Genomic DNA, 58,478 nt, shown 5'->3' with positions numbered 1-58,478 from the left:
CTGAAGGCAGGCCGGGGTGATCAGACATCACCTAGGGGAATGTGGGGAATGAGGAACCCCGTCAGACATTGAGGCTGATCAGAGAGCAAGGGTGGGAGACTCTTGCTAAACCTGGACAATGCAGAGACTAACATGGAAACCCCAGAGTCAGGGACTAGTTGAGAAGAGTTCAGGGGAGCCTGGGTAGAGTTTGGTCAAGGAGAATAGCTGTCACCAGCCTGTGGGCTAAGCGTTCCCCCATTACTCAATGGTTGGTTCAAGTGCCTGAAAGAGCAGCCCCAAGTCCAAAGGCCAGTGATACTGACACTGGACCACACAGCACATCATTTAAGGTAAACTGCAAGGCCAAAAAACCACAAAGTTTTTAAAGTAGGGGTAGTAGAACAGGTTCTTGATAGCACCTTATTTTCAACTCTGAAATGCAACAGTTCTGAAAATCAATTCTTCCTAAGTTTCGAGCAAACACATTTGAACGGATATGAGACTATTTAAAGCAGCTATATATCCCACTTAAGGTGAATATTTCTGAACATTCACACATTTTGCCACATAAATATTGTGTCTGATCATAGGGTGTTGTCCCAGGCCCTACTTGAAGGCGTTTCATACTAGATATGTAATATATATATATATATATATATATATATATATAGCGCTTCAAAAACAAAAAAATCCTAAAGATTTTGAATTCCAAAACACAGCCAGCCCCAAGGTCCCACCCCCAACTTTATTGAGATATAACTGGCATAGGACATCGTACAACTGGAATGATTTGACATGTTTACATTGCAAAATGATTACCATAATAAGATCGGTTAGCACATTTATTACCTTACACAGTTTGTTTTTTTTATGGTGAGAACTTTCAACATGGAGTCTCTTAACAACTTTCAAATATACAGTATTGTTAACTTTCGCTCACAACCGTTAAGTCCAGGGTTTTGATACAGGATTGTCAACTAGGAGCAGCAGTGTTAGTATAGGAAGACTAGTAATAGTAATATACCATTTATTGAGTAGTTTGTGTCAGTCGTTGTTCTAAGTACATTATATGTATACACCTCACTTAATCTTCATAATGCCCTGATTCATCATTATCTTTCATAAATAACAAAACTGATATAGATTAGCTACCTAGCTTGCTGAAGATCATGCAGCCAGACGCCCAACGGAGTGGAGGAGTCACGCATTTCATCTTAACGGGTAAGAACCAGGCTTTGCAACAAAAAAGATGCCTTTGCCTGCAGCAGAATGGTAAACTCAGCCCTCAAATAATTGAAATGCAACAAAAAGCCTGGAGGCTGGCAGGCATGTAGTTGTGGATTGGTGCGGAACTCAAGGCGTTTCGGCCTAGGTGCTGTCGCACTTTTCACCAGGTTTTCCGCCAGCCGCCCCTCATGGTGGCAGGAAGGTTGCAGCGGCTCCGGGAAGCTCACACTTCGGCGGGAAACGACCGCAACAATAGCTGGAAAGAACGCAGCCCCCGCCCATCCATCCGTTTACTACAGATGGGAAACTCTGTCCCGGAGCCTCGCCCTCGCAGACCTACTTTACTGCCACTGCGCAGAGCTCCGGCCCTGCCCACCGCTAGCAGATACCTGGCAGAGGCCCGGTTCGGACTCGTGTTACTTAATCAGAGTACGGGGCTGGGCGCCTCGGCCTTTACGGGGGCTGCCAGCTCCTCAAGGGTGCGAGCGCAGAGGGCAGCCGGCGCGGCCCGCCAGGCCCCCGTTCCTCCTCCGCACAGCCCGCAGGGAAGCTCCCCGCCCAGGGCCACACCCGGGCGGGCGATCACCGTACCGCCCCCAGCCACGCCCGCCCGGAAGTGAGGCCCCCTTCCCGGGACTACAGCTCCCAGACACACCCTCCAGGGCAGCTCGCCCACGCGGATTGGCTCGCTGTGCCATCCATCAACCGGCCAGCCACAGGAAGACGGCTGCTGACGGCGCTCGATGACCAATCACAAGAGCGAGGAGGAGGGAGCTCCCCCTGCCGATCCGCCACCAGCAGTAGAAGCCTGGCAGGACCCTGAAGGAGTAAGGTCTTCGGAGTCCCACAGTCGATCCAGTGACTGGAGAAGTGACAGGCTGGCCCTCTGTGCGAAATGACAACCCTGGGCGGAAGTCCCCTTTTGCCCAGAAGACTCTGGTCTCCGCTACTCCTGTCTGTTGCCCTCGCGAAGCAAGGCCCAGCCGTCTTCGCGGCGCCCCGCCCCCCGTCTCTCATTGGCGCCCTCGGCGCACGTGGGGGGGGGCAAAGAGGCGTGGACACAGTGGCTGGGGCGGGCGGCCGGAGTCCGTAGGTCATGAGAGGCCCGTGGATTCGGGCTTGGGGCCGCAGGGATACCATGGTGCCGGGCCCGTGGCGACGGCGGCGGCCGGAGGAGCTGCAGGTTCCGGGGGACGCGGTGAGCCCCCCCGGGGCCTGGGCGTTAGGAACGGGTTGGCGGAGCCCCTGGGCGGGCCCACTGGGCTTCGTGTCTCCCCGCGGGCCTGCCCGGGAGGAAATCTAGCCGGACTTGCGCTGGCGCCCTCCTGCCAGGGTGGGCGGGCCGGGGGCGGGGCCGCGACTCAGGCACTCCGCCTCCCCGCGGCCGCGCCTGCGCAGAGATGCGGGGCCCCGGACCCTGGGTCCCTCTCAGGAGCGCGGGCTCCCTGTATGGCCTGGCAGACTCGGTGGACTCGGGGTGAGGGTCAAGTGGCGCCCCGCGGTCTGCTCGCTGCTGCTCCTGAGTCAGGCCTCCGCGTGCAGGCGCTGGGCTGGGTGTGGTGGGGCTGCTAGGTGAGCAGACACACCTGGATTGAGCACTTTGACCCGAGGGAGCAGGGTCAGGTGACGTGACTGGTGATAAAAGCCCTGATCAAGATCCGCGGGTGGGTAATCGGGCCTGCACGAGACTGGAAGGGGAACAGGATAGGAGGCAGGGGATTGCTTAGACTTTTAGTGAACTGGAAGTCAAGTACCGTCGGATTGGAACGTTAAGGCAGAGCCCCTGAGCAGCGCCCGGTGACTTCCACCTCCGCTTGCGAACTGGCTGGTCTCACCCCGCCTGCTTTATTTCATGGTTCCTTGCTAAGAGCACCAGCGAGCAGCCAACATACCCAGCACCTGAAGTTTTCTGTGTCTTCTGGACCCACAGGCTTACTAAGCACGGGATCTGTCTCCCGAGTTCATGCAGGCACAGTTTTCTCGCATGATTTTACAGCATGACAAGAGTGCCTAGTTTCCTTCCCTGCATGTGTTTCCTCACCCACCACTGCCTGGCCACGAAGCCAGTGTCACTTAACACCCTGTCACAGAAGCACACCACTTCCAGGGACCGTGTTACTAGGGCACAGATTAAGCTTCTGTAACTGAAGGTTTCAAACCACATTGGTTCCAACGAGGTGGAAGCTTGATCCTGCTGTCCATAATGTATAGAGGTGAGCAGACCGGGAGGGGGGGGGGCCTAAATACAGGGTGGGGCTGGTGCTACCCAGATCAAAGACATCCAGGGACCCAGGTTCCTCCCATCACCTGCTTCCTGCATTCCCTGGTGGTGTCCTTTTACGTGAGGTCAACGCCAGGTTATCACTACACTGCTCACCTTGCGTATGGTGGGAAGTGTAAATGTAGAGTGACATGATTATACTGACATTTTAAGAGCCTATTCTGGGAACTCTGGGGAAAATGAAAGGGATGGTGATCAGAGCTAAGGGGGGGGGCAAGGGGCATATAAATTACGAGAGGTTACAGGTTTGGACAGTGAATGTAGACAGAGGGCTCTGTGTATCGGAGGAAGAACGGACTAGTCTTGCTGATGGAGTGGACGTGGAAGGTCACGGGAGAGGAGGAGCCCAGGATGACTCCCAGGGCTGTGACTTGAGCACCTGGCTGGGCAATGGTGCTCTTACGGGAGAAGATTGGTGTGGAGCTGCAGGAGAACACCAGCTCTGGTTTTGTCACTGCGTTTTCCACTTTGGGCACGTTTGTCACAGGTAGTGCTAGTCATTGAGCGCTTAGCAGGTGGGTTGTCTGAATCTCACAGCAACCTGCTTTTATTCCCATATTACAAATGAAGAAACAGAGGCACAGGGAGGTTAATCAGCTGGTCTGAGGATACACAGCTAGTGGTGGACATAGGTCTTTGACCCCACCGCCTGCCTCCAGAGCCTGTCGTCTTAGTCACAGCCTAAGACGTCTGTAGCCTCCCATGTGGGGCTTGCAACAAAGCCCTGAATTGGCCATACAAAGATGAAAGGTGTGATGCCACAGGCTGTCAGGGACGAGGCACTGGAGGTCATTATTGATCAGAGAGAATGAGAAAGGCTTACAGGAGAAACTTGGAATGATCTTGCAGATTGCGATGCTGAAATTAAGTGCCCAGCTGGAGGCTGCAATACTTCCTGTTACCAAGGATTAGTGACTTGGGTGTCTTATTGCCATGGTGTGTGTGGACTCTTAATTTGATAAAGTTCTTGTTCATATTGTATTGTGCCTCAGTCGTTGATCCAGTAATCCAGATTGAGTCCTTGTCCCAAGTTTTCCATTCTCTTTTCTCTCACTCTCTCTCTCACACACACGCCCCCCCCCCCCCCCCCCCGGCCTCCTCAGAGTTTGGTTACGTGGAAAGAGCAACTCATGTCCTACCTCTGTTCACAGACTAGTGGGTCTACACCCTGTGCGTTGTAACCACCAGTGGAGCTGTAGAAACCCCTGCAGCTGCCAGGACCCATCTCTGTAATAGCTCCACAAGTGTTCTCTGGCGGAGCCACAGTCAGGCGCCTCCCCCAACCCCCTGGGTGTCCTGATTGTGGGAAGCTTGCCCAGTGTGGTGACATGTGTAGCCATGGACTATGAGTAGGGTTCATTATTCCTGTTAGAGTGCCTGCTGAACAGCAAGCACTATTCTGGGCTCTGCAGAAAGGAAAGAGAAGTGAAATCCTGGTGAGATTGACCCTGAGACTTGGAGGCATCCAGCGCTTGGCTGCTTCAGCCCCCCTGCCCCCCGCACCCTCACCACCCTACATGTTCGGGAAGAAGAGGGTGTGCCCAGAACGCCCACCTTCATGCATACTCAGCCTTTACTGTCCGTGAAGGTGCTCCTTCCTGACGACCTCTGTAAAAATTCTCCAGGGAAGCGACACCCGAGGTGTCTGGGCTCACCCTCCTCCAATTGGTATCTTTTCTAGTTTCCTCTCGGTTGATCCAGGATCCCATTTTCCAGCTTATCCTGGGATTAGTGACCATTTCCTCTAATGTATTTTCATTCTTTATCAGTGACCTGTAGAAATAACGTATCAGGATGCAATAATTAATTGGCTATTGACCGTTTTTTTATCACTAGTTTTTTTCTTTAAAAATTTTTACCTTTATATTTCTTTGTTGATATGTATTTTTTAAAATTGAAGTACAGGGGCGCCTGGGTGGCTCAGTCGGTTAAGTGTCCGATTTCGGCTCAGGTCGTGATCTCATGGTTTGTGGGTTCGAGCCCTGTGTCGGGCTCTGTGCTGACAGCTCAGAGCCTGGAGCCTGCTTCAGCTTCTGTGTCTCCCTCTCTCTCTCTCTGCCCCTCCCTCACTCACACTCTTTGTCTGTCTCGAAAATATTAAAAAAAATAAATTAAAAAAGTAAAATTGAAGAATGCTGTACACACAGTGATCGTTTCAGGGATGCACTATAATAATTCCACAGTTGTATACATTACTCCGTGCTCGTCATGATTACTGTACTCTTGATCCCCTTGAATTCACCCATCCCCCCACCCGCCCACCTCCCTTGTGGCAATCACTGGTGTTCTCTGTATTTGAGTCTTTTTTTGTTTGTTTTTGTTTGTTCTATTTCTTAAATTCCACTTCTGTGTGAAAGCATGTTATTTGTCTTTTTCTGACTGACCTATTTCACTTAGTGTAATAACCTCTAAATCCATCTGCGTGGCAAATGGCAAGACCTCATTCTTCTTTATGGCTGAGTAATATTCTGCTGTATGTATATACCACATCTTTATCCATTCATCTGTTGATGGACACTTGGGCTGTTTCCATAGTTTGGCTATTGTAGATAATGCTGCAATAAACACAGGGTGCAAATATCTTTTTGAATTAGTGTTTTTCTTGGGGTAAATAGCCAGTTGTGGAATTACTGGATCATATACTAATTCTGTATTAATTTTTTTGAGTAACCTCTATACGGTTTTTCACAGTGGCTGCACCAGTTTGCATTCCCACTAACAGTGCATGAGTTTCTTTTTCTCCACATCCTCACCATCGCCTGTTATCTCTTGTGTTTTTTAGTTTCACCATTCTGGTGATTAATGATATTAAGCATCTTTTCATGTGTCTGTTGGCCATCTGAACGTCCTCTTTGGAAAAATGTCTATTCATGTCCTTCCCATTTTCATCAGATTATTTTGGTGTTTTGGTGTTGAGTTGTATGAGTTCTTTATGTATTTTGGATATTAATCCCTTTTTTTCTTTTTACTTATTTATTCATTTACATCCAAGTTAGTTAGCATATAGTGCTATAATGACTTCAGAAGTAGATTTCCAGTGATTCATCCCTACATATAACACTCAGTGCTCATCCCAACAAGTGTCCTCCCTAATCCCCCTTACCTATTTAGCCCATCCCTTCACCCATGATATTAACCCCTTATGTATCATTTGCCAATATCTTCTCCCATTCCATTCAATAGGTTGCCTTTTTGTTTTTATTGGTAGTTTGCTATGTAAAGCTTTTACTTTTGATGAAGTCCCAATAGGTTATTTTTGTTTTTGAGACCTATCGAGAAAAATGTTGCTATGGCCGATGTCAGAAGAAATTACTGCCGGTGTTTTCTTCTAGGATTTTTATGGCTTCAGGTCTCACATTTAGGTCTTTAATCCATTTTGAGTTTATTTTTGTGTATGGTGTAAGTAAGGGGTCCAGTTTCATTGTTCTGCATGTAGCTACTGGTTTTCCCAACCTTTTGTGGAAAAGGCTCTCTTTTCCCATTGCATATTCTTGCCTCCTTGCTCATAGATTGATTGACCATATAACTGGTTTTGTTTCTGGGCTCTTTATCCTGTTCCTTTGACCTGTGTGTCTGTTTTGGTGCCAGTACCATGCTGTTTTGATTACTACCGCTTTGTAGAATATCTTGAAGTCAGGGATTGTGATACCTCCAGCTTTGTTCTTTCTCAAGATTGTTTTGGCTCATTGGGGTCTTTTGTGGTTCCATCCAAATTTTAATATTATTTGTTTCTAGTTCTGTGAAAGTGTTGTTGGCATTTTGGCCAGGATTGCATTAAATTTGTAGATTGCTCTGGGTAGTACAGACGTTTTAATGATACTGGTTCTTCTGGTCCATGAGCTTGGAATATCTTTACATTTATTTGTGTCCTCTTTAATTTCTTTCATCAATGTTTCATGGTTTTCAGAGTACGGGTCTTTCACCTCTTTGCTTAAATTTACCCCTAGATATTTTGTTATTTTTGGTCCAATTATAAATGGGATTGTTTTCTGGGCGCCTGGATTGCTCAGTTGGTCGAGCGTCCAACTTCAGCTCAGGTGTAATCTCACGGTTGGTGAGTTGGAGCCCCATATCCGGCTTGCTGCTGGCCGCACAGAGCCTGCTTCGGGTGCTCTGTCCCTCTCTCTCTTGGCCCCTCCCCCACTTGGGCTTGTTGTCTCTCTCAAAAATAAACATTAAAAAAATACATTGGATTGTTTTCATAATTTCTCTCTTTGCTACTTCATTGTTAGTGTAGAAGTGCAGATTTTATTAGTTTTGTATCCTGAGACTTTTCTGAATTCGTTTGTCAGTTCTAGTAGTTTTTTGGTGGAGTCTTTAGGGTTTTCTATATATAGTGTCATGTCATCTGCAAATTGTTGAAATTTTACTTCTTCCTTAACAGTTTGGATGCCTTTTATTTCTTTTTGTTGTCTGATCGCTGTGGCTAGGACTTCCAATACAGTGTTGAGTAAAATTGGCGAGGGTGGACATCCCTGTCTTATTCCTGATCTCAGAGGAAAAACTTAGTTTTTCACCACTGAGGATGATGTTAGCTGTGGGCTTTTCATTTGTGGCCTTTATTATGTTGAGGTATGTTCCCTTTAAACCTACTTTGTTGAGAGTTTTGTCATGAATGGATGTTGTACTTTGTCAAGTGCTTTTTCTGCACCTGTTGAGATGATCATATGGTTTTTATCCATTCTCTTGTTAATGTGATAAATCATATTGATTGATTTATGAATATTGAACCACCCTAGATCTCCAGAGTAAATCTCACTTGATTGAGATGAATGATTTTTTTTTTATTTTTTTTTAACATTTATTTATTTTTGAGACAGAGAGAGAGAGCATGAACAGGGGAGGGTCAGAGAAAGAGGGAGACACAGAATCTGAAACAGGCTCCAGGCTCTGGGCTGTCAGCACAGAGCCCGACGCGGGGCTCGAACCCACGGACCACGAGATCATGACCTGAGCCGAAGTCGGACGCTTAACCGACTGAGCCACCCAGGCGCCCCTGAATGATTTTTTTAAATGTACTGTTAGATTTGGTTTAAATACTATTATTGGACTATAGCAATGGCACATATTTAAGTGTACAGTTTGACTTTTTGGCTTTTGTAAATAATGTTTTTATGAGCATCCAAGTGCAAGTTTTTGTAAGGACATATATTTTCCTTTCTCTTGGGCATAAACCTAGTTGTGGGATTTCTGGGTCATGTGGTAACTTTTTTTTTTAATTAAAAATATTTTTTTTTAATTTTTTTTCAACATTTTTTATTTATTTTTGGGACAGAGAGAGACAGAGCATGAACGGGGGAGGGGCAGAGAGAGAGGGAGACACAGAATCGGAAACAGGCTCCAGGCTCTGAGCCATCAGCCCAGAGCCCGACGCGGGGCTCGAACTCACAGACCGCGAGATCGTGACCTGGCTGAAGTCGGACGCTTAACCGACTGCGCCACCCAGGCGCCCCAAAATATTTTTAATGTGTATTCATTCTTGAGAGAGAGAGACAGAGAAAGAGAGAGAAAGCGGGGGAGGGGCAGAGAGAGAAGGAGACACAGAATCTGAAGCGAGAGGGAGACACAGAATACGAAGCAGGCTCCAGGCTCCAAGCTGTCAACACAGAGCACAATGTGGGGCTCGAACCCATGAACTGTGAGATCGTGACCTGAGCTGAAGTCGGACGCGTAACTGACTGAGCCACCCAGGCGCCCCTGTGGTAACGATCTTTAACCATTGGAGGAACTGCTAGATTGTTTTCCAAAGTAGCTATGCTATTTTACATTCCCAGCAGCATTGTTCGAGAGTTCTGGTTTCTCCACATCTTTCCAACACTTGCTATTTGTCTTTTTAACTGTAGCCATCCTAAGTGGATGGGAAGTGCCATCTCTGTGGTTTTGACTTGCATTGTCCTGATATCTAATAGTGTTGAGCATCTTTATGTACTTCTCGCCCATTTGTATATTTTCTTTGGAAGGGTGTTGATGAGGTCCTTTGCCCATTTTTAAAATTAGGTTGTCTTTTGCTTGGTGAGTTGTAATAGTTTTTATATATTCCAAGTATGAGTCCCTTACCAGAAATGTGATTTGCAGAGCAGAATTCCCCCCGCTCCCCACCCACCTCTCTCATAATTTTAGCTCTTACATTTAGATCTATGTTCCATTTTGCGTTAATTTTTGCTTATAGTATGTGGTAAGGTTCTAACCTCATTCTTTTGCATGTGGGTATTAATGTATCCCATCACCTTTTGTTGAAAAGACTATTCTTTCTCTCCATTTAATTACCATGGCACCTTTGTTGAAAATCAGTTCACTGTAAATGTGAGGGTTTTTCCCTAGATTCTCAATTTGGTTCCTTTGATCAGTTTGTCTATCCTAGGTTGGTACCACACTGTCTTGATGACTGTAGTTTATAGTAACTATTGAAACCTGCAAGTGTGGGTCCTTCAACCTTCGTTTTCAACGCTGTCTCAGCAATTTTGGGTCCCTGGAAAGTCCATGTGAATTTTAGGATCAGCTTGTCAATTCCTACAAAGAAGCCGGCTGGAATTTTGATAGGGATTGTATTGAATCTGTGGGTTAATTTGAGGAATGTTGCCATCTTGACTGCACTCTGCATAGTGTCTGATGTATGAACATGGGATATCTAAGTTTCATTGGTTTTTCTCTATTGTTTCTATTTACTGTGGCATTACTTTTCACTGAGATCTTTATTATTTCCTTTCCTCTTTTTACATTGGGTTCAATTGTTCTTTTGTTTCTAGTTATTTAAGGTGGATGCTGAGGTCATAGAGTGGAGACCTTTTATTTTTTCTTGCATAGGCATTTAATGTTAAACATTTCCCCCAAGTACTTCTTTAGTGCAAATTTTGATATGTTTTGTTTTCATTTTTTTTTAGTTCAATGTACTTTATAATTTTCAGTTTGATTTCTTCTTTGATGCATTTGTTACGTAGAAATGTGTTAGTTTCCCAATATTTGGGGGTTTTCTAGAGATCTTTGCTATTGCTTTCTAATGTTTTTTTCCTAATCTTTATTATTTCCTTCCTTCTTCTGGCTTTAGGCTTCTTTTGTTCTTTTCCTAGCTCTTTTCTAAGGTTCGGTTGTTTATTTGAGATTTTTCTTGCTTCCCTCTTTTCTTTTTTTTTTTTTTAATGTTTTTATTTATTTTTGAGACAGAGAGAGACAGAGCATGAGCAGGGGAGGGGCAGAGAGAGAGGGAGACACAGAATCGGAAGCAGGCTCCAGGCTCTGAGCTGTCAGCACAGAGCCCGACGTGTGGCTTGAGTTCACAGACTGTGAGATCATGACCTGAGCTGAAATCGGATGCATAACTGACTGAGCCACCCAGGCGCCCCCCCCTTTTCTTTTTTAATGTTTGTTTATTTTTGAGAGAGAGTGAACGGGGGATAGGGCAGAGAGAGAGGGAGACCGAGAATCCCAAGCAGGCTCCACGCTGACCGCAGAGAGCCCGAAGTGGGGATTGAATTCACGAACTATGAGATCATGACCTGAGCCAAAGTCAGACATTCAACTGACTGAGCCACCCAGGCACCCCAGTTTTTTCTTGTTTCTTGAGGTAGGCCTGTATTGCTCTATACTTCCCCTTAGGACGGCTTTTGCTGCATCCCAAAGCTTTTAGACCTTTGTGTTTTCACTTTCATTTGTTTCCATGTATTTTTAAAATTTCTTCTTTGATTTCCTGGTTGACCCACTCATTGTTTGGTAGCATGTTGTTTAACCTCCATGTATTTGTGGTCTTTCTAGATTTTTTCTTGTGGTTGACTTCTAGTTCACAGCATTGTGGTCAGAGAAGTTACATGGTATAATTTCAGTCTTTTTATATTTGTTGAGGCCTGATTTGTGACCTAATATGTGATCTGTTCTGAAGAATGTCCCATGTGTATTCTGCTGTTTTACGATGGAATGTTCTGAATGTATCTGTTAAGTCCATCTGGTCTAGCCATTGTTTCCTTGATGTTTTTGTTTCAATGATCTGTCCTTTGATGTACATGGGGTGTTGAAGTCCCCTACTATTATTATATTATTATCTGTTCCTTTATGTTTGTTATTAATTGTTTTATATATTTGGGTGCTTTCATGTTTGGGTGCATAAATATTTACAATTGTTATATCTTCTTGTTGGATTATCCCCTTTATTACGATACAGTGCCCTGCTCTGTCTCTTGTTACAGTCTTTGTTTTAAAGTCTAGTTTGTCTGCTATAAGTGTTGCTACTCTGGCTTTCTTTTGATGTCCATTAGCATGATAAATGGTTCTCCACCCCCTCACTTTCAAATTGCAGGTGTGTTTAGGTCTAAAATGAGTCTCTTGTAGGCATCATGTAGGTGGGTCTTTTTTTTTTTTTTTTTTACTTATCCATTCTGATACCTGATGTCTTTTGATTGGAGCATTTAGTCCATTTACATTCAAAGTAGTTATCCATAGATATGTATTGAGTGCCATCTTATTGCTTATTTTGTCATTGTTATCTGGAGATTTGTCTGATCCTTTCTTCTTTTTGTCACTTTTGGTCTCTCCTTTGCACTCAGAGTCCTCTTTAATATTTCTTGCAGGGCTGGTTTGGTGATCGTGAACTTCTTTAGTTTTTGTCTGGAAAACTCTCTATCTCTCTCAATATTCTGAATGATAAGCCTTGTGGATAGAGTATTCATGGCTGCATATGTTTCCCATTGAGCACTTTGAATATCTCATGTCACTCCCTTCTGGCTTTTTAGGTTTCTGTTGAGAAATTTCCAGCTGGCCGTATGGGTTTTCCTTTGTAAGTTAAGGACTTATTTGTCTTGCTGCTTTAAAAAATTTTTATCACTGTATTTTGCAAATTTACTTACAATGTGTCTTGGTGTTGCCTCCTTTTGTTGATTTTGACAGTTCTCTGTACTTCCTGGATGTGAATACCTGTTTCCTTCCCCAAATTAGGGAAGTTTTCAGCTATTATTTTCTCAAATAAATTTTCTACCTCTTTTCTGTCTCTTCTTCTGGAACTTCTATGATACAAATGCTATTATGTTTAATGGAGTCGCTGAGGTCCCTAAGTCTATTCTTTTGTTGCATAATTCTACTTTCTCTCTTTTGTTCAGGTTTATTACTTACTATTATTTTGTCATCTAGGTCATTAATTTGTTCCTCTGCTTCTTCCAGGCTGCTGTTCGTTGCATCAAGCCTGTTTCCAATCTCGTTTATGGCATTCTTCATCTCTGATTCTTTTTTTAACTCTTTTTTTTAATCTGTGGTAAGATCTCACTTGTGTCTTCTATTCTTAACGAATTCTAATTTAAGAATTTTTCAAAGAATTTCTAATTTAATTTCACTGTGCTCAGGGAACATACTGTGCGTGACTAGAATCCTTGTAGTTTACTTAGACTTATTTATTTTCCTTTTCCTAAAATTTAATTTTTAATTTTTGCTGTGATAAGAACACTTAATATGAGGTTTAGCCTCTTAACAAGTCTTAAGTGTACAATACATCAGTATTGGCTGTAGGTACAGTGTTATACATCAGATCTCTAGAATTTATTCGTTTTGCTTAACCAAAACTTGATACCTATTGATGAATAATTCTCCATCTTCCCTTTCCCACTACGCTTGGTAACTAGCATCTCTCCCCCCCACCCTTTAATTTTATGAATTTGACTCTTCTAGATACCTCATGTAAGTGGAATCATGCATTATGTGTCCTTCTGTGTCTGGCTTACTGCATTTGGCCCAAGATCCTTAATGTCCATTTATGTTGTCGTATAACATTCCTTCCTCTCTTTAAGGTTGAACAGAGTTCCATTGCATGTACATACCATATTTTCTTTGTTCACCTGTCAGTGGACATCTAGGTTGTTTCTACATCTTTGCTACTGTGAATATGTGCTGCAGTGAACATGGGAGTATTGATATCTCTTTGAGAGCCTGATTGCAATTTTTTTGGTAGCTCTGTTTTTAATTGTTTTTAGGAGCCTTCATGCTGTTTTCCATGTAAAACAATTTTTTTTTAATTTTTTTTAACGTTTTATTTTTATTTTTTTGAGACACAGAGAGACAGAGCATGAACGGGGGAGGGTCAGAGAGAGGGAGACACAGAATCAGAAACAGGCTCCAGGCTCTGAGCTGTCAGCACAGAGCCCAACACGGGGCTCGAACTCACGGACCGCGAGATCATGACCTGAGCCGAGGTCGGCCGCTTAACCGACTGAGCCACCCAGGCGCCCCTAAAACAATTTTTTTGATTCAAGATATGGTCCATCTTGGAAAAGGTATATTGTGCAGTTGTTGAGTGTTCTACAAGTGTCTAATAAGTCATGTTGGTTGTTAGTTTGGTTTAAATCTTCTATTTTCTTAATGATTTTCTTCATGTTCTGTCTGTTTTTGTGAAAAAGTATTGAAACCTGTGAATATAATTGTATGTTTGTCTTTTTCCTTGCATTTCTTCTAGTTATCTTTCATGTATTTGGAAGTTCTCTTATTAGGTGCAAATGCGTTTATGAATTGTATATCTTTTTGATGAATTAACTCCTTTAACATTAGCAAATTACCTCTTGTATCCCTTGTAATATTCTCCTCTATATCTGTATCTTTACATTTAAAGTGAGTTTCTTGGGGCTCCTGGGTGGCTCACTTGGTTGAGAGTCTGGCTCTTGATTTTGGCTCAGGTCAAGATCTCATGGTCCATGAGTTCCAACCTTATGTCAGGCTCTGCACTGACAGCATGGAGCCTGCTTGGGATTCTCTCTCTTCCTCTCTCTTTGTTCCTCCCCAGCTTGCACACTCATGCACGTGCTCTCCCAAAATAAATAAATAAACTTAAAAATAAAGGGAGTTTCTTGTATGCAGCTTATAAGTGAGTATTTTTTCTCTTTAATTCAGTCTCTGCCTTTTCATTGGAATATTTGGTCTGTTTACATTTAACGTAATTGTTGGTATAGTTAGATTAAAACCTAGCTTCTTGATTTTTGTTTTCTATTTGTCCTCTTTGCTATGCTGTTTTTCCCTTTCTAGTTTAGTGGCATACTTTTATGATTTCATGTTATTTCTTTTGTTGGCTCATTTGCTGTATTTTGTTATTTGCTTTATGATTTAGAATGTACATCTTTAAAATATAGTCTATCTTCAGGTGATATTATGCCACTTTATATATAAGAAACATACAATAGTACGATTTCATTGTTCCTCTCAACTTTTGTGCTTTCATTGTCCTACATTTTACTTTGACACGTGTTGTAAATCTGGTACTGTATTATTACTATATCTGTAAACAATCAATCATTTTTTAAAGAGGGTTCAGTAACAAGAACAAAAAACATATATCTGCCCACAGTTAACCATTTCCCCGTGCAATTCATTCTTTTGTGTAGATGCATATTTCCATTCGGTATCCTTTCTTTTCTGCCTGAAGGAATTCCTTTAACATTTCTTTAGGAAAGGCTGATTGGTAGTATGTGTTTTGAACTTTTGTGTGTCTGAGAAAGTCTTTATTTCACCCTTATTTTTAAAAAAATATTTCTACTGCGTATGGAATTCTGTTGACTGTTTTTTCTCGCAGTTATTAAAGATGTTGCTGTGCTGTCTTCTTGCTTGGATTGTTTCCAGTAAGAAATCTGCCATCACGCTGACTTTGTTCCTCAGTATGTAATGTATCTTTTGTCTCTGGCTACTTTTAATTTTCTCTTTGTCAGTGTCACGATTTGCTTTGGTATGGTAGGGTCAGGCCATATTCCCAGCTCTGTCTGAGCACCAAGCACTGTTATTCTTTCAGATGGTTCTTTCCCTGCTCTTGGATAATTTCCTGACATTTGTATGCTGACCAGTACTCTACTGAGTACATGCAGGTCTTCATATTTCTCTCTGTGTTGCTGTCTTCTCTCAAGAATGCTCTATCCTGTGAACCTCTCACAGCATTGTGTTCTCAACTCAGGGAGGCCCCCAGGCTCTGCCTCAGGTTTCCCTCCCTGTGCCGTAGCCTGGGAACCCTCCAGGCAGTGAGGTAGGGCAGAGGTAGGGCCCAGCCCATTTGTGTTCTGTATCTTGGGGGTCACTCTTCTTTTTAACTCGTTGGTCAGTGTCTAGAAATCTGTTGTTTCATTTATTTTGTCCCTTTTTGGATGTTTCATGCAGGAGGGTGAGTCCAGGCCCCGTTGCCCTGTCTTGACCTGAAGAGCTCGTTGGATTATTGATTTAAAATTTTTAAAAAGGTTGAAACTTAACCCAATGTGGTTAAGTTTGAGGGACTCCTCATGAAGTTTAAGGTTGTAATTATAAATGCTTTCTGTCCTATTTGATTTCATCTGTGTTAAGTGTGTGTGGGTTGTACACGGCAGCAGGAATGCCACGGCGAACTAAAACCGGTAACAACGCGAATGTTTTCTGCACGGAATTTAGTTTGCCAGCCCAGCGTGTGACTTTGTTGAGCTGTGCTGTTCCCTGCAGGTTGGACAGCGGGCTGTGCGCGTTACATTGGCAGACATGGCTTTCCCTTCCTTTAAACCTGCACATGGGTCTTGCCTTCAGTCCACAGATGAGCAGGCTTGAACTTTTCAAAACAGGCGGTAATTTGGAGTTTTAACCTGGAATGTTTTTTAAAATTTTCTTTTTTTTAAACGTTTATTTATTTTTGGGACAGAGAGAGACAGAGCATGAACGGGGGAGGGGCAGAGAGAGAGGGAGACACAGAATCGGAAACAGGCTCCAGGCTCCGAGCCATCAGCCCAGAGCCCGACGCGGGGCTCGAACTCACGGACTGCGAGATCGTGACCTGGCTGAAGTCGGACGCTTAACCGACTGTGCCACCCAGGCGCCCCTAACCTGGAATGTTTTTGATGCAGCTGTGGAAATTTAGATGAAAGTAAATTACAGAGTTCCAATCTACCATTTTCACCTGTTCTTGGTATTATGAAGAGCTGCCTCTAAAATCAAGGGCTGAGGATGTTTTCTGTCCACTCTGCGCTGTGGAGAACTTTAGACCTACCTTTGCTAACACTTGAAAAATGATCCAGTAAAGCTGGGTGTCTTTGTCGGCAGAACCACTTAAACACGTTTACGGCTTTAACTCCAGTTGAGTAACCCTACGGGGGGTCTGCCTTCTAAAGAGAAAATTCAGAGTTAAATTTGCGTGTTTCACCCAGAAGGGTGTGGATTTTGTAGCTCGTCTGCTGAGCGAGATCCCAACTGTGAGAACCTGGTGAGCACCAGCGGTGGGGCCGACCCCAGACCAAACCCTTCACTCTGACTTTCTGTGCTCACCCTTTGCATCAAAATGATTGCAGCCCGTGCCTCAAGAAACAGGTTATTCCATTCTCTCGGTCATTTTTTATTTCAAGGTTGAGCTCATCTGTTGAGCTGCTTTCACTGTCTGTTCTACTCAGTTTAAACGTATTCTGCCACGTTCCCATCCGGGGGAGGAGAAGTTTGCCAGTAACGGTTCCTCTTTGGTTGTAACTCTGATGCCACCTTGACTCTGCCACCTGCACGGAGCCCGGTCACGTCTAGTTGTTTGCACATTTCCTGATAGGTGACACAGCAAGGTCAAAATGGGGTAACGGTCAGTCTTGGCTGGGGGTCTCTCAGGGGTCTGTTGGGCTCAGCGGCCACGCCGGGGGACCGTGACGTGGCTTCAGCATCTTCAAGTGTCAGATGCCCGGAGCCGAGCGAGGCGTATTGTGGGCGTTCAGCAAATACTTTCTGGCTGATCGGCGTGTTGAGGGTTGTGTGTGCAAGGGAACGGAGGGAGGATTACACTAATGCATAAAATCCTCGGTGCTTTCAGAGTATTCATTTAGGGAAAATTTTAATTCGGCTGGTAAAGCCCTAACGGTGTGCTCCATCATCACCCTCAAGGTCGTGACTGCGCTTCCTGTCTTTTCAATTTCTTTCTTGCATTTATGAGCAGAACAGTGTTGTTTAGGTGTTTTTTCAAGTGCACAATGAAGCGATTTTTTTGGCTAATCAATTGTGCAGCCGTCACCCCAGTGTTGGGTCGCTTCTGGTACCTCGTGTGTCCCCATTTTGTGGTAAGTCCGTGCCTCCCAGCTCCAGGCAATTGCTAATCTACTTTTTGTTTTTCCAGATTTACCTTTTCTGGAATTTTTGTATAACCAGAATCATATGGTTTTTGTTGTTGTTGTTGTTGTTGTTGTTGTTGTTGTTGTTTGTGTGTGTGCAGCTGGCTTCTTTTACTTAGTGTGATGTTTTCCAGGCTCATCCATGATGAAGCAGGTATCTGTAGCCTGCTCTTTTTATTGCTAAATAATACTCCATTGTATGAATATACCACACTTTGTTTATCCAGTCACCTGTTGGTGGACGTTGTGTTGTTCTTCCTTTTTGGCAATCACAGGTAATGCTGGAAATTTGGGAAACTCACATGCAGATCGTCGTATGTACACACGTTTACATTTCTCTTAGACACCTAGGACTGGAACTGCTAGTTCGTACGGCAAGTGTGTGTTTGCCTTCCCGAGAAACTGCTAGGCTGTCGTCCAAAGTAGTGGCACGGTTTGCACCCCCACTGGCAACCTACAGGGGGTTCCAGTTTGTCCACGCTCCTGGTTAGGGTCCTCCTGGTAGGTCTGAAGTTAGCCATCTCGCTGTGGTATTAATCTGCATTTCCCTAGTGACCTGCTGTTGAACATCTTTTCATGTCCTTGTTTATCACTCATATCTTTTTTGGTGAATTATTCAAATCTTTTGCTCATATTTAAAAATGGCCTTGTTTGTAATTTACATACCATAAAGTTCACTCTTTTGAAGTACACAGGGCAGTAGTTTTAATATATTTACAGAGCTGTGTAAATGTCTCCATAATCTACATAAAGAACATTTTCATGACCCCTAAAAGAAAGCTGGTTCCTGTAGGCAGTCATTCACTATCACCCTCCCCTAGCCCTTAGCAACTGCTGATTGACTGTCTGTCTCCATCAGTTTGTCTCTTCTGGACATTTCTTACAAACGGAATCACGATATTTGGTCTTTTGTGACTAGCTTCTTTCACTTGGCCTGATAATGTTTTTGAGGTTCAGCCCCGTTGAAGCAGATACCAGTATCTAATTCCTTTCTGTTGGTAAGTCCTGCATTGTGTGGACACACCATGTTTTGTTTATCTGTTACTCAGCTGATGGCATTTGGGTTTGTACTCCTGGGATTCTGCAAGTAATGCTGCTGTGAACGTTCACGTACAAGTGTTTGCATGGACGTAATGGTTTCATTTCTCTTGGGTGGATACTTGATTGTGGAATTGCTAGGTCATACGGTAACCTGACGATGCTTCACATTTTGAGGAATTGCCAAACTCTTTTTTTTTTTTTTTAATTTTTTTTTTTCAACGTTTATTTATTTTTGGGACAGAGAGAGACAGAGCATGAATGGGGGAGGGGCAGAGAGAGAGGGAGACACAGAATCAGAAACAGGCTCCAGGCTCTGAGCCATCAGCCCAGAGCCTGACGCGGGGCTCGAACTCCCGGACCGCAAGATCGTGACCTGGCTGAAGTCGGACGCTTAACCGACTGCGCCACCCAAGCGCCCCTTTTTTTTTTTTTTTAATTTTTTTTTTTTTTTAGGAATTGCCAAACTCTTTTCCAGAGCAGCTGCCCCCACGTTCCCACCAACAGCGAGTGAGGGTTCCGGTGTCGCCACACGCTCCCAACACCTGTTACTGTCTCTCTGTGATTACAGCCATCCTAGTGGGTGGGAACTGGCATCCCATTGTGGTTCTGATTGGCAATTTTTAATGACACATGATGTTGGAGCACCTGGGTGGCTCGGTCGGTTAAGCGTTCAGCCTTGGCCTCCTTCGGGTTTCAGCTTAGGTCAGGATCTTGTGGTTCGTGGGTTCGAGCCCTGCGTCGGGCTCTGTGCTGGCAGCCCAGAACCTGGAGCCTGCTTCGGATTCTGTGTCTCCCTCTCTCTCTCTGCGCCCCCCCTGCTCGTGCTCTTGCTCTCTCTCTCTCTCTCTGTCAAAAATAAAATAAAGATTAAAAAAAATAATGACAAGTGACGTTAAATATTTTTTCATGTGTTTATTGGCCTTTTGTGTATCTTTGTTGGAGAAATCACTATTCAGATTCTTTGCCCACCTAAAAAATTATGTTATTTGCCCTGTTCCATTAAAAGACTTCTTTATATCATTTGGACACATATCTTTTAACATATACATGATGTATAAACGTTTTCTCTAAGAATGTGGCTTGTCTTTTTATTTTTTTGATGGTGCGTTTTAAAGCCCCAAGGTTTTGGATATCGATGAAGTCCAGTTTATCAATTTGTTTCTTTATGGGTCATGCATTTGGTGTCATATCTAGAGATCTTGTCCTATGTTCCCCTCCACAAATGTTATGCTTTCAGCTCTTACATTTAGATCTCTGACCCATGTTACGTTAATGTTCGTGTATGGTGTATAGACAGGGCCCAAAGTTCCTGCTTTTGCGTGTGGACGTTGAGTCATGCCAGCACCATTTGTTATGAAGACCGTGCTTTCCCTACTGAATTGTCTTGGCACCCTAAATGTCAGGGTCTGTTTCTGGATTCTCAGTTCTGTTCTAGATGTTTATCCCTATGCCAGTACCACACCGTCTTGATTATTGTAGCTTTTTTAAAAGTTTTTTTAAAGTTTATTTATTTTGAGAGAGAGAGAGAGAGAGAGAGAGAGAGTGAGCGGTGGAGGGGAAGAGAGAGGGAGAGAATCCCAAGCAGGCTCCCACACTGTCAGCACAGAGCCCAGTGCGGGGACTTGATCCCACAAACTATGAGATCAGGACCTGAGCCGAAGTCGGACGCTCAACCGACTGAGCCACCCAGGAGGCCTGATAATTGTATGTTTTTATGACAGTTATGTTAAGTTTTGACATCTTTTTCACACACTGTTTGGTTTTTAGTGCATCTTTGGCTGTATTTTTCAGTCTTGTCTGACTAGTTAGACTGAAAACTCCCTGAAGGCCCAGCTGTATCATTGCAGATCCCCAGACCTCAGACAAGTTGGTTGAGGGTTTGGGGCTTCATGTTTCTCATCTGCAAAGTAGAAAAAAACATTCCTCCTGTCATACGGCTGTCGTGAGGGTCGAACGATCCTGCTGTGAAGTGACAAATGTGGAAACACCCCCGAACTGTACTTGGGATCGTGGCAAGTGACGTTTATCAGGCCCGGCCGGGGTAGCTCAGTCCGTGTGCCTGCTTTCCTCGAGATCCCTAATGGTCACCCTGGTGTAACCTGGGTCTGTGGTGGGCTTCGTAATCTTGCACACCTGCAGTGGGTCCTTGGTGAGTCCAGTGTGCCCATCCGTGGTTTTTCCTCTAACCGGAAGCGGACGTGTGGCTTTTTTCTTGCTCTGTCGTCTTCCTCTCCTAGAAGTTGTCAGTCCTGCCTCTGCTGCCTGGGGCCGCGTGTCCCCTCGGCCTCCCTCTTTCCCCAGACCTGGTCGGGCGTGCAGCCCGGGAAGCCCACGCATGGTAAGCCGAGGGGTCGTCCAGACAGCGGTCACAGCCGAGGAGGGCACAGCACCAGCATGTGAGGTCCCTGTGGTTAAAGTTTCAGCATGTCCTGGCGGCACGGGGTGGAGAGCAGGAATCCTGGCTTCTGGTGTCCGTGGTTCACTCCGTGTCACGTGGCACCGTCCCGTAGAAAGCAAACCTCCCGAGGCGGCAGGGTCATTTTCCAAGTGGCGGTGTCACGGAAGCAGGATCTGCGTGTGACGGAAGCGGTGTTTTCTTTCTAAATGACGGTCTGCGGGGCCTTGTGGATCTCGCTGCCAGCACTCACGGTCCCGTATTCGGGGCTGGTGGCCATCCACCTCCGCTCCTCCAGCAGGAGTCAACTTTCCTTACTGAGCTGAACAGCCTCGCTCAGCAGACTGCTTCTGGTAACTAGGCCTCCGTCAGCTGGCATGACGCTTCTCAAATACAAACGATCTTCAGGAAAAAGGCCGTTCGTCACTAAGAGTCCCCACAGTACCTTCCGAATGAAAGATGAGGGGTGTGGGCGTGTGTGTAGAGACTTAACCATCAATCGCATCCTGAGTTGTAACGATCTGCACTGGTAGTCCACTTACAGTATATATGCTCGATTCGCATATTGGTGTATTTATTAACTATGCTCAATTCATGGTGTTTAATGTTTGAAGACTGTGCCGTTTTCTTGCTGTGCTGATTGAGGAGAAGACACGGTGCGTTTCTGTTCAGACGGCCCAGGAAGTGGCATCTTTTTGCTTCTCTGCATCCCTGTGGCGTGTGGAGCGGAGGAGCCGGGGTCCAGCGCTGGCCGCGTGTCCGGGTTCAGCGGGTGGCCGTGCCCCGTGTGCCGGGATGCCCCGTTCACCGGCTCACCAGCGTGTCCGCGGGGGCGTCGTGGGAACGTCCCCAGCCCGGCTTCCGCAGAGCCTGGAACGGCGTCCCTGCCCCGCGCCCCCCTCGGCAGGCTGGGCGCCACCACTCCCAATAAAGGGACAGGTCGGTGACAGCACAGGTGGGATCATGCAGTTGGCGGACCGCAGCTTGTCTTTGCCAGACCCGCCCGGTTTCTTTGTTCCGTCATTGGGTAACCCGAGACGCGTTTTGTGTTTTAATTCCTGCGTCTTCTAAGTGTCTCCTCTTAGCCAGCCGTGTTCCTGTGTGAACTCTTCCTCTCTGGTGAGGCTGCCGTTCGACTGATACTCGGTTACTGTTTAGTAACGGGGTCTTTGTGTACACTCGGGATTTTAATTTCGTTTATACAGTGCAAGTGTCTTAGCTGGGTGGTAAATCTTCATCTGCCTTTATGAAGGCTGACATATCCTCTCTACGAGGGAGTAAAAGGGAGCCGTGTAGCACAAGCATCCCGGAGTTAAATGCCTCTGCAGCCTTCATTTTCCTTTGGTCCAGGCCCATCCATAATAACTGGACAACTTGCCAAGTAAGTGTACAGGTCAATAGCATATGCAGTCAGCTCTCAATAGTCCACAGTAAATAGCAGAACACATGAATAATTTAATCCACTCAGCTGGCCGGGGGCTCCCAAGCAGGTAACCTGCACGTCCCCGAGGGGAGCCCAGCTCTTACCGACCACCTAGGTGCCAGCATGAGTCCCCCTTTTGCCTGCCACCGGGTGTGGGGGCCCAATTCCCCAACCATCTGAGCCACTTAAAGAATGTCAGCTTGTCACCACGCGTGATCACAAGTCTACTGACCTTAATGTGCCAAATGTTATTTGACCCCACACAGAAATGGTTTCGAATGTGCTTCCCCGGTGTTTTAGATTTCATCCAGAAAGTGTGGGTTCTGACTCGTAGTCCCCTGTCCGTGCCCCTTGGCTTTCCCCTTTGGCAAATGTGATGTTATTCAGAAAGGAGCAGGGAAATGATATTGTTACCGATGGGGGCGAGTTGAAGCCTGTATACAAAATGACACGGGGCGCATTTACCCTTTCCACTTTTTCCCTTTAACCCAGATTGTGGGAAGTTGGCAGTAAACCAGTTTTACCATCATACTTCTTTTTATGGGTGCAAAGATCGAGCATGTCCTGAATAACCAGAGATCTAGTCCTTGATCCTGTCTTTCGCGGTACTTTGGTCTGACTTGGCCGGAGGCACAGAAGGCCCCGTTTTTGCAAACGTTATGAAGATAATAAGTAGGATTACTGCAGGATCCTTCGGGAGGAGGATTGGATGTCCTCTGCTAGACTAGGAAGCAACACGGATGTCAAATTAAACTTAACGAAGGCGCCGAGGGGAGCCCTTCGCCGCGAAGGGGAACACTCAGCATCGGGCTGTTTCATGTGGAGAAGACTCAGGGACAGTGGAGGATGCCCGCCTCCCTTGGACCTGCCAGGCCATGTGGCCGCTGCCTGTTCAGCTAGGCATCAGACACTAGGCTAGGCTAGGACATGTGGCCGAGTCCTAGAAGGTGGCCGTTCTGCTATCCACCGTGGGGGCCACTTGGCTTTGCAAGTGTTCGTTATGGTTTAAGAGGGGTGCTGATGGTTTAGAAACTCTGGAGCAAGGTGTCTGGGATAGGAAAAGTCCGGAAAACATCTCAGGTGTGGGCTAGTGAAAGGCAGCAGGAATAGTGGGCGGGAGAGAGGAAGCCTCAAAAGTACCTGAGCAGGATTTGCAAGCATCTGGAAGGATGTGCATCTCATGCATGAGGGAATATTTGTTTTATGTTGCTCAAGAGGGAAAAATTAGAATCAGTGGGTTGAGATTATGGGAAAGCAGTTTGGCTTAACTCAGTGTTTCTAGAAGTGTGGTGCACATACCACCAGGGGTATAAGAGATGGTTGGTTTCTTTTTCATTTTTAAAACCTTCGAAATAGTTACAGATTTACAGAAAGGTTGCAAAAAACATCGTATAGAGAATTCAGGTATAGCCTTCGGCTAAACAGCTTATGTGATCATAGTACTGTGAGCTGAGCGTGAAGTTAGCACCAGTTCAGCGTGTTAACTAGACTAGACCTTACTCCCGCCTCCCCAGTTCTCACACTAACAGGCTTCTCTGACCCTGATTGAATCCAGTGTCCACACTGCACCGAGTTGTTGTGCTTCTGTGGTCTCTTCCAGCCTGTGGCACTTCCTCAGTCGCTCATGACCTTGACACTTTTAATGAGGAGGAGTCAGTTATTTTGTAGAGTATCACTCAGTTTGGGTTGTCCCATGGCTTCTATGAGTAGATGAAGGCCATGCACTTTGGGCACAAAGACCGCAGAGGTGACATCACACCCCAGTGCGTCGTGTCAGGGCTTCACGATGTCAGTCATTACTGCTGATGTTGATCTTGTCACTCGGTGAAGGTGATTTCATCCACTGTAAAGCCACTATCTTTCTCTTTGTGATTAATAAGATCCTCAGAGGAGGGGCCTGGAGACGGTGCCAGTATCCTGGTTCTCCTTAAACTTCTACCCATAGATTTTAGCATCTATTGGTCAATCTCGTTGGAAGTAACTTTCACTGTGGCGTTTACTTCGTGGTGACTTTGTGTTTTCCTTGTTCCTTTTACATAGTTAAGTAGAAGTCATCTGGAAAGGGGAACACTATCTCTTCTCCCCGGGTTCTTTGTTCAGTTGTTTATGTCGCGGTCAGACTCACGGGAATTTACTTTTTTCTCTGGATTTCAATCCAGTTGTTCCAACGGCGGCCATTGGGAACTCCTTCAAGATGGCGTGTCTTTGTCTTTTTGATGTGTCCTCATCCTTTTTTAAAAACTTCCTTATTTTGGGGGCACAGAATGTCTCAGGCTCTTTTTGTGCTTTCCCTATTGTATGCCTGACCCAGTCCCTCCCCATTGGAGTCTCGATTCCTTTAATAATTCCTACCATTCCTGGAGAATGGTAGTTAGAAAGCAGCACCCACCTGTTCGGTGCAGTCTTGCCGCTCCTAGGATGCCACCGTCGTCAGCAGACGCAACTAGAACATGTAGGCATTGGTGTGTGTGTGTGTGTGTGTGCGCGCGCGTGTGCGTGCACTAGTGTGTAGGTATTTGTATCGTTTACACTTCGTAGTACGTGCATTACACACATCTGTATGTGCTTCCGTGTCTCTGTCTGGATGTAAAAACAGCACATCCGGGTCTAATCCAGCACCACCAGGTTCTTTCATAGCCTCTCCCTTTCTTTATTTGTTTTTGTTTTTTTAATGTTTATTTATTATTTTGAGAACGAGAACCTGTAGTGAAGGGACAGAGAGAGGGAATCCCAAGCAGGCTCTGCACCACCAGCACAGAGCCTTACACGGGGCTCGATCTCACAGGCCGTGAGATCATGACCTGAGCCAAAACCAGGAGTCAGATGCTCAACCAACGGAGCCACCCAGGAGCCCTTCCCTTTCTTTAAATGTAACTTATTTCTGCAACAGAGAAACCTTGCTCTCATTATTTACAATATGTTTACTTATTTATTCAATCCTAGGATGCCAATAAAATAGTTTCAAAATTGCTAACCCTGTGAGAAACAGATTTGCTAACTGCAGTCAGTATTTGCATACGGGGTTTTTTTTTTTTTCAACATAATACTTAATTTTGTTTTTTTAAATTTACATCCAAATTAGTTTGCATATAGCACAATGATTTCAGGGGTAGATTCCTTAGTGCCCCTTAGCCATTTAGCCCATTCCCCCTCCCACACTCCCTCCAGGAACCCTCTGTTTGTTCTCCATATTTATAAGTCTCTTATGCTTTGTCCCCCTCCCTGTTTTTATATTATTTTTGCTTCCCTTCCCTTATGTTTACCTGTTTTTTATCTTAAAGCCCTCATGTGAGTGAAGTCATATATTTGTTTTTCTCTAATTTTGCTTAGCATAGTATCTAGTTCCATCCACATAGTTGCAAATGGCAAGATTTCATTCCTTTTGATCGCCGAGTAATACTCCGCTGTATATATATGCCACGTCTTCTTTATCCATTCATCCATCGATGGACATCTGGGCTCTTTCCATACTTTGGCTATTGTGGATGGTGCTGCTATAAACATTGGGGTGCATGTGTCCCTTCGAAACAGCACACCTGTATCCCTTGGATAAATACCTAGTAGTGCAGTTGCTGGGTCGTAGGGTAGTTCTGTTTGTAGTTTTTTGAGAAACCTCCATACTGTTTTCCAGAGCAGCTGCACCAGCTTGCGTTGCCACCAACAGTGTAAAAGAGGTCCTCTTTCTCCGCGTCCTCACCAACATCTGTTGTTGCCTGAGTTGTTAACGTTAGCCATTCTGACAGGTGTGAGGTGGTATCTCACTGTGGTTTTGATTTGTGTTTCCCTGATGATGAGTGATGTTGAGCATGTTTTCATGTGTCGGTTGGCCATCTGGCTGTCTTCCTTGGAGAAGTGTCTATTCATGTCTTTTGCCCATTTCTTCACTGGATTATTTATTTTTTGGGTGTTCAGTTTGATAAGTTCTTTCTAGATTTTGTATACTAACCCTATATCTGATACGTCGTTTGCAAATATCTTCTCCCATCTGTCAGTTGCCTTTTAGTTTTGCTGATGGTTTCCTTACAGTTTTTTTTTTCCCTTAGACTTAAGAGTTTCTAGCCTAAATAGTATCTGCCAGAGTTACTGAGGATAGTTCTGTAGTGGCCACGTTATTTGTTTGTAAAATAGTTTCATTTGTTATTATTTGTGTTTCATTTGGGTCTTCTCTCTCTGACGTCCTGGTTGATTTTTTTTTTAATTTTTTTTAACATTTATTTATTTTGAGAGACAGAGAGTATGAGCAGGGGAGGGACAGAGAGAGAGGGAGACACAGAATTCGAAGCAGGCTACAGTCTCCGAGCTGTCAGCACAGAGCCCAACGCGGGGCTCGAACTCACAGACCGTGAGATCATGACCTGAGCCTAAGTCGGGCGCTTAAGCGACTGAGCCACCCAGGCGCCCCCCTAGTTGTTTTAAATTTGGTATTTTGGGGTACGTGAAATGTCCCTGTGGTTCTAAGACTAGAGCTTCCGAGAACATGCGTGGAGAAGTGTCTGCTCCCACTTACACCTGCCATCCCTCCTTTTTACCTTTTCCCACCCACTCCCTGTGGGCATCCAGTCTCCTTAGTTTCTGGTACAGCCTCCCTGTATTTCTTTTGTATGGACGAGCAGACAGGTGTGTTTTCTTATACCCCTTCTTTCTTACATGAAGGGTAGATTGCTTCTGTATGGATGGATGGATGTATGGATTTGTAATTTTTTTTAACATTGACTTATTTTTTTTCAATATATGAAATTTATTGTCAAATTGGTTTCCATACAACACCCAGTGCTCATCCCAAAAGGTGCCCTCCTCAATACCCATCACCCACCCTCCCCTCCCTCAACATTGACTTATTTTTGAGAGACAGAGCATGAGCAGGGGAGGGGCAGAGCGAGACGGAGACACAGAATCCAAAACAGGCTCCAGGCTCTGAGCTCTCAGCGCAGAGCCCGATGTGAGGCTTGAACCCACAGACTGCAAGATCATGACGTGAGCCAAAGTTGGACGCTTAACTGACTGAGCCACCAGGCACCCCAAGGGTAGCATATTGCAGATCTTCTTTTGCACTTTGTCACTTCACAGTATATCCAGGAAATCGCTGCAAGCCAGGGCACAGAGGTCTTCCCTGGTTTTTATGGCTGCCTAAGAGCTGCCCTGCTTGGGCACGCCCCACTCCCCCAGCAGCTCTCCTGCTTAGTTAGCTCTGTGCTTAGTTAGCGGTTTCCAGTAGCTTGCGGTTCAACCAGTGCTATGGTGAGTAACCGTGTGCAGCCTTTTTTTCACATTGTTGTAGCTGTGCCTGGTGGGTAGATTCCTACAGGTGTAATTTCTGGGTTAGAAAGTCTGTTTGTAGCTCTCCTTCCGTATCACCAAGTTTCCTGCAGAATTTGCAGCGCAGGAGATAGGTGCCTGTTTCCCACAACCTTCCGGCAGAGTCTGGGTCACACTTGGAAGTTCTGCCGGTCTGACAGATGCCAAGTGGTATCTGTGGGGGAGGGGCAGAGCGAGAGGGAGACACAGAATCCGAAGCAGGCTCCAGGATCTGAGCTGTCAGCACAGAGTCCAACGCAGGGCTCGAACCCATGAGCCGCGAGATCGTGACCTGAGCCGAAGGTGGAGCTTAACCAACTGAGCCCCCCAGGGGCCCCTTATTTCTGGACTTGTTATTCAGTCCCATTTGCCTATTTGTCTATCATCAGTACGACCCGGTTTAATTATAGAGTCTTCATGGTACGGTTTACTATCCAGTGGCTTAATTTTATTTTTTCATTTTTGTTGATAGAAATATTAATGTGATGAATGCTTCTCTGATTACCGCTTTAAGTCCAATCCATAGAGTCTGGTATGTTCCTCAGGGTTTTCCTGCCTATTCTTGCATGTTTGCCTTTCCACGTGACCTTTGGTATCAACTGCGTAAGTCCATACAATAATCTGTTGGTGTTTTTACTGGCATTACATTGCATTTATCAATTAACTGTCATCTTTCAAATGTTAAGTCATCCTAACCTAGAATAGAAGATGCCTTTTCATTTGTTCATATCTACTTTTGTGTCTTTCAAGAATGTTTTGAGTTTTCCTTGTATAGGCTCTGTACAATTCTTATTAAACTTACTCCAAAACGTTTGACCCTCTTTGTTGTAATTACTTAGAATGGACTTTTCCCTAATACTTTATTATATTTGAAGGCAGTTTTTGTAGGTTAACTTTGTATCCTAATATTCAAGGGATGGTTTTATTGCTTGGGTTAGTTTTATCATTGGTTCTCTGGGGGGTTCCAGATATACATTATGCTATCGTCTGCAAATACAGATCGTTTTACTTCCTTACCCATTCTTATGCCTCTGCTTGATGTGTCTTTTGTAACTGTACAGGGTAACATAATCCCTCTAGGGTAGGGCACTGGTGAGCACAAATGGAGATCGGGCATCCTTGCCTCCGTTTTAGTGGAAATGCCACCAGCCTTTTCCGATTAAGTAAGATACTGGCGTTAGGAATAGTGTATGTATATTTATCATGTGAAGAATATAACTCTCAGGTCATGATCTCACGGTTTGTGAGTTCGAGCCCCGCGTTGGGCTCTGTGCTGACAGCTCGGAGCCTGGAGCCTGCTTTAGATTCTGTCTCTCTCTCTCTCTCTCCCCCTCTCACAAATAAGTGATTAAAAAACATATATATATATATATATATATATATATATATATATATATATATAACTCAATTTCTATTTTCTGTGATTTTTATAGATGGGTTTTAAATTTTGGCAAAGGGTTTTTTTTAGCATCTCTATAGATAACCATATGTTTTTTTCCTTAGGTTGATTAGTACAGTGAATGCTACTGGATTTCTTAATATTGAACCCAACTTTCATTTCTGGAAAAAAATCCTACTTGGTCACGATATGTGGTCTGGTGTTAGATTCTGTTTGTTAATGTTTTATTTAATATTTCTGCATTGATATTCCTGAGGGGTACTGGCCTGTGATTGTCTGTCTTTATTGCTCTTTACCTGGTGTGTCAGTGTGACACTTGCTTCATTAAAGAACTTGGGAGCTTTTTCCGACCTTGTCAGTGCTCTGGGCAGTTTACATGGAGCGTTGGAACCGTCCGGCGATGAAGGTCTGCTCGAATCCCTGAAGCTGTCTGTCCGCTGCTTCTTGTGGGGTGCCTGCCTGCCCAGGAAGCGGCTCTTTTTCTTCCCTGCAGTCAGCCGCGTTCCGGCTGCAGTGGGGCCAGCCTTGGTCATCCGAGTGTCCTTAGGAACTTGTCCTTCTCAGCTACGTTTTCACATGTTTGCACAGACGTCTGTCTGCACAGACGTCTGTCTGCAAAGCCGTCTCTTGGGATTTTTAAAATTTCTTGTTTCCTCGTCACTTTCCCTGTGTCATTTCTTATTCTCTGTATTTGTGCTTTCTCCCCTTTTTTCTTGAGCAACTTAGCTGGTGGATTGTCTGTTTTGTCACTTACCACCCCCCCGCCACACACACACACACACACACACACACACACACAAACAAGACTCAGAGTTATTGTTTAGCTCTAGTGTTTTAATGGAAAACTCCACCTCAGTAATCAGTTTTTCCCTCCATTGTTTCTCTCCATGCATTTTCTTTTGGGTTACTCTGTTGTTATTTTTATAGTTTTTATGAGCTGAGATTTGTTGGTTTATTAATTTTGTTTTTTCACTTTTATTGATAAAAATATTCATATAATGAATTTTTCTTGGACTACTGCTTTAAATGCATTCCCTAGGCTCAGATACGTAGTGTTTTCTGTGTAATTACTTTTTCAAAATTCTATTCTTTTAGTTTCACTTAAGAGTCAGTAATAGGACTTTTTTTTTTTAACTTTTTTTTTTTTTATAATTTTTTTTTTCAACGTTTATTTATTTTTGGGACAGAGAGAGACAGAGCATGAACGGGGGAGGGGCAGAGAGAGAGGGAGACACAGAATCGGAAACAGGCTCCAGGCTCCGAGCCATCAGCCCAGAGCCTGACGCGGGGCTCGAACTCACGGACCGCGAGATCGTGACCTGGCTGAAGTCGGACGCTTAACCGACTGCGCCACCCAGGCGCCCCATAACTTTTTTTTTTTTTAATTTATTTTTGAGACAGGGAGAGACAGAGCATGAACAGGGGAGGGGCAGAGAGAGAGGGAGACACAGAATCTGAAACAGGCTCCAGGCTCTGAGCTGTCAGCACAGAGCCCGACGCGGGGCTCGAACTCACGGACCGTGAGATCATGACCTGAGCCGAAGTCGGCCGCTTAACCGACTGAGCCACCCAGGCGCCCCAGTAATAGGATTTTTAAATATCCAAGTGGAAGTGCCTTTCTGTTTTGTTGTTGTTGTTAATGATGTATACTTACATTGCATTGTGATCAGAAGGTATTGTCTGCAGTGTTTCTACATTATGGAAATTGTTGATGTTTTCTTTGTGACCTAAATACACCATCACTTGTGGTGAACGTGCTATAGTTTTTTGAGAAGATGTACATTCTCGGTTATCAGGGTGTGCGGTTCACTGCGTATGCACAAGATCTGCCTTGGTTGATGGTGTTGCTGAGATCTGTCTCCTTACTTACTCTTGTGCACTTGCTCTGTCTTGTACGGAGATGGTGTACTGAATCTCCCACTATGAGTACATTCCTACCTGCGTCTCCTTGCATATCCTGTTGTGTCTGCTTCGTAGAAGTGGTGGTTGTATTATTTGGTGCACAGATTTCATGAGCATTGTGTCTTTGTTGCAGACTGTGGCGTTGAACATTAAGTGCATCCTCTTGTGTTTAATGCTTTGGGACTTGAATCCTACTCGGTCTCCTTCTTTCTTTTTGTTTTATTTACCTTTGTCCATCTTTTTAATTTTTTGGCTTTTCTTTTTTTTTTTTTTAATTTTTTTTTTTCAACGTTTATTTATTTTTGGGACAGAGAGAGACAGAGCATGAACGGGGGAGGGGCAGAGAGAGAGGGAGACACAGAATCGGAAACAGGCTCCAGGCTCTGAGCCATCAGCCCAGAGCCCGACGTGGGGCTCGAACTCCCGGACCGCGAGATCGTGACCTGGCTGAAGTCGGACGCTTAACCGACTGCGCCACCCAGGCGCCCCATTTTTTGGCTTTTCTGAATGACTTTATTTTAGGTGTGTGTCTTGTACGCAGCATGCAGGTGGGGCTTGTTCTGTGAGCCCAGTTAAAAACTGTTTTCTTTTAATAGGGGGGTATTTGAACCTATTTTTACGTCCTTAGTAGCCTGTGTGATTAAACTCTTTATCGTCTCACTTTCCTGTTTCTTTCTCGTATTCTTTAATACACCTGTTGCTTACACAGCACTGACCTGTCCATTAATCAGAGTGTTTGCCCTTTACCTCTTCCTTCACCTCACATTTTTCAGTTGAATTATTTCTGCTTTGTCACTATGTAATTTTTGTACATCTGCCTTTCAGCTTAACTACACCTTTATTTTGGTCTAAAATACGCACTTACGTATTTTTGAATGTGCCTCATAAATCCTTTGCTGGAGCCCCCAGTCATCACTAGATCAGATAAAGCTGACCTTCAGAAGGGCCGATTGGGGGTACTGTCGTCCAGGTCCCTGGTAAGGCCCGTGCCAGTCAGCTTCCTTTGAGTCTTCATTAATCTGGGCCCGTGGGCCTCGAGGACTTTGTCCTTACCTTTGAGACCCCATAGCTTCATTAGGACACGTCTCAGAGTTGATTATCCTGGGTCATTTTTCCCAGGTACCCTGTGAGAACTTTCGTTTGAAGATTCAGGCCTTTTTCTATGCTGAAAATGTTCTTACATGTTAAATCCTGGCTTTGCGGTTCTGTTTTGTTTTCCTCTTTCGGGAAGCCCGACTCACGGGTGCCACTGCTTCGTGTTCTCTCCCTGCCACGTCTGTCCTCCTCGTGTCCTGTCTTTCCTCGGTGCCTTTGTTACTTTCCATTTGGAGTTATTCTCCTTGGATGCTCTGTAGTTTATTCCTCATTTCTTTCTTTGTTTTTAATTTTTTTTTTTTTAAAATTTTTTTTTTCAACGTTTATTTATTTTTGGGACAGAGAGAGACAGAGCATGAACGGGGGAGGGGCAGAGAGAGAGGGAGACACAGAATCGGAAACAGGCTCCAGGCTCCGAGCCATCAGCCCAGAGCCTGACGCGGGGCTCGAACTCCCGGACCGCGAGATCGTGACCTGGCTGAAGTCGGACGCTTAACCGACTGCGCCACCCAGGCGCCCCTGTTTTTAATTTTTTGATATTTGTTTTGAGAGTGAGAGAAAGAGAAAGAGAGCAGGGGTGGGGCAGAGAGAGAGGGAGAGACAGAATCCCAAGTAGGGTCCATGCTTCAGCGCAGAGCCTCACATGGGGCTCGGTCCCACGAACCGTGAGGTCATGATTTGAGCTGAGATCGGGAGTTGGACGCTTAAACCTACTGAGCCACCCAGGCGCCCCCATTCCTCATTTCTGAGATAATTTTGTTTTCCTTCCATTATCTGATGCATCTGCTCATGTCACTTTCTCCCTGTTTTGGTCCTTTTCTGTTTTTAATTTTATATTTCTGATTCAGGGTAGTCTTTCCTGTCCTCAAATGTTTGAATAACGTTTGTGATTTTAGGGTGTAAATTCCAATTTTCTTTTGACTCATGGTGGTTTTCAGGAGTAACTCTTTACGGTATTGAGTGTTTTTAAAAGATTTCTAGTCTGACGGCAGCCTCTGCGGTTAATTTGGCCCAAGTGCAGGTGCCATGGCCGCTGTTGGCTGGCTGGTTGGTTTTGTTGAGGATGGGCAGGTTGAATCTCATATTTCCTTTTTGCTCATAAGACCCTACACTCTCCCTCTTTCTTTTTAGCTTTACACTCAGTTGCCAAAGGGTGGTTCTCCCTGCCTTTTTCCTGTTTTCTTCCCCAGAAGCTCGGAGTTTTGCCGATGCCCCTGTAAATGGTGTCTGTCCCCTTCTGCCACATGTGTGCACCTTCAGCCCCTTCCCTGACCCAGGCTCTCTGCTCAGGCACTTTGTAGCTCTTTGGTGTTTGTACTGGACTTTCTCACCCCTTTGCTGGTGCCGTTCTGTGTCCTATGCTTCTTCCTTGTGCCCCTGCTCACCAGAGCTCACGTCGGCAGGTGCATGTGTGAGCTGGGAGCACGAGGCGCCCCGCACTGGCACCTGCTGGCTTTTCTGTCTCTCACCCTGTTTTCCGTCGTTCACGTTCTCTGTCTTCACATTGTCCCACAGTGTGGTCTTGTGTAGACTCGTAGCTTGGTTAGGGGAGCCGTAGGGAAGTCATGGCTCGTAGCCAGCCTTGTCTTTGGCCACCTGGAGGTCGAGCACTTACCCCGAGAAAGTCTTCTCAGTGGGTTAAGGGACTTGGAGTTCAACATTTTCCAGTTTAATCTCCAATTTCCATTTAGCCTGTAAGGCATGTTAGAGGTCAGTAAAACTAGCACTCTAAATCCATGATAGAAGGTTTCTATCCTGAGTAAATCCACTGAGTAAAAAAATAAAGTCAAATTAGAAAGTACAGACAGGTATTAGCACAGACGATACAAACGTGGTACGAACCTTGGTGATGGTTTGCCAGAGGCCAGGCGGCCGAGGGGGCCGCAGCGTGAGCGCGGGGCCGCTGAGTGGGGGGGAGCTGGTCCAGCAGCGGGGCCGGATGCCGGCCCCGGGCCGAGGTCGGGCTTCACCGCCACACGCAGGGGTCCTGTCGCTTGTCAGCTGGGCATCGCTGAAAACAGGGCGGCCCTTCAGAAGGCTCGGTCCCAGGATCTTGAGAGTGAATGCGTTTTTCCTTTAGTGTCGGAGGATTGCTTTCGCGGTTGGCCTTCTTCAGTTCCTGGGGAAGCAGAAGCCAAGTGCTGACTTTCCCAAAGCTCATCAGTTACAGAGCGTGTGTGCAACTTGAAAATAAGCACAATTAATTTGCTCCTCAGTGTCAGCAAGACCATAAAGAATTACTCACCTGTGAATTATTCATCTCGTAGGAAGAAAGTTTGTGACTCGAAACCAGGCAAAATGTGTGGAAGCACGTAACTAGTTTCTGGAACAAAATTGATAGGTTTTGTATATTTTCAATATCAGTAAACCAGTCACAATAGTTTATTATAAGAGTTTCGCCCAAAATTGTTGCAGATGGCTACTTTAAATCTATAAAGCTAAGTAAACACCAAACAGCGCTACAAGTAATGAGGTTAAATGTAACTGATGGAATGGGTTCCTGAAAGACGACGTTTAAAGTCACCCCCCGAACGCCCTGTAAACTTGCCGGGCTCCGCAGGGGTCTGTGTTTGCAGCTGACATTTTCCGAAAGCAAATCCAGTTAGCGTCGTGTGCTCTAGGAGGCTCTCTGAAGTGACATTTGGTGTATTTCAGAAGCGGGTGTGCAGGAGACTCGAGGCGGCTGGGCAGGAGCGAGGCTGCCCCCCGGTGAAGGTGAGCGCCCCCATGTCCTGGAGCGGCGAGGGGCTCCCTGACAGCGGCCAGCGGTGGCCACGCGCGGGGGTAGGTTCCATTCCCACCAATCCAGCTGTGACCCATTTAAATATTTTAATAAAAAGTGTAAATAATCACTGTTCTGATACATCTGCGGCTGTGATTTGTTAAATAGATTCCTCACAACGGTGGAAGGAACTCGGCCCAGCCTTGCCCGAGATGTATTGCGGGGGAATCTGTAAGTGCATTAACCTTCTCTCTGTGACATAAAAGACAGACTTGTTCTTAAATATTAGATCCATAAAACAAAGTTAATAAAAACGGCAATTACATTTCTAAGGAATGAGGGATGTAAATAAAAAGGTGCAGATTGATTTAAGCTTTTCTTGGCATTCTGCTGGGGTGCAAACTGATTTGTTTCCAGCTTCAGCTTGGAAACAGAAATGAAAATACACTTAAAATTTTTTCTTAACACAGAGTTCAGGGAAGGGAACAGGCCACTGGATACATTTAATAGAGATCATTTGAGGACGTCTTGGAGGAAAGCCCTGACCTCATTTAATTATCCGAATAGGGATGGACATTGTTTTCTCTTTTCCCTGCTTAAGCTTTCTTTCGTGTTTCCGTAAACTTTACAGAAACCACAGATTTCAGAGGGAGAAATGCAGTATTCCCACCATTAAATCAAAGTAAAGGAGGCCTAACATAGCCAGAGTCACATTCCCCATCTCCTGTATCGGGCAGGATATCGTAAGGTTGGACACTAGCATCATACCTTTGTTATTCATTTTAGACTTACTCTAAGAACAAGTTAATATGTCTTTTGATAACTTCTGTAATTCTTGGGGTTTTTTTAATTTTAAGTTTAGAATCGTAATATCACAATAAAATGGAATTACATTTAATTGACACATAGAAACCAGGAGAGAGAGAAAGAGAGAGAGAGAGAGAGAGAGAGAGAGAGTGTGTGTGTGTGTGTGTGTGTGTGTGTATATCTGTGTGTATGTGAGTATTTCTTAGATTTCCCCCTACAGATTTTTAGAGAAATGTATTGCTCTGTTTCTGATAAGCAAAAGATTGAGTCAATAAATTATAAGATTTTCAGTGGATATATTGCAGGCTACTGTATTTTACAGTGAGAAGCAATGGTTTTGTTTTTAGTGAAGACCTAAGTGTCGGCTATCGCCCGTGTGAACCTCTGGTCACCTGAAGTCATTGGAGAAATAGAAACCAAGCTTAGTGTTTGACTTGCTTTGTAAAGGTGTGCTTTTCGATTTTTTTTTTTAATGTTTATTTTTGAGAGAAAGAGAGAAAGCATGAGCAGGGGAGGGGCAGAGAGAGAGAGGGAGACACAGAATCCTAAGCAGGCTCTAGGCTCTGAGCTGTCAGCATAGAGCCCACTGGGGCGGGGGGGGGGGGGGGCTCGAACTCACGACTGTGAGTTCGTGACCTGAGCTGAAGTTGGACGCTCAACCGCCTGAGCCATCCAGGCGCCCTGCTTTTCGACTTTTTGTGGTCTTTTCGTCAGGAGAATTCCTGCGCGTTGTGCTTCATTCCCCGGTGTAGTCCTTGAACAAGGGCGGAGGCAGAGATCCAGCGGTCGGAACTTACTGTACTTTAGGTTGGTTCGTACAACAGCTGCACCTGCGCTGGATACAAATACGTGATGTTTACCTGGAGAGACACATTGTGAGTAAATTGTGTCAGTGCTGGTGACTAGATGGTGACCTTCCTTGTCCTCGTCCCATTTCCATGGAATGTATCTCTCAAATCCCCCCATCTGTTGGGCAAATACTTGGAACGTAGTGTGGATTCTTACTGCTCTAAGAGGTTGTGTTCTGGCATGAATGGCTTAAAGAAAAAAAATTTGGCTCAAACAGCTGATTGGATCATTTTAGCTAATATTCTGTTTGAACAACAGTATCTATTTGATTAGGATTTTTCCTTCCTTTGTAACTCCCCAGGCTTGCCTCTGTTACGTTTCATAGGAAATGAATCTGTGAGCAGAGAACCTATATTGATATGTAAATACATCATTTTTTCGTTAGTGCTCGATATTCTTTTCATCTAAATTTCAGAAACCGACTTTAAAAAATCAGTTTCCCTTTATCAGTAGTCATTCTCAATAAAACTTTACCCAGGCTTGGGTGATTTAATATTTACACCCACTGTTTCTAAAAGTCTTATGTAAATAAAGATTGAAATGTGAATTTGAAAAGTCACACCTCTTGATATTTGAACAGACTATAGCTGCGTATATCTTCTTTTTCTAATAATACGGCTAGTTTCTCTCCTAAGCTTTTAAAATAATAAGACGCTATTTTTGTATTCTGGAACATCAAAAGGTTCAGTGTTAAATAAAAAGCAAATAGTATTTTTAGAAATGTGAGATCCCAGGGAGCAGTGCTTACCAGGAAATCACCAACAGACAGCAAGTCCGACTTGCAGAAGACTTCATTAGACACACGGCTCCATCCACAGACGTGTGCCCGTGCACACAAGTGTGCCCCTTCTGTACCACTGTTCCCGTAGTGGAGCCAGGGTGATGACCTTGGGTCACAGAGAAGCACAGGGTGCACCGGGGAGTCTGTGGGGCCCTAAAGGGAAACTCCCCTTCTTTGGTGCTCCCCGTCTCCCCCCATAACCTCCTTTGTGCCTCGTTTTCTGGTGTGGTTCTGACTTGGCGGGACCTCACCCGATCGGCCGGTCCTGCCCTGCGTCCTCAGGCAGCTGTCGAGGCTCGGAGCCTGAGTTTCTGCTGTCATTCTACTCCTGAGCTCTTGGTTTTTAGCACGAATCATTTCTCATGAATGCAGGGTCTTGGCTTCTCGCGTATGCGGGGACTTCTCGGTTGCCCTTCTCCATCCGCCTTGTCGCCCAGGCTGGCGCGTGGTCTCCTCCCTGTGCGGTCTGTTCTGGCTCCCCTTGCAGCGACCGCCATTTGGGCCTTGCCGCGGGGTCTCTGCTGTCGTGCGTGCTGTTCCTTGGAGGCACCTTCTCTTAGCCCTGCTTCGTCCTGCTCGGGTGACCGACGGCTGCAATGGAAGTGGCCCCTGTCCTTGTGGTGGGACGTGGCGTTCCGTCCTTTGGGGAGTCCACCCTTCCCCAGGCCGGGGTGCCCCCTCTCTGCAGCCCCGTCCAGGGCTGCGAACCTGGAGGCAGTGCCAGTGGCCACCGTCGCTGATGACCTCTCCTTCGTGGGCGGTTCCAGGACTGGGCCACAGCCTGGCCACGACGCCTCCTTTCTCGGGTCAGCTTAGCCCGCTGGGTGCAGGGCCCACGGTGGCCGAGTGGACCGTGGAAACCGTGCCATCCTTTGCAAATTCTAATCCGTTCGATGAAACCCAATAGGGCCGTGAAAGGTCTGTAGGGCAGTCGAATGAAGGTACGTGGTGTGGGGGTGGGGGCACCGTAAGGCAGGAAATTGTAGGAAAAGCAGATCTCCCCTGTTCGTTGAGGTGCTGTGTCCTGGCACCAGTTTTCCAAGTGGCATCTGGTCCCCGTCACCCTAGCTCCCCAGCGCATGAGCCCTGCAGGGGCAGGGCCACCTTCAGATTGTATTGGGTCTGCATGATGGCCGCCTGCCCGGTTTTTCTCAGCTCTGTGCCCCACCTTTGCTCTGCTCTGTGTTGTGGAGACTGTGCTTCCAGACTCCTTGGCTTCTGGTTTCTGACCCTGGACCCTGGAGTGTGAGGGAGGGTGGGGTGGAAGCCAGGGCACCCCTCTCCCCCCACCTCACCCCCAAGGCAGCCTCTCAGCCCCTCCCTCCAAGATGCCAGCTCCTGCAGAGTTAGCCCGCTTGCCCCCCGCTCCTGCCAGGTGGCACGGGCGTCTGGGCTCTGTGGTCATTTTGCTTCCGCTTGTGTTCCGTGCCGGGGCCTGCGGCTGTCTGCGTGGGGGCGTGGGCTTGCCTTGACCTCCCCTGCAGGGCCTCTCTGCTCTTCCGTGAGCGGTTGAAGCCATATTAAATTCCCTGCATGAAATACCTGCATTCGTTTCTGAACTGTATCCTACCTAATTGCCTGAAGAGTAAACCAGTCCTCTTGGACAAAAAAAAAAAAAAGGATCGCAGTTTTAAACACGGGCCTCTGGGTCTCTGTTCCCCATCCTCAGGCCTCAGGGTGTGGTTCAGCAAGCGTGGTGTTTCGCAGCACGGGCAGAGCCTGCCCCAGCCCGGAGCTGCCTGGGCGACGTGGTGAGCCCGGGCATTAAATCGAAAGAGTCAGGCCCTTTAATATTGCTCATCACTGGTGGTGTTTGTTCTGTTATCTGGGGTGAGCTGGGTTTTATTACCTAAACTGGTGCTGAATTGCCACATAAAAGCTGATGTGCAAACCACGATGTTTTGGTTTTATGGATCCCCCCCCCCCAACACACACACCCCAACAAGTTGATTTTAGATAACAGCCTGTTCATTAGTGATGAGGGCAGGTACTAAGGGAAGTAGACCTAATAAGCCTCTGTGCTGTTCCCACGCTGACACTGAAGTCCCTTGACTGACAGTGCAGGGGAGGGGCGGGAGAAGGAGAGGCGGGCGGGGCGTGGGGTGTGTGGTCCAGCCTGTTGTCCAGCCTCCTGGCTGCAGCAGCCCAAGTATGGTTACTCTGATTCTGAATGGATATTCTTGTTTTCTTTGTACTTTTTATCTCCAAATGCGTGACCTTTAAAATATTTGTTTTGTGTTATTTACCCACCTGTCTGATTGGTAAGTGCTTCCTACATCTGTGGCATCTCTAAATACTGGGCTGAGACAGGAACCAACCCAGGGCCCAGGGTGCAGAGAGCCTGCCTTTCTCCTGGCCTGCGTCGCAGCAGGAGGATGGCTGTGGCCAAGCTTAGCGGTCCAGGCGTCTAGCGGGGACGAGGCCGGGATGAAAACGTGGTGTTCTGACGAGGCCGAAGGAAGATCGATGAGCAGCTGTTTGCTTTTTGTGCCCCATTTCAGCACTAGCTGCTTCTGGTCAGTCCTTCATTCTTATGTCCTGAGAGAGGAAAACACAATCAGGTGGGTTCAAGGGAAATTTCATCGATTATCCCGTGAGAATCAAATCATGCTTGTGCATTTCCCCAGCTTGGCCAAGGATGCCAGAGTTTGTTGAACCTCGTGCATTCGTGCTTGAGGAGAACGGGGTCCACCATGGTGGGCGGGCAGGCGGGCTCCAGCGGTCACCGCAGCCCGCCCCTCCGCCCGCTCCTCTCGGCTGGTCTCTGTGTGTGTTTACAGCCTGCGTGCCAGCCTCACCAGCCCCCCAACCCCGCACATGGCCACAGAGATCAGCTCTCACCTGCTGAGAGGTGCTGCAGTGAGTGAGTGAGTGAGAGAGAGAGAGGTGTCCTTGTGGACCTCACTCCCAGATGCCAGGAGAGCGTGTGGGCTCAGACACAGCACTGAATTATTCAAACTGGATGAACACGCTGGCTGAGAAGAGAGTTTGGCTGTGTCAGTACAGCCAAGTGTGAATCCCAGAACAGATGAGTTTGGATAGACTTCTTACCAAATCTTCAGATTTAGCTTCTGACAGTAAATGTTTTCTCTAGAGTACAGCAACCAGGAAAATTGTTTTGTTTTTTTTAACTATGTTATTGAGATCAGAGCCTTCAGATAACTAGAAAAACCAAACAAACATTTCTTTCTTGCAAATAAAGTAAGTTAAACTGTGAGGAGATGGTGAATGGATTGAAAACACTTTAAGAGGGGCGCCTGGGTGGCGCAGTCGGTTAAGCGTCCGACTTCAGCCAGGTCACGATCTCGCGGTCCGTGAGTTCGAGCCCCGCGTCGGGCTCTGGGCTGATGGCTCGGAGCCTGGAGCCTGTTTCCGATTCTGTGTCTCCCTCTCTCTCTGCCCCTCCCCCGTTCATGCTGTGTGTCTCTCTCTGTCCCAAAAAATAAATAAATAAACGTTGAAAACACTTTAAGAAAGATGTAATTTAGACTTGCTAGGGGCATGTCAGGTGCGCTGATGCAAATGTATCCACCTTCTGGTACAGATAAAAGCATGAAATGCATAGTTAATGTGTAATAAGTGAAGAGAGAGAAAACAAAAGCAGAACAATAGATACAGACACATCCCTGGTGGCAGTTACTAAGTCCCCACCTTTGTTGAGTTTGGTCCTAGAGTAGGCCGGGGGGACCAGGGGGTGGAGAGGCTGGGGGACTAGAATTCTGATGTCCAGAGGCAGATAGATGTGACTTTGGCCAGTGAAGGTGTGGGAGCTGGAACCTGGACCCTTGCCTAAAGTTCCGAGCCTGGAAGATCTACTTGTCCCTTAAGGGGAGTAGAAATTAAAACACCAGGCCATACACAGGTGTCTGGGCCCCAGGCGGGTTCTCTTTCTCAGTGGTACAAGAACCAAAAGCAAAGCATGAACATAGAAATAGATACAGACTCTCGAAGTCCATTAAGGCCCTGGATAGTGGCAAATGCAGAATCGTCCTGCGGGCACACCTCCACCATCCGGAGCACACAGGCTGCAGAGGTCAGTCTGCACTGAGGATGCCTGAACAATTGTCAGAACAACACAAATGACACCCCTAGATCTATGGCTGGGGTGAGGGGGGCGTTGGGGACACATCAGGAATTATAACGAGAATACAAACCCCCAAGACTCTGAAATAGAAAAGAACTTGAAATTTGCCGTAAGACTGATTGTTTTAAATTTAAAAATGATTAAAGAGGAAATAGAGCCATAATCAAAGATGAGTATAGTGTGAAACGAGAATTGGAAGGTTGAAAAAACTAACCTAAAAGTGAGTGACATGGCCACTGAAGTTAGATGTAGTTAAAGACAGAATCCGTGAACTAGCTTTGTCTGGAGAGGTCATCCAAAGCACCTCACGAGCTTATAAAGAGACAGAAAGTATAGAAGGTGTGATGCAGAGTCTGAGGAAAGAATGGAAACCCCATCAGGAAATCCAGAAGGAAGGAGTTTAGGGAAGAGGAGGAGAAAATAATGAAATGACCCGACTTGAAAAGATTCATGGCTTTTGGAAAGATAGTAGCTGAGAATTTTCCAGAATTAAAGGAAAGACATGTGTAGCCAGACAGTCTTGAAGCAAAAGAACAAGGTGACGAAGGTCACCTGTCAGATGTCAAGATCCATTACAGAGTGATAAGGGTTAAGACGGTGCTGGCCCAGGGATAGAGAAATAGACCAGTGAGATAAAAGGGAGAGCGTTAAACTTGCATATACGGCAACTGCCAACAGTGTAGAGACTCAACGGCAAGTCAGGCGGGAAGGACAAGGTCTCTCAACTGTGCTAACATACGTGGCCATCTACATGAGGAAAGGTAAGAGCAGATCTCTGCCTCACAGAAATCAATCCTGGGAGGTGGGGGGAAGGTTAAAGACCCTAAATGTCCACACAGAATTGTACAATCTAACAAACTCACAGGGGAAGGATTGGTATATTTGTCTATGAACATAAGCTACGTCGCATGCCAAAATCCCTCCACACTGTTGAAGAAGATCCCATAAAGCAGGGAAGACATTTGTGACATACCAGAGAGTCGCAGATAAATGGACAAAGTGTATGAATTGGCAATTGAGAGAAGAGGAAACTCAATTAGCCAGTAAACATAAACAGATGTTAAGCCTTGCTAGTAATTAAGGGTATCAAATTTAAGCATCAAATTGGCAGATAATAACAACGATAATAGCAAACCTCAGAAGTGTGGAGAAGGGAATGGGACGTCCATTCCGCTAGTTCTCCTCCCCTGACTTCGGTCCTACCTCCTTACCCTTTCCCCTGGCTTAGATGGGAAGGTTTCCCAAACTTGATCCCTGTCGAGATGATTGGTAGGAGACTGATCAGGAAAGTTGTTCCGAGTCACTCATTAGAAGCCGACGACAGAAGTGAGGGCGGGGTGTGGGGTGAAAGGCTCTGCCCACCTCATTCGAGGCCGTGCACATTGACACAGTGAAAGGGAGAGCAGATCCCTGCTAGGGAGGGTGGTGGGCATTCCTTGTGACCCAGAAGATTCTTCCCTGGGAGGAATGCACACAAGGTAATTGTAGTTGCATTGTTTGCCGAGCAAACAGCCAGAAACCCGACTGTCCTGTGGGACAGTGGGTAGGTGAGTTTGGGTATATGAATTTGACAAAGTATCACAGTAAAGATGGATGAACTTAAGGAAACTACAGAAGGATGTGTATAGAATGATGCCATGTAGATACAATTTTAAACTTGTAAAACATTGATATTAACTGAAAGAAGACATTCCTGAGAATGAGAAACTTCAAGTTCAGGATGACGAGTTCGTTTCTCCTTAGGGAGTGAGGGCTCAGGACGTACAGGGTGTTCAAGTTGTGTCTGTCATGCCCTGTCTCCCAAGCCATGTGGTGCTTCGTGAGGGTGGGTCTGTTTGTGTCTATACCTTTCTTGTGTTCCTGAAATCATGGTGGGTAAGCCTTGCGCATGACCTGTCAGCGCATCTCTCATGGAGCTGCTTAGGAGGCAGGGAGGGGTCATGCTTTGGCCACAGACCTCTTGTTGGTGAAAACAGACACTGGGAGACTTTGGAATAGTGTCTTTGACGCGCTCAGGGGACAGGTCCTTTGTGGACATGTGGGCTGGCTGTACTAAGCACGAGGCTAGGATGGCCAACGCAGCAGGGATGGCAGAAGAGACCATGTAAACAGACCAGTAACAGTGAAACAAATTGGGAAAGTTCGCAAAAAGCTACCATCGCAGATGGCTTCTTAGGTTAAAAAAGTCCTACTTGAAGTAACAGAAGCATGAGTTAACAGTAGAAAACCTACTGCATTGATCAGAGGAGAGAAACCAACGATCATCCAAATCTAAATAAATGCAGGCTCCACATCCCACTGATGGGAAGAACTCAGCAAACCAGAACTAGAAGTGTTTGTCCTGGGAAGGTTTAGGGTTCGTCACACTGGGTGGAAGCATTTCCGTTGATGAAGAGGGAAACACAAGTTTGCTGCTGTCGCTAGCTCCCTGACTACCCAGGGAGGGGTAATGCTTCCATTTTGGACACCGTGAGATGGGAGAAAAGAAGCAATGGTGTAACAATCGGAAAGGAAAAGATAAGTTTTTATTTCAGATGATACAATTATCCACATAGGAGATCCAAGAGAAGTCACAGATAAAGTGCTAAAACTGATATTCATCGCACTTGTTGGATAGAAGATGAACACTCAAACAGGATAGATGAATGGATAGAGAAACTATAGACACACTCCATGGAATGTTACCCAGCCATAAAAAAGAATGAACTTCTGCCATTTGCAACAACATGGATAAACCTCGGGGGGTGTTACGCTGAGTGGGGTAAGTCGGAAAGAGACATACCGTGCAGTCCCACTACCGCGTCGGATCTTTTATTTAAAAACAAAAGCGGCTAATACATACTGAGAACAGGCTGGTGGATGCCCAGGGTAGGGAGTTGGAGAAATGGGTGAAAGGGATCAAAAGGTGAAATGGAAACAAAAATTTTAAAAGACAGCAACAGCAGCAGCAGCGGGTAAGTGGATTCTTTAAAGTCCTCAGACTCCTCACAAGGCAGCCTGCTTGAGATCGCAGCATCCCCTCGAGGTGCCAGATGCCCCTTCCCTAGAGCCCATGCCCGTGAGCTTGAGAGAAAACAATTTTATGATGATAGCCCGATTTTGGAGAGTCTGTCCTTGGTGCCTGCTTTTGAAGTCCACGAAAGCTGTGTGTACAGTTTTGTTTTTAGCTTTAAACTCAAGGCTTTTCCTAGAATGTACCTTCCTCCACATTCCCTATTTTTTTTAATGTTTATTTTATTATTATTATTTTTTAATTTTTTTTCAACGTTTTTATTTATTTTTGGGACAGAGAGAGACAGAGCATGAACGGGGGAGGGGCAGAGAGAGAGGGAGACACAGAATCGGAAACAGGCTCCAGGCTCCGAGCCATCAGCCCAGAGCCTGACGTGGGGCTCGAACTCACGGACCGCGAGATCGTGACCTGGCTGAAGTTGGACGCTTAACCGACTGCACCACCCAGGCGCCCCATTTATTTTATTATTTTTGAGAGCGAGAGAGACAGAGTGTGAGCGGAGGAGGGGCAGAGAGAGAGGGAGACACAGAATCAAAAGCAGCTCCAGGCTCCGAGCCGTCAGCACAGAGCCCGACGCGGGGCTCGAACTCCCGGACCGCGAGATCGGGACCTGAGCTGAAGTCGGACACCTAGCCACCCAAGCCACCCAGGCGCCCCCCTCCATATTCCCTATTTGTAAAATGCGGTCTGTCTCGAGCAGCAACGTTCCTCTGTGTTCCCCTCAGCCCCGTTCCCCACGGACGTGAGTACCGTGAGTCTCCTCGCTCTGGCAGGTGGAGCAGCCTCTGCCTGTGTGGTCTCCATCTTCTTCTCCCCAGCAGGAGCCCCTGACTCAGCCTCGGAAGGGGGAGGAGGTTGTGGGACGCCACCCCGACTTCAGTTCTGCCCACGTGTCCTTTCCCCCTGGTCTAAGTGCCCTGCTTCCCAAACTTGATCCTGTCACAGACAATCGGTGGGGGGGGGGGGGGGGGGATTATAAGCCGTTTGCTCATTACTGTTCTGAGTTGATCATTAGAAGCTCTTGCTGAGTACTGCTGAGTACTACTGAGTACTGCTGAGTGCTGAGCTCTGTTCCTATTGCCCACTCCCGCCCCCTGCAAGGGTCTTCACTGGGTAGGCCGGGGCGCGTTCCAGTGCCTGAGAGCTCTGGAAAAGCTGGAGCAGAGGCAGAACGTGATTTCAGGAATCAGGGCTTCTTTGCCTTCACGTGGGCCCCACTGTCCTCAACGACTCAGACTCATACTGGCACTTTAACTTCGTAAGGAGGTGGAAAGTTCAAATACAGCATTCCTGAATTTCTCAGCAGTTTGTGCTGGGACCTGGTGGGATGAGGGAGAGCTCACTCCTGGGCGTGCCCCTCCCTGCTGCTCAGTGCAGGCTCTGTCCTGCACGACACAGGGCCCGGGGCACACTGGAAGGGCACGTCCAGGTTCCACCCTCATCCCCTCCCACCTCACCATACCCCTCTCCAGCAAACAAGGGTGCTGTAGTGTGATAGTGCTGTGGTCTGTCCTCAGCAGAATGTACCTGCAGAAAAGGCAGACGCAGGCCCGGGAAATAGGCTCTGGGAGCAGAGCAGGGGTGGGAACATCCCGTTGGCCCCGTGGATTCCTTACCCCATGGAGAGGTACAGCCAGGATGGGCTGGGGGGGTTCCTCTGGAACATGAGGCCCAAGGTGGTGGGTACACTGTTAAGGGAGCTTGGATGGAGGGAGAGAGAGAGAAACTCTTAGCAGTAATAATTAGGAAACAAATCACACTCGTATTATTTCTTCTGGATGTGAGAAGCAGCAAGCCCTTGGATGACTAGAAGGACAGAACAAGAACTTCTTAAAGAATAAAATCTGTTCCACTCTGAGGAGACGGTGAAGTGCATTAAAAGGCAAGTTAGTGCTTTAAGAAACGATTTAGGCTTCCTAAAGTCTGGATTTGACTTACTGGCCAATATCCTTTAAATTCAACCTGAAGGATGCCCTTCAGTATTTCTTGTAGGGTAGGTCTAGCTGCAACAGACTTTCCCTGTTTATCCAGAGATATTTACATAGCCCATTCATTTCTGGAGGATAGTTTGGCTGGATATAGAATTCTTGATTGACAGTCTTTTAGCACTTTGAATACACACTGTCACTGCCTTCTGACTTCTGTATTTCTGATGAGAAGTCAGCTGTTAACTTTCTGGAGGGTCCCTCTCCCTCTCTGCCTTCAGGAGGATTTGAGTTTTGACAGTGTTATTCTGCTGTGTTCAAGTCTGGACATCTTTGGGTCTGAGGCCCTCCCAATATTAGAAACGAATAAAAGCTCTCTTCTAAAACATCTCTCTCTTGGTGGAAATACATTGGAGTTGTATTTTATCAAAAGTGGTATATTCCCCGTTTCTTATAAGATTACTTTTTAAGCCCAGTCAGGCCATAAGGTGTGGTCAGTCAGCATGAGACTCACAGGTAAGGCACAACACCCTCTTCCTGCCTGTCATGTTGGAGACTCAGCGCCCAGATCTCCCCTGTCAGCCACAGGGTGTTGCAGAGTCAGAGGACTAGGACCTTGCTTCTAGATTGGTGATAGGACAGGCTCCTTTTTGGGTGTACCTGTGGCTCTGTGCTCCAAGAGGGACATTGACCAAGTGGAACGAATTGAGGAGAGGGAATGGAACGAGGCAGGAACTCCGAGCATTGGCGAAAGGCTTAAAGGAGCAGTTTCTGTGTTTAAGATTCTGGACTCGGTTGGGCGCCTGGGTGGCTCAGTCGGGTTGGGCATCCGACTTCAGCTCAGGTCACGATCTCGCGGTCCGTGAGTTCGAGCCCCGCGTCGGGCTCTGGGCTGATGGCTCAGAGCCTGGAGTGTGCTTCCGATTCTGTGTCTCCCTCTCTCTCTGCCCCTCCCCCGTTCATGCTCTGTCTCTCTCTGTCTCAAAAATAAATAAACATTAAAAAAATTTTTAAGATTCTGGACTCGGCCTTCATATTGACGTGGCTCCGTCTGTCTCATTGTCCCGAGTCTTGTCCATTCTGCCTCCAACACATCTTCAGATAACCCCATCCAGTGGAAAGGGGGTGGCTGGGGACTGGAGGGAGAGCTCTCAGCAAAACATTTTTTTAAAAAAAATTTTGGTATTTGGGCTACATGGTGGTGGTGCTATTGGCAGCAGTAATGATGATATGATGATGATGATGATGATGATGATGATGATGAATTAAAGAGCCTGATCTAGTCCCCTCCCCCCGGCATGTCCCTCCCTCAAGAGAGGCCCCATCTTCCCTGGAGTCTTGCCTCCTGGCCCTGTCCACTGCACTCCCTCTCCCAGAGCATCTCAGAGTGAGCTTCCCAAGCTCTGTGTGACCCCATCTCTGCCACTTCCTGTGCCTGGGGCAGTGCTTCCTCGCCCAGGCTCCTGCTGCTGAGGGGCTCAGGACAAGAGCTTCCTGGCCAGAGAAGTTTGGGAAGTGCTATGTCCTTTCCCCACCTTTTGGAGAGTTGATGGGTAGTAGGTGATTAAAGAGCCCAAGAACCACAGTAAAGACTCTTGTTTAAATGTCCTTTTATAAAGGAATGCTTGTTACATATGCAGTGCAGAGGCTATTTTGGGAAACAGAGGCCTGTTGAATAAATTCAACACCTATAAATTTCACAATCTGGGCATAGCATGGCATTCCAGATAGATCCCCTGTCCCTGCCTGTGTGTGCTGTGAACCCTAGCTTCAGTCATCACAGATGACTTCCCTGGTTCTGGGACATTCTTTTTTTTTATTTTTAATTTTTTTTTTTTTAATGTTTAGTTTTGAGAGAGAGAGAGAGCGAGGGAGAGAGAGCGAGCACGAGCGGGGGAGGGGCAGAGAAAGAGGGAGATGCAGAATCCGAAGCAGGCTCCAGGCTCTGAGCTGTCAGCACAGAGCCTGACGAGGGCTTGAACTCATGGACTGCAAGATCATGATCTGAGCTGAAGTCAGATGCTTAACCAACTGTGCCACCCAGGCGGCACTCCTGGTTCTGGAACATTCTGATCTGTTCTCATTGCCAGTGAGCCCTCTCACCTTGTAAGATTGTGTTCTGCCTTCTTGGTCCACTAAAATACCTGTCCTGTGTAAAGCCTTTGCTGACTGCTCCTTGGGTAGAATCTGAGATCTCCAGAGCATCTTCTTCCAATCTGCTAGGATGATCCATCCTTGTGAAACATGCTCACAAGCCTGGGTGCCACTTCCCCTGCCATGTGCCAGTCCCAGGTCTTTCGTGTTGGGTCCCTGTGGCTCAGGGGAATACCTACCTTCGAGGAAATGGACACCATCGTGGACCAGACCACTTTGTCCCCTCCACTGCCTGGCCCAGCCCACCCTTCCTGGCCTCCACAAGCCCAGGGAGCCACTGGCATCGTGATGTGGTCTTGGAGAGCAGGGCTCCCCTGCCAGCTGCTGTCATTGGGCCACGGATCCACACTGCTCTCTGCTGGGATGGTGACCAACTGGGACGAAGGTTTCTAGACTCTGGACAAGACCTCTCACTTCACTGTGGCACCGTGTCGGGCCACCTGTCTGCCCCTAGCCATCTGGTCCTTCCCAGTTATTTCTGCGGGCAAAGGCGAGGAGGCCTCAGGTGGGATGGGCAGAAGCCCTGGACTGTTACCAACTGGGGTTACTTCCCCTGACAGGAACCACTACAGCTTCTCTGTGTTGGGTTCCTATTCAGTATTTAGTCAATGTCGTTTGAAAAAATTCTATTTCACGGGATGCCTGGTTGGCTCAGTCAGTTGAGCGTCCAACTCTTGACTTCGGCTCAGGTCATGATCTCACAGTATAGGAGCTCGAGCCCCACGTCGGGCTCTGTGCTGCTGACAGTGTGGAGCCTGCTGTGAATCCTCTGTCTCCCTCTCTTTCTGCCCCTCCCCTGCTCGCAGTCTATTGCTCTCTCTCAAATAAATAAACATAAAAAAATAATTCTATTTTATGAACATATAAGTTATATTTTCAGTCTCTTTGTTTTCCTTCATAGCATGTAGGAAAGAAGAAAAATGTTTATTTGAGAACATTCTATGCAACAGGCGCCGTAGGAAGTGCTCTAAATATGTTTTATTATATGTTCTGGATACTCTGTAAATGTAGATTCACCTCAGAAATAAAACATTCGTACAAGTGTGCGCCCTGTCGTTCTAAACGCAGTGCTTTGTGTCAGTGGACAGACAACCGCAGCAAATTACTTCCCACGGTGTACTTTTGTGTCATCGTAGGGACATCTTAGCCACACGGAGAACTATTAGAAGGTGCAAGCGAGAAGGCTCCGGTCTGGGTTCCAGCCATCCACGTGCCAGCGAGTGTCGTGTCCTGGACGGACGTGGGCGCCCACCTGTTCACGCTGCAGCCCGTTGTCCTCTCGCTCGGGTGACCCCTGTGTCCACCACGCCAGAGCCAGGAGGACCCCGTCCCCTCAGAGGAGCCTTCCGACCGTTGTTACCTGCCACAGCCTCCTTTCAGATGCATCGTTTGCATCATGTCAAAGTTAAAAAAAGATCCGATGTCAGATTCCCTATGGGGTTTGAGGGCCCAGTGGCTTATGGAGTTTCGTCCGGGCTCTTCCGTCAGGCTTTCCAGTTGTTTTGTGGGTGTGTCCAGGGCTGCTTATGCTCTTTTTTAACTAAAAGACTTATTTTTATATTTAAAATACTCTATAATCTTAACCTGGATTTTACTAAATGCTGGTATCCAATCTGTTCCATGTAATTCCCCAACCGAAGTTGTCAGGCACAGGGCTTCCTTTATATTAAAGTGAAATTTCTTATTTCTCTCGGGATTTCTATGCATCGTCGGGGGTGTGCAGACTGGCGTCTTTTTCCCTGGGTCTGAGGGCTTCCTGACACGTCCTCGTACTTAGTGGGCAAGGTCCTCTCGAAACTACTGGGTTATAGGACGACTCTGGCTCTTTGCCCTCCCAAAGCCCGAGCGGCACGGCGTCCCTGCACCCTCCGTTTTCATCGGTCACCCCCCGGCCGTGTTCTGTGCCGGTGCCCGCCCCAGCACTGACATTCAAAAGAGCCGGTCCGCAGTCCCGTGTGTGGTCGTGGAGGGACTTGGTGTTGCACAGAAGGGCAGAAGACTGGGCGTTGGGAGGAGACGAGGCCAGTACCCGTGGTGACGTGGCTTACCTAGAATCTCAGGCGCACCGCTGTGTCACGGGGAAGAGATTGGACTGTTCTGCCCCCAGCGGCTTGGAGGTCACCAGTCACTCAGCCCTGGGTCAGGGCACATACCTGGCCTGAGACGAGACCGCAGTCCTCACCAGACAGCCAGGGCTGAGAGCCGTGAGGCTGAGATTTGTGGCCTTAGAATACGTGCTTCTGAGGACCTTTCTCGCACTCCTCTCTTCAGAGTGAGACGCATCTGAGCTCCCAGGGAAACAGTGGGAGTTCTGGAGTTCTTTGGTTCACCTTTCTGGTGGGTGAGCTTGACCTTCCCCCAGACTCACGGGGACAGGAGGTGGCCACTTAGTTACTCGTTGTTTTGGTAATTACCCGTCGCCCACACATCACCCCAGCTCTTGACGTGAACCGAAAGCTTTTTCTGTGGACGCTAAGCCCCGGGCATCTTCCTGCCTGGTGGAAAGCAGCTCTGTTCAGAGCCAGACACACTGGGTGCAGGTTCCCCGTCCCCCATGGCGTCTGGCCTCATGAGCCAGTCAGCAGCGTCCTGGAGCCTCGTCCTCCCCGTCCCTCTGTGGGGGGTGGCGGGAACATGAAGCACGGGCGTGCACAGACGGCCGTGGTGACCTCACGGTGTCCTTCCTTGTGCCCCACTGCACAGCCCTCCAACCCCAGAGAGGCCCTCTCCTCTGGAAAAGCAGAAGGGCACGAGAGCTCAGAGTGGCAGTGCGAATGACAGAGGCCGGGGTGATGCCGACCCGCAGTTTTGTCACGAGTCCCTGTAGATCTGAGACGGCAGAGGGAGTGCTCACCGCAGAAAAGCCTGTCGGCAGGGCGCTTGGGAGGGGTGGTTTCAGTGCATCCTCCCCATTCACGTCCCAGAGTAGAATGCTGTGGGGTCCCAGGCTTCCAGAGCCATCTTGGTCCCCATCCCCGGACCCGCCCTAGCCCAGCCTCCCCCGACCGGCCACCGCACTCCAACCTGGCCTCTGGCCTCCCCCTCGGCTCTGAGCGGGCCCCTGCCCCTGCCCGGTCCCCTCGTTTGGGGCCCTGCAGCTTGTGAAGTATCCAAGTAAGGCTTTGCTTCTTATTGGCTGCTGCATGACTACAGAAGTAATGCGTGTTCATCGTACAAGGTGGGCAGCGAAGACAGGAGCCCAGAAACCACTCACCCAGGTGGCCGCTGTCAGCCTGCCGGACGCGGGCTTCCCTTCACGGCTAACCGTGTGCTGCGTGGGGGCCGCGTCCCCGTCCCTGCAGGAACACGTCCTCGTGAAGGTAACACGGTACTCCATCCTGGAAGGCACAGGCCGTCGTTGGGACAGCTCGGGCACGATGTGCCCGTTTTGTTGGGACAGGTTGTTTTTAAAGCCTGTAGGTAAGTGTGGGGAGGTCTTTTTAATGTTTGCAAAATGAAGTCTGGGCCAGGATGTGCGGCTTGACGGGCCCGGGGCACGGCCACTCGGCCTGCTGGGAGAGCTCCCGGTGCCTCCTGCACCCCACCGCGGCCACCCCCCCCCCCGGCCAGCTCCCGCTGGCTGCCCCCCCCATCAAGTCAGCACTGCAGGTACCGAAGCACATTAGCTAATAGGCAAAACCCGCACAGATCCCACTAAAGCTGGTTTTGACACCCCGTGACGAGCGTGAAACGTGGCTATCCCTGTAGACTGCTTCGTCTTTGTTTTCCTGTCGGGGTGGCGGTGGGGGCGGGCGGAGGTTCCCTTACATCCCGAGGAAGCAGGCTGGGCCTGTATGTGTGTGCATTCCCATTAGATACATTGTCGGTGTATCCCTTAATCACTGCCATTGTTTATATTTTGTGTGGGGACAAAAATACCTCTTATCGTCTCACAAAATTTATAGTGGCTTCTAAACCAACAGATTATACAACTTTCAGAAAATTCAAAAGCAAGGGAAATGGTTAACAAAGAGAGTAGCATCATTTAAAATGTCTTGCCTCCTTTTAAAATATGGTTTAATTATAAATTTCTTTCTAAAACATTTAAAATTATACATCAATTCCATACTTACTACAGAAGAAAATTAATGTTATAGATAAAATGAAATACAAATATAAAAGTCTCCCAGAATCCCATCATTCCCATACCATGACTGATGTTAGCATTTCTATGACTATCCTTGTAAAACCTTTGCTCCATAAACATACACTCCCACAGACACGTCCTTTGATGTTAACGTCACGTTCATCTTTTCACGTCAGTCAGTGTGTACTGGGTCATGTCTTTAAATGTCTGCATAATGTCCCATTGGGTGGATAATGCCACAGTGCCTTTGTCCGGTCCCTCTGTACTGCCTGTGTAAGTTCATTCATTTATTCATTTACTCGTTTATCTACTTGCTATTACAAAAATTGCCAGATAACCATTCTCACACATTTTTATAAGGTTTCCCATTTGTGTCCATAAGAGAACATTCTATAAGTTGAATCGGTGAGTCAGAGGATACATTCTGGTTTTGTGCCCTCTAGCAGGTTGGTCCCAAGAGCCTACTTCCTTCTCTTTGACCGATACTGGGCAGAGCCTACTCTGTTTTTGAACTCGGGACATTATGCACACACCCAGAAGTCGGCAGAAGAAACAGTGCACGGGACACCCTCAGCCCTCCATGCCCAGCAGAGGTCAGCCCCCAGCCTGCTCTGCCTGCCCACCCCTTCCCCACGCACTGACTGGAAGCAGGTCCCAGGTATCCATTCACCTGTAATAGTTTCCGTACAGCCTTCCCAGAGATGTTTAAAAAGCAGAGCCACGCTATGATGGTTCCTCCTCAAACAGATTATGAAATCTCTAGTCTCTGGTTACATTTCTGCATGCTTTATCAATTTCATAAACGTTTGTGTCTATTTTGTGTGTTTTTTTTACGGCTTGTCTGAGTTGGGATCCAAATAAGGTCTACGTGTCCGGCCGGTTGATGAGTTCTGTTTTCTGATCGAGGGTCTCCCTTCCTTTGTTCCCCCTCGGACTGTATTTTCAAGAAGCTGGTTTGTTTGTAGAGCTTGTGTTGAGATTTTGCTAATTGTGAGTCATGTTTTTACTTGCTCCTCTGACCTCTGTATCTCCTGCAAGTTGGTAGATGATCCCCAGGCTTGATCAGATATGAGTGGGGGAGGGATAGACAGCGAGAGAGAGAGAAGGAGACACAGAATCTGAAGCTTAATCCAGGCTCTGAGCTGTCAGCACAGAGCCCGACTCAGGGCTCAAACCCACAAACTGCAAGATCATGACCTGAGCCAAAGTCAGACGCTTAACCGACTGAGCCACTCAGGCACCCCCCAGAATTTCTTTTTTGATCCTTGCCTTTCTGATCTTTGTCCTGCTTTCCATTTAGTGGCCATGTGCCACTTACTTTGTGAACTTTCCATCTTTGCCCATATTTCTACTGGGACCCGTGTCTTATTTATTTTTAAGAATTCTTCCTATACTAAGGCTAGTAGGTCTGTTTTTCTCTCATATATTACAAATACTTTTCCCACTTTATAATTTTTCAGCTTCTTTTCACTGATGCTTATGGTACCACTTGCTACATGGAAGACTTAATGGTCGTATCTGTCAGCCTCTTTTTCTCTGGTTTCTAGCCTGAGAGTCATTCAAGTGAGGCCTTCATTTCTCCCAAATTCTGTACATTATCTGAATTGATATGCAAATCATGTGTCTACAGCTCTGCGTGACTCTCCTGTCATTGTAACATTTAAAACTTTGCTGTAGCTAAAAATTTGGGGGGGGGGGTTGCGCAAAGGGTGATATGTCTACCTTGATTTCTTCCCCGACGTTAACCATTCATTCTAACCACATTTGCCTCCACTGACTACAAATTCCATTTCTACTGTGCGTGGGGTTGTTTGTGTGCTTTCTCTTGTTCTTTGATCTTTCTCATCTGCTGGCTGTGGCATCGTGTGCTTGGGTGGGGGAGGGGGTGCGTGTGTGTGTGCGTGTGACTTTTGTTACTGAGACATAACACGTGCAGAAAGGTGACAAAGCCAGGGCCCAGGCCTGGGTCCCATTCTCCTGGGCACGGGCTACTTCTCCGTCATCGCCTGTCATTTGTCGGAATGCTGCTGACTGTTCTTGTGTGCTTATTCGTCTAGATCGACTTCAGAATCATTTGGTCAGACTTCACAAATAAAAGCCACATGAGACATCAGTTGGATTTCTGCTGAATTTGCTATTAATTGCAGGATAAGCAGCCGCTTTCCAGTATTGAGACTTGCGCTCAGAGACACGGCATTGTGCCACGATCAACACTCTTGTGTGTGTACGTGCTTCCTTTTCTCCCTGTTCTTGGTTTTTGTTTTGTTAGCACAGGTCTTGTACTTTAAACTCAACCCTGGGTATCTTTTTTTTTTCCCATTAACTTTTCTGGTTATAACTGCCTTACCAGATCATTTCCTGGAAACTTGCTGTTTAAAACTGAATAGTGCAATTTCTTTTCCCCCAAGTGCAATGGGAAAGAAACAGTGTACTGAGTGGTCATTTTTAATAATCCAAAACCCTTTGAGGAAACGAGTACCCTCACTGTACTAATAAGGACAGCAGCTGAGCAAGGCCCAGTCAGTCACCCACGGCCAGACTGTGGTCCGAACCGGGCCCCTCCAGACCCCCGCTCCTCAGGCTGCATGTGGATCCCAGGGGTGGGGCGGTCTTGTCCAGAGGCAGACACCAGGTCTGGGGAGGGTCCCTGCGTTCTGCATTTCCGTAGCTCCCAGGAAATGCCGCCCGCCACGTTCCGGGAATCTGGGCATACCTGAGTCATTTAGGTTGTGACATGGGAACTTTGGGGCAGACGGCTCCTCTGTGCTATGTGGAAAGTCTCTCCAGTGTTCTGGAATAAGTTGAATAGTATACTTCGCCGGACTAGGCAGCCCGCAAGCCCAGTACCGGAAGTAGCGTGTCTGGTGCGTCTCAGGGCCTGGGGTAGGCACCTGCCTGGGGTTCCCCTGCTGCTTCCGACTCTGACCCTGTGCCTCAGCCTCCTCATCTGGAAAATGGGGACAACAACAGCGCCCACCTCCTAACTCGCGGTGGGCAGTGAGCGATGGCATGAGGTATTAGGTGCTTTGCACGGGGCCTGGCACTCGTGACCGTGATTGCGTACACACGCGTGGGGCCTTGGAGCCCAACGCCCCGGGTCCCAGGATGTCAGCGACAGAGCTGATAAGCCTCGCTCTCTCTGCCTTTGACTTCGAAACTGTGGTGAAGGCCCCTCCCCCCGGTGGCAGGCTGCGTGGAGAACGCGATTCCAGACCTCATCCCAGGACCTGCTGCCAGCTCATGACCAGGACTCGTGATTTCTGCGTGCACTTTAGCACCTTGGGAAACGTCTGGCCCGTCGGTTCCTTACCAGTACGTACGCATATGTGGGGAGGATTGCCAGCCAGCCACCTTACGTGATCACTTCAGCAGCCTGGCAGGAAGACAGGGCCGTCTGGCGCAAACTTAGTAGGGTGCAGAGGGACAGGCGGGGAGTTGCTTAGCGGGGACAGAATTTCCGCTGGAGAAGAGAAAACGGTTCTGGAGATGGATGGAGGTGATGCATGCCCGGCAGGGTGAACATGCTTCATGCGGCTGAAATGCACACTTAAAACAGTCCAATTTATGTGTTGTGTATTTTGCCACAATAAAACAAATCCAGTCAAGACTTATGATGACTCAGTCTTTTCCTTCTCTGTGACAAATGGAGGCATTTCTTCTCTCCCATGAGTCAGCTGTGGTGCTCCAAACCCCAGTCACTCACTTCCTACTTCCTCTTCCTCCTCCAGCCACTGAGGACTCTGGGGTGACCTGGGGACTGGACAAGCCCTCATCCTCAGTCCTATCAGTACAGAGAGCTGGGGATGACTCTTTGATCCCCACATTTGGGGGCACACAGCCCTGACGGGGGTTTGGACGGGCACCACTCCTCCTGGCCGTACTGCGACGTCCTGCAGGGGTTACTGGGGGAGGCTGGCTGGATGGCAGGGGCAGTGGCAGTGACCCAGTGATGCCCGTCACAGAGGGGTGTGCTGTATCGTCCCTCAGGGGAGGGTCACAGGCAGCAGCGGCGGGGTCAGGTTGGCCCTTCCCTCCGTGACACACGGGAACGTCACAGGGCACAGCCGGTCAAATGAAGACAAAATGGAAAGTCCGCTCGGAGCACTGAGCTCCGTGTACATTTCTGCTAGGAAGGAGTCTCCTCGGAAGCCTAATGTTTCGTCTTAGATCCGCCCCCTGCCACCGGGCCCCGCCCCTGATGTCGAAAGTAAGTATCCTTCTGGCTCGAGACCTCAGCAGTGACGCCCTCTAGGTGAGCGCCGGGATCCGTTCCGAAGCTGAGCTCCTTAGTTCCTAGTCCCCCTGTGGGCAAACAGCTCGATGTCCAGTGGAGCCCGGATCGGACGGCGGGTCGGCTTGATGTACCGGCCGTTTCTGAGCAGCTGGACGGCTGGGCTGGGCTGGGCTGGTGGAGGCCGCGTGCGCATGACCAGGGCGGGTGGGGGGCCGGGGACAGGTGACTGGGTCCCTCTGTGGTGACTGCTGGGGCTGGATGCAGAGGGTGGGTTTGTGCTTCCCGCTCTTGGGGACTCGGCCAAGGGTTCTGCCCGCCCATCCCTTCCGGGCCCTGCACTCCAGGGTCTACATCTCCTCCCAGAGCCAGTGTCACAGGTGTGAGCCAGCTCAGGTGCCGCGCCCAGTGTGTCCGCGATAAATGCTCCTGCGTGCGAACTGCATGTGTGTGGTTCTCCACGTCCCCGCTTCCTTCATCCCGGTGGACAGGAGAGAGAGGGGAGCTTTGGGGGTGCGGGGAGCAGCCTTCGTTCGGGGACAGGAGCCCAAGCACTCGGAACGGCTTGCTCAGGCCAGTAAGGGGTAATTGTACATTTATAAAATACAGTGACTTTTTAGCTGAAGTTCAGGGCAGACAACAACAGACAAGTTGTTTACTGGCATCTAAATTTACTTACATGAAAATAATTACACAAATAACGTAAATCAGGTTTAGTTATGACCTCTGTGAAAAGGAATAAAATTGGGGCTCCTGGGTGGCTCGGTCAGTTGACCATATGACCCTTGATCTTGGCTCAGGTCATGATCTCAGGGTTCATGGGTTCAAGCCCCGTGCCAGACTCTGTGCTGACAGCATGGAGCCTGCTTCAGATTCTGTGTCTCAGCTCTCTCTCTGCCCCTCCCCTCTGCTTGTGCGCGTTCTCTCAAAATGAATAAACTTAAAAAGAAAAAGAATAAAATTACAAGAAAAGATGTAGCCATCAACATAAACGTATACATCAACTAAAGTGATCTTTTTGGTCGTTTTCATGGTGAGGCCCATTACTCCTGTTTCAAGAAACCCAGTTCAGTGATGATCTAAATCTCTTAATTTTTAAAAACATTCTTGACAGGCCCCTTAATAATTAATTCGAATTAGCACAAGAAACTCACCTCTGAGGTCATCAGTGTCTTTTCTAGTCCCTGAAAGTTGTCGATCATGAAAAAGGACTTGTGGCCATTTGTGCGTCTCCTTTGGAGACGTGTCTCTTCTGGTCCTTGGCCCGTTTTTAAATGGAGTTATTAGCTTTTGTGCTGTTGAGTTACAGGAGTTCCTTATATATTTTTTGAAATCAACCTCTTATGAGACGGACGGTTTGCAAATACTTTCTGCCATTCTGCACGATGCCTTTCCACCTTGCTGACAGCATCCTTTGCCGTGTGGAAGCTTCTTGGTTCCACATGGTGCTCCTCGTTTATGTTTGCTTCTACTGCCCCTGCTTTCGGCGTCTGGTCCACGCCACATCACATCGCGGCCGGAATCGATGTCGTGATGCTTTTCCTCTGTGTTCTCTTCTAGGAGTTTGAACTTCAGGTCTTATCTGTAGGTTTTCAATCCACTTGGAGTTGATTTCTGTGTGTGGTGTAAGCAGTTTCATTGTTCAGCATGTGGCTGTCGGTTTTCCCAGCACCATTTGCTGAAGAGACTCTCCTATCCCCGTTGTGTGTTCTTGGCACCTCGTTGAACATCACTTGA

General features: G+C 47.2%; 1 protein-coding gene across 3 annotated transcripts; it reads left to right on the top strand.

Moving 5' to 3' along the window:
* Nucleotides 1-2,227: 2,227 nt before the first annotated feature.
* On the top strand, nt 2,228-50,111 carry CUNH10orf143 (chromosome unknown C10orf143 homolog). 3 transcript variants are annotated; one of them, XR_006960966.1, is made up of 5 exons: nt 2,232-2,407; nt 34,744-34,872; nt 34,979-35,041; nt 36,332-36,492; nt 49,560-50,111. XR_006960966.1 is itself a non-coding variant. In XM_047073631.1 (4 exons), the coding sequence occupies exons 1-4, from the start codon at nt 2,306-2,308 to the stop codon at nt 49,587-49,589; spliced, it is 255 nt and encodes an 84-aa protein (XP_046929587.1). In that variant the 5' UTR covers nt 2,228-2,305; the 3' UTR covers nt 49,590-50,111. The 3 variants fall into 3 exon arrangements, 2 of the variants coding, with proteins under 2 accessions (XP_046929587.1, XP_046929586.1); XM_047073631.1 differs by lacking the exon at nt 36,332-36,492 and having other exon boundaries at nt 2,228-2,407; nt 34,744-34,803; XM_047073630.1 differs by lacking the exon at nt 36,332-36,492 and having other exon boundaries at nt 2,256-2,407.
* The last annotated feature ends 8,367 nt before the right edge of the window (nt 50,112-58,478 follow it).

Source organism: Lynx rufus, unplaced genomic scaffold (genome assembly GCF_022079265.1).
Source record: "Lynx rufus isolate CCGP_SWC_20201006 ecotype Redwood Valley unplaced genomic scaffold, mLynRuf1.p SCAF_11, whole genome shotgun sequence".
NCBI classification, from domain to species: domain Eukaryota; kingdom Metazoa; phylum Chordata; class Mammalia; order Carnivora; family Felidae; genus Lynx; species Lynx rufus.
The sequence above is the reverse complement of the archived record's forward strand: the minus strand, read 5'-3'. Positions and strand labels throughout refer to the sequence as shown.

Bases quoted from the DNA above. Each gene is read 5' to 3' on its own strand.
- CUNH10orf143 (XM_047073630.1), top strand. From the start codon at position 2,306: ATGAGAGGCCCGTGGATTCGGGCTTGGGGCCGCAGGGATACCATGGTG. The intron at 2,408-34,743 runs GTGAGCCCCCCC...GGTGTATTTCAG, and splicing joins TGCAGGTTCCGGGGGACGCG to AAGCGGGTGTGCAGGAGACT. The intron at 35,042-49,559 runs GTAAGTGCATTA...GTGTCATCGTAG, and splicing joins GATGTATTGCGGGGGAATCT to GGACATCTTAGCCACACGGA.